Genomic DNA, 72,089 nt, shown 5'->3' with positions numbered 1-72,089 from the left:
CCCGAAGAATCTGGGACTCCTAACCGACGACGCACCACACGCCTTTTAGCGCTACGCACGTACGGTGGATCATTTCACTTTTATTGCAGTTGGGGCTGTGATGTGTTTAGAAAAGATAGTGTGTTTAGAAAAAAAGAGCTGTCCCCTGCTAAAGACGCAAGGAGTTCAAGTAGCGACGTGTGTTTAGAAAAAGTGTTTACCGATTTAGAGCACGTGGTACCCTACTATGAGAGAGAAAAAGACTTCCGCTGATGAAACACGTTGACAACAATACCTGAGACGTGATGTGTGTTTAGAAAAAGTGTATAACAATTTAGAGTGCTTAGACTATATGAAAGGGCTTAAAGCCGTCCAAGATTCTTGTGTGTTTAGAAACATTGGTTAACAATTTAGAGTACTAGGTACTATACTAATGGAGAGCTGATAGCCAGCCCGTGGTACTTTGTTTGTGTGTGTAGAAAAAGTGTTAAAAGTTTTAAAGTTGGAACTCTGCTATAAGAGAACAAACAACCATACCTACACAGTGTTCAACAGACTCCCTAGGTTGACATTGTTCGTGAAGGCGTTAAACAAGGTAATACATGTATAACCTCATCTTCGAAAACCACCTCGTTATATCTGGTTAAATAGGCGTGATTGACGGCCTGTTCAAACTTAATCACTTGAAATTATCATAGTTTAAACACTGAGAGACTAGAAATTGAGCTTCCACAATTGTCTTTCAAGCAAACCAAAGAAATTTTTAAAATACTTCAACTCATGCCTTGAAAGCGTGGGCTGCCGGCTTCCCCAATATAAGGGGGGTAGGGTCAGTTGCACTGATAATCTCAGCAAATAATGAATATATTAGGCAAAAAAAAAGTGTTCGCCAAGCCTTCTGCAAGCGTGAATCTCCAGCGAAGCGGCGTCAAAGACCACATCTACTTATGGAGGATATGTTTAATTATTACTATAGACGAGATGTCATCAATTTGCGGGCCGCAGGCCGCATGCGGCGCGCGATGCCATTTTATGTGGCTCTCGGCCCGGTGTCAGAACGAACCCTCCCTTTTCACTTCCTAATGAAGGCCGATATGGCAGCTTTATTTTTATTTATTTATTTATTTATTTATTTATTCATTTATTTATTTTCAACACCATGCATGTGGTGGGAGACCAAAGGAGAAAGGATGATAGAATGAGCTTGAGGGTGTCCTGGCCACCCTACACGCGCTACAGCGTAAAAGGTGGTAACGAACGGAAAAAAAGAAACATAAAGAACAGGAAAATGAAATGTTCACATAATATATTGTACATGATTATCATTCATGCAAAAACTTATGTACATTTGTTATATTGTACAAGACTATCCTTCACGCAGAAAAAAAGTAACGTGCTTTTAACATCAAATAAGGTCTTCTCTAGAAACCTGTGTTTGTATATTGCCACCTTGTGGCATGCGTACAGGAAATAAACAATTTGTTCCGCCCTTTTAGGTTCTCTCGACTCGGAAACTCTTTTTCTATTTGCCTGCAAAGTCGTGCCCCCCCCCCCCCCCACCCCGATTTGCCGTGCGGCCCCCACTGTGTCATTTTCAGGCAAGCAGGTTTTCGAAATAAAGCTGTGGTGCCATTCGAGGCAATCCCAAGCCGGTTGTGGGTTTTCTCCGCATGCAAGGACTCTCCACACAAAGAGTCGGACGGAACAAGCGCTTCGAATATGTTTATACACCTGTAAAAGTGTAGCTGAATGCTCACTCTCGCGATCTGCGCACATCGCTTGCGCAGCGACACTGACGTTTCAGAGCAAGAGGAGCCACGGAAGTTGTGACCTCAGACCAGATCTGTAGTGACGCGAGTGACTTCCCCCATCTCCAAAACGAGCGTACCCAACATACCAGCAAAGCATTGGTTGCTGTATTACTCGCCGAGTTTTGATCGCTCCTTGGATAAGTGCTACGCATCGTAACCTTCAAAGGCATTCAGCGTGCTCGAGTGCGGAAAAACATCCAGTGGGTTGCCCGCGCAGCGACCATGCCTGCAAACTATTGTGTGCTACATTTCTGCCCGAGCAGATTCGGTGACCCAGCGAGCTTTCACAAGTTTCCCCGAGACGAAGAACAAAGAAACGCCTGGATAGACTTTGTTCTTTGCCAAATACTTGGCTGATCCTTTTATTGATGTGCTTTGTTGTACAACGAATGGGTACGCATGTTGTGAACAAGAACACTCCCATGCCTGCTGTTACGATTGTGCTGGCGTCCCTTGGAGAATCACTGTGTGTCTTCGTCAAGGACACTGGGTGCTTTCGAAGAGACAGCCGACGCGTTCTTCACGGACAACAGAGACGTCCGTGAGAGATGCTGCGCTCGCCCAACAGAAAGTCTGCGCCCTCCTCCTTCACAGTCTGGTCGCCTATAGAAGGCCACTGCATCTAGCGCTGGGAGGTCTCCTCGTGCATGTTCTTACATGCGTTGTAAATATAAACGCTTTGTATCCTTCTGGCTGCTTTTTCCTTGCCACTGCCTGTATGCTACTGCAGCTGGCCACGATGACTGTCAGTGCGCTCGTTTTGCTGGTGTTTGTGGGGCACATGCGTGTGAGAACAGATGAAACTCTGCACGATGTGCGTCACAATCTAGTATGGTCACGTGACGAAGCCACCTATGCATCAACGTCACTGCCCAACTCGGCGCCATGAAACCCAAACCGAAAATTGTCCACATAAGTAGAGCCATGATACACTATTTCGCAAACAAATTGGCAGATCCCACGTACAGTGGGAATCGATAATATGTGGCAAACAAATCAACACAATGTTACGAGGTTGAGATAAATGATGCCATACATGACTTGTGTGTCATTATTATCATGTTTGGATGTGTTGTTTACCTTTGTCATCTGTTCACCACACGCTATACCAAATTTAGTATATGTGTAGCTAGCGAAACGGCCACGACCAAGCTATGAACGTGTCTGTTGTCATGTTCTTACATGACACGCTTGTCAGGATTATCATGTTTGCACAAGTCATATACTTTCGTCATCAATTGACGTCACGTAACACCAAATTCGGTATATATGGAGCTAGCACAACGGCCGCGAGTGCATAATTAAGGGCACAATATACTCTGAGGCAGGGCCGACGCGCCCGCACGCTGGGCACAGCGACGCTACGTTAGCAAAACGCGAGCACTCTTTTGTCTGACGCCATGCGCAATCAGCGCGACCAGCGTCTGTCGGCGCGGCCCGAGGGCAACCGGCGCGAAATGCGACATGCTGCATTTCGCGCCGATGTGTTACCCAGACAATACTGCGTCTCCCTCTTTTCGTGACGGAGGAACGCCGAACGCGCTGAGACGCACATGCATCAAAGCAACGCAGCGTGGCACGCACCTGCGAGTATACGACTGGTCCGGTGCCTGGCGTGGTGGCAACACCGGCATGACGCGACGAAATGAACGCCGGTGAGAAGACGCACCACGTCATGTCAAAAGTATTGATGCCTTGACTCTGGCATGCAGTCATGTTCTCACATGACACGCATCTCATGATTATCATGTTTGCACCAGTCACATACATCATCATTGATTGACGTCACGTAATACCATATTTGACATATGTGAAGCTAGCGAAACGGCCCCGAGCGCATCATGAGTGTGGCATGTAGTCATGTTGTTACATGGCATGCATGTCGTGACTACTATGTTTGGATGTGTCATTTACCTATGTCGTCCATTCGCGTCGCGTAATACCAAGTTTGATACATGCGAAGGTAGCGAAACGGTCGCGAGCACATCATGAGCGTAGCAAGTAGTCAGGTTGTTACATGACACGAACCTCATAATTGTCATGTTGGCATCAGTCACATACCTTCGTCATCCTTTCACGTACGCTAATACCGAAATTGGTATATGTGACGCTACGAATTGGCCGCGAGCGCATAGCGTGGCACGTAGTCATGTTGTTACATGACACGCATGTCATGATTTTCATGTTAGGGTCTGTAACAAATGTTCATCCTGCAGTCATGTGATACCATACCAGTTCTGCAACATGCCGTGTGAACAAAACCACCGCGAAAGCTGCCAGACCAAGAAATGTAAATACTGACATTCATGACATACATTTCATAATTTTCATGTTTTGAGTAGTCAAATATGTTCTTCATGCAGTATGTTAAGACATACCAAGTTTGGTATTGATATCATTATCGAAACGGCCAGGAGAGCTAAATGTCGTAGGCGGATAGATAGATAGATAGATAGATAGATAGATAGATAGATAGATAGATAGATAGATAGATAGATAGATAGATAGATAGATAGATAGATACGCTCAAAGTAGCCTAAGTTTGCTAAGAAAGGTTTCGCATTTAAAATACACGAATCTTGGTACTTGTATCATGTTTCCTGGAGGTGAAGGAAACGCTTACAGCAAAAGACACGCATGCCACATATTGAGTGGCACCACCGCTATAAACCTCTGTGGTTTCAGGAAAACATGGCAATCCCTTTGAGAAGGTGAACCCTTGGTCTAACGAATTTCAGTGAATTGTCCATGGCGGTCAGCATGTCCCCACTTTTCAATTGGATTACACTGAAATCTCGGTCGCTAAGGAAGGTGGTGAAGGTCAGGGTAATAAAAGTCAGATGAAAGAAATTCAGGGCGAAGCCAAGTTTCAGAAACAGCAATAAAAGAAGACTTAAGAACTTTAGAGAGAAACTCATTTGTCTTGGTACGGAAAATACGAGAAATTCGGTAGAATGCGCAAACTTTACACGGCGCTTTCGACACCAGGCACTAGCAAAGAAGGATCATGCATGCCATCGTGGAGCACCCCATGAAAAGAGAAGAGGTATTCGAAAGACCGTATCGAAGGGTTGTTCCGGCGTTGCAGTGTTTTCTCATCAACCTCAATGCCGAATGAAATATGGCACTGAAATTTAGTTTGAAGCTGCTACAAGAGTCGGAAAACAGATCCATTACAAAGTTTTTTTTTTTTTTTTGCTGTCAGCAGCAGTGTTATTCGGGCGCAGCTGCGTAACAAAAACGGCCTTTGGCCGTTGTGGCCATTCAGCTACAAATATAATCGATTTGATCATAGATCCAAACAAGGCAGGTTTATTCCTTCTTTCACCTCCAGGTGGAAGAAGAGCTGTGAAAGAGGCTGTTTCAGATATCGCGCTGAGTCACTCGGACATGTCTTTCTCAGCTAGCGTTGAATTTGATGGTGAAAAGAGTATTGGAGAGAGGTTGTCTAGAGTGCGCAGGCGGCTTGGCAACCGCAGATCGGTCACCATTATCACGTGCTGGAGGGGGGAGGGGGGCACAGTTACTACCTCCACGTGATCGACTAAGGTTGCACGGCGGGCTTGTTGGTTATTCATGTTGTTCGAGGTATAGCGCATCCAGGACTGAACAGAGAAGAAAACACAGAACAGCGCCGTGTATGTGTTCTGTGTTTTCTTCTCTGTCCCGTCCTGGATGCGCTATACCTCGAACTTCACGTGCGTGGCGGCCGTGTGGCTCGTCAGCACCTTGCCGAAGGGAGACGACGATGAGGGCTTGCTGTTCAACACGGCGAAGATGATCCTTGCGAAGGCGCTCGTTTTCTTGGCGTAGTTGGGATACCTCGTCAGTGAGGAACAGTAATCCTTTCAGCGCGTCAAAAAGGAGGCAGCGCTCGCCACAGAGATCGCCACCCGCAGGAGCACACGTAGGGAGGGAACTGGTTTGAGTGCCGCTATATGCTCAACGCAAGAGGCAGTCGAGTCGTCTTCGCGAAGCTTATCATCAGCACGGCCCGGATCACACAAATTGCAGCAAGACGAGTGTGATCCACCCATTAGAAAATGCAGCTCTTCACCCGGCCGCATGACATACTTCGCGTTATTATACTTAGAGCAAGTTTCACGGCGGGAAAACTGCTGCTTACAGAAAAGTGAGCAGCAGCATAGCGAGTATGCGTCCCGGCTGAAGCCATAGTGTGAGTGTAATAATAATAATAATAATAATAATAATAATAATAATAATAATAATAATAATAATAATAATAATAATAATAATAATAATAATAATAATAATAATAATAATAATAATAATAATAATAATAATAATAATAATAATAATAATAATCCTATTATACGACACAAATGTAACGCTAACACCCCCGCCCACACTTTGTACATTTTACTGTAATTTTGAGCGAGCGCATTTGTGTCGTATATTATTATTATTATTATTATTATTATTATTATTATTATTATTATTATTATTATTATTATTATTATTATTATTATTATTATTATTATTATTATTCCGGGTATGTGCCACTATCGGGCGGTAAATGCTCACAGTGTACGCAACGGGATTGTAACAATATTCATGTCTTGACCAGCACGTCATATTCGTTAGTTCATCTTACCTCCCATGCTAATTTGGTGCACGCGAAGTCAATGAGGTGATCACCAAAGCACCTAAACGTAAGCAGTTAGAGAGATAAATAGAGAGATAGATACGCTCACAGTCGCCGAAATTCGCTAAGAAATGGTTCGCATTTAATAATATAATTGTTGTTATCATTGTTGTTGTTATTATTGATTACGAATCGGAATATACCATTATTATACGACACATGGTCTTGAAAGCCCACATAGTGTTTAGCACAACCCACATGGGCAAAGAAGTAAAAAATCGCCTCGCAAAATGAAGTTTGTGTGGAGTTACAGCTTCTGGCGTGAATGATAGCAGAATGTAGTTGAGAAGCGAGAGAGTAAGTTAAAATAAAATGACGTGAGTTTTGTTTGCAGCTATTACAGCAACCGGTGTTAGGACATTCTTTTTTGTCCTCAGCGACGCATTATATGAAACACTGCAGATGCTGGTGCTAAAAGCGGCGCTTAGCGTGGCGTTTCAGGTTACCTTAAAAACGTTGTAACGCGCCTTCATTGAAAAAAAGAAGAAAAGAAGTGTCCGAAGCAATTTGCGCCCTCCAAGTTGCGTGGGATTGAAACGCGCTTCAAGTTACGTTTCCAGCTTTTCCAATATTCTGGTTGGTGGAACGAATTTGGGCGCCTCCCGCACGCTCGCCGTGTTTCACTAAGTGGACCCGTCTTTGTGGAAGCCACCTCCTGTTTTTCGGCATACTAGTTTTTATGTTTTTAGTCAATCGCATCTAGTCATTCGCATTTCTAAAATGCTGTAACTTCCACGGTTACTGGCCTTTCTGAGCGGCTGTGATGTGCACTCCCGTGCTCTGTGTCAGTTTTATTATGTATTTTTGTTTTCTGCACCTGTTAACCGCTTCTAATAATGCGGTATCAATTATATCGACACTACAGCTCTTCATTAAAATAGCTCTATCTATCTTTGTCGACACTCTCGACGGGTTTTTGCTGTCGGCATTTTTGTTCTATCCCTTATAAAGTTTCATTCAATCACATTCCCCCTCCCTCGCATAGTAGGCTCTGTGCACAGGCAAAAGTGCATGATCGGGACGAAAAACGTGGCTGAAGCAGAGATCAGGCGAGCCGACCGATGGCCGTCGCTCGGAGGGCGCATGCGATAAGAGCAGCCAGCGTGCGAAGCCTACCGTTGATTGGTATACTCAAGGAGAGAGGAAGCAGGCCACACGTTTTGAAGGAGCACGAAGGAACGTGGGTGTAGAGGTGTGTATAGAGGGTCTCTAGAGAACTTTGATAATAAGGACATGGTCCTAATCGCCTGCGTGCACGCTATCTCGGCAGGCATCAGTACATTCAGCCGGAATATCCTTTTCCGTGCTATAATCTCAACGCAAAGAGACTGCAAAAACGGAGCTCTTGCTGGAGCGGCTGTATTCTCTTACACTAGCGTTTTGCAGTTACGCGAGATCGGACCAAAAAGAATGAGCTGGTGGTCTTAATTTGTATATTGCTTCACTGTATATTGTATATTGCTTCATTGCTTCACCCTTGTAGTAGATACCGTGGTTTTCATTTTTTCTTACTTTTATAAAAATTGATTGATATGTGGGGTTTAACGTCCCAAAACCACCATATGATGATGAGAGACACCGTAGTGGAAGGCTCCGGAAATTTTGCCTACCTGGGGTTTTTTAACGTGCATCCAAATCTGAGTACACGGGCCTACAGCATTTTCACCTCCATCGAAAATGCAGCCGCTGTGACCGTGATCCCGTGACCTACGGGTCAGCTTAGTACCTTAGCCACTAGCCCACCACGGCGGGGCTTCCTTAATTTTCTGTACCCCCTTACTCTGGGGCAGCGTACCAAACCAAATAATTTTTCTTCTGGTTGACCTTTTCTTTCTTTCATTGCGCTTTTATCTCTCTCTCATCTGCATTACATACATGGAATAACATTGATGGTTCTGTTTCGGGCGATCTTACAGTTGATGCGTGTTCATTTCATTTCATTTCATTTATTGAAGCCTTAAGGGCTCGGAGGCATTACATAAGGTGGGAGCAAACGATATATGAGGGACTCTTAATTACACAAACGCCGAAAAAGGAAGAAAAGACGAAGAAAGAGAGAAAAAACAACTCTAAGAAAGGAAACAAGCAAGCAGAGAAAAAAACTACCATAGACTAAAAATAAGACAGCAATATACACAAGTAATCAGCATCATAATGCATCATGTCTTCACTTAAGTTTATGGCCTCTTAGGTGTCGGAACATTTAGGGAACATCAATTGAATGAGTTCCTACAAAGAGAAAAAAGCTTTCTTCTGAGCCGCAGGGATAGTTCCGGTATTTGGTGGAGATTTCAAACACGTGCTTTTTTCTACGTGATCTTGTGATCTGCTTCGGCAGTGCGACGAAACACAGTTACCAGCGACGAATACACCGTGGCGCGCGAACACCGAAATGATAGTATCCCTACACGAGGCACGTAAGTGAAAGATGAGGGTTAGTAATATTTTTGTTTCGTTTTACGTCTCAAAACCACGATTCGATTGTGAGGGATGCTGTAGTGGTAGAGGGTTTCGGAAATTTTGACCACCTTGTGTCTGTAGCACACGCTGACATCTCACACTACCCGGGCCTTTGCCCTTCCGCCTCCACCAAACGCGACTGTCACGGCCGGTATCAAGCCCGCGACCTTCACGTTAGTAGCCCAGTACCGTAACCCCCACACCACGGCGGTGCACATGGTTCAAGGGGCCTCCAATATTCAGTCTTATGACAGATTTGGACTTTTGTCAGTTGACAAGGCCATGTAAAAACCAAATTAGCATCATATCACATGGCTGCCTTTTCTCAAATGATGAGAAAGTTATCATCTGAGAAAATTATGATCTCAGAGTGGCTAGACGCACAAATAAGAAAATACAGTTGTCACATAAACAAGCTGGATAAGCGAAGATGGATATCTTTTTGCGTGTCCTTGGATCCCAGAAAGCCTCTGTCACTAATCTGGATAACTGTCCGGGATCTTCGTACAGCCATTGTTCAGCGCTATCTATTTAAACCTCTGGCACTTCACTGACGCTGCGAAAAGGTTGACGTCACATAATCGTTCTGCCGAAGGATTCACCTGCGGGGCGAATTCAACTGAAACAAAGATGCCCGATTGTTCTGTATCATCACGTGATCCCCGAAGGAAGGGTCCATTTTCAATGGAAGAACTAAAGGCTGCGCTTGTTCTGTGTAGACGGTATTTAGCGCCAGGACCTGACGGCATCACCTACTACGCTCTGTGTCACCTAGAATATCAGGCTCGGAAGGTACTCTTGCTGTTATGCAACAACTTCTGGCAAACTGGCATGGTTCCACAGGAATAGAAGTCGAGTCACCTGATTCCATTTCTCAAAGCCGGCGAGTAACCTTTGGAAATTTCCTTCTACCACCTGATCTCCTTGCGAGCTGTGTGAGAAAAGTTAGAAAAAAATGACTTTAACGCAGCTGGAATGGTACCTAGATTTCTACGAAATATATCTAGATGCAATGTCAAGGTTCCGTCGAGACCGCTCATCAATTCACAATGTAGTTGACGTGGTGACATATGTAGAGCACCGTAAGGCCTGTAAACGATTATCTGCTGCTCTGTTTCTTGACCTTAAAGGGACTTACGGCAATGTCAACTATGAAAGCAGCCTCGCTACTGAGGCTCACCAAGTAGTACTGAGGCTCGCCACCGAAAAATACATGGACCATCTGCTAAGCCGTTGCCCTCAATTTGCCTCTGACAGACAAAAGCCTTCTGAAGCATTGCGACAATTGGACAATCGGCCATGCTCTTTGCAGATGCTGCTGGAGCACCGTCCTGGTCCTTCGTCGGCTCAAAATGCAGTTGAAGCCGCCTTGCGCTTTTTGAGGACTACAGGCCTATGGGAACGCCTTTAACATTTGTGTTGCGCCCCCGCTGCATACGCATAAGCCCACTGACTGACAACGTTTAGTCTCTTTATCTTGTCTTTCGTATCTCCCTCATCTTTCTACTACCCCTTCCCGATTTTTCAGCGTAAGGTAGCACACCGGGTATGGGCCTGATTAGCCTCCCTGCCTTCTCTATTGTTACCCTTGCCCTACTTCATGAGAAGCTTTACGAATGTGTGACGCCTCAAACTCCGGTCGTGGTGGCTGAATCTTTAATTGAGGCTTTAATGTTTTAGGCTGGTGCACTTATAGAAATTTAGGTGCCTGTTAAAGAACCCATTTTTTTTCGAAATTATAGGAGTATTTTACAAACGCGTTGCTAATATTCACATTAGGGTGGCCGGACCCTTATTAGTATGATGTATGCAATTACAACCTCTGGCTTCTTGTAATTCTACGGCTGCGCACGGCTTTCACTGTTTCGCGACTTTAATAATTGTCTCGCAAACATATGAGATAACACATGCTGAGAAACCCGCTTGAATCATTCTACTTGGTTGGGCTCGTTTGGCGCCAACTGGTAAACACGTGATTTTCACAAAGTGTTATGAAAGCATTTCATAATCATTTCTTTTCCTATTAGTTTACAGTGTGCGTTGACTGATGGCAGAACGCACTCCTCTGAACGACGTTTATATCTCCAATGAGCATGGTCATCTGAAAAATAAATCGATGCCAGCATCTAGACAGTGGATGGAGTCATAATTAGGCAGTTTGAACGTGAGCCTCGGAGGTTTCATTAGAGTTAGTAAATAGTGCTACACAATGTGCAACACCATCCTCAAGACACATGTGAATTCATATTTCATTGACTGCTGAACATTCGTAAACCTATCAATAGACAAGGATTACCGGCTTTTCATCCGCGTTCACACATTTAACGAGCGATGCCAGAAAAGGAGTGTAATATTATGGAAGGTATTGAAGAGCCCAGTCTCATTGATGAATTTAGTACACAGCAATGGTGACGCAGTTAGCAGTTACGGTGCTCCACTGTTCACTGAAAGGTCATAGGTTCGATGTCGGCCGTGGCTGTCGCATTTTGATAAAGGCGAAGTGAAAGGGTTCTATGTATACTATGCGGTATCAATGTATGTTAACGAGCACTAGATGATCCCAATTTCGAGAGCCCTTCACTACGATGTGTATCAATATGATACCCTGATTTTGGCCTGTAAAGTGCCACATATTATAAGAAATATTACATTCCTGTTCTTTTGATAGACTAAAGCCCAATGTAACAACAGTCCACAGGGTCCAAGTAAAATTGAGCCAATGTTATATAATTTCTCGTTTATGCTCACAAAGGTCTGAAAATTTAGTTTGTTATTTTTTTCGCGAACAACGCCAACATTAATTTGATGTGCTACACACTGATATAAGTGTTCAACGTTTAGCGGAAACTGGTGTTGACGAAGATAATCCAATCTGTCTAAACATTAACTACAATGATAGTACATTTTCTACGATTATTATTATACATCGAATCTCAGCGTTCCTTTCATGTTCTGTTATGTCCGAAGTCAAAGTTTTTGGCATTCAAGGTCTACGAGCTATCTTTTCTGGCATACGGCAGTTATATAGCCTATATGCCATGAAATCCCACCTAGTAATAAATTGCTTGTAGAATCTCCACCGTGAGCACTACAACTCCAATCTGGACCACACCACCAGCTTGCACGAAGGCGCGCTCTACTGGACCATGTAGGGCTAATCTTCGGCGAACAGCTCGACGGATGCAACACCACGCCCACCTCACCAGAACAATTCAGTGCGCTTCCACTGTGTCCTCTTTTCGCTAACATCGTTTCTCTGTTTCTCTCTTATTCGCGCTTTCCTGTCGTACGTTTCTCTTCTATCGCACTAGCTGGGCTTCGCCTGCCCCTGGCCTTCAGTGCGCGTCCTCGCGGAAGTACTTTGGGGCACAAGGCGGAAGTAACGTCGAGCCCCGGAAGACCATTATCCAAGATGGCTACCCATTAGGCTTCAGTCGGCTTGGCAACACTGAAGGTGATCTCTGCTAGCTCGGTTCCTATCTGTTTCTCTTTTATTTTTTATTTTTGTGAGTACTTCACCTCTTCATTTCCTATCACGCCATCTGGGATTGTGCCTGCTGAACTGTTCTATACCAGAGAGACGTAAGTGCAATAAGAATTACGCATTACGAACACAGCACAATTCCCTCCAGTGGGCAAAAACATTTCGAATCCGAAGTCCTGGCTCTTTATGGAATGGCGATGTTTCGGTAGCGCACACTCGAAGCACCCATCGCTGAATCCACTTCGAAGTTATTTCGTAGCTGCACGTTAAAACACGTGATGAATACGGTGAACAACCAAGAAGTACAATGGGTACCGAATAAAGTTCTTATCCGTTAAATTCGCTCAGGACAAAAGAAGTAGTCATAGTATACAAGCAAGCAAATGTCGTATAGTAGGAATGTAGTGATGAATGCGGACTTCAGTCGCCACCGATAATCTTTTGATCAGTGAAACAGATCACCTTTTATATAAGAGGGATAAAAATTTTAGGGCTATCACTGCTGATCACGTTATATTCAGAGTGAACTTGATTACAATCACGTAAGATTAGTCCGAAACGTTCATGAAACTTCGAGCGGGACTTCCGTTCATAGGTGTCGACGCGTGTTACGGCTTTTGGAAATGAAGCCCCGTCAGCAGAGAGGAAAACAAAACAAATATGTGTGTCAATATTTTTTTGATATTGAGAATCCTGGAGCTAACATCAGTGTTTGGCTGCGTCAGAGCAAACATATGAGGCGCATTCAATTGGAGTTCGATGAGTGTCGTTTCTTTGCTTTTTGTTTTCTATCATGATCACTCTTGGCTTAGAAAAGGGTGCTGAAAGTGCAAACGCACTCAGCCACAGCGAAAACACATTTCAATCCCAATGAAATAGAATAAAAAAAATCATAGTATATAGACGGAGGGAATGATGATGAAAAGGGCTAAGCGTCGGTGCGTCCATCCGTCCATCTGTTCGTGTGTCTGACCATCCGTGCATGCGCTTATGAGTTTGATCACGTTCGAGAATGCTGACGATGCGCGGGTAACACCGACGAAACGCGAGTCAAGGAAGCTGAGCGCAAGCCTCTTCAACGCGTTCGCCGCTCTATTTCGTTCATGCCCCACCAACGATCCGCCACATACGGCGACTATCTAGGAGACAGAAAGAGGCACTCGTTCTCCGTGCGCTCAGGCAAGGCACGCCCAGAAGCCAATCGAAGAGTAGGCGCGCTTTTGAGAGTAGTGGCAGAGTAACGCCATCTAGAAAATGAGACGAGAAACTATCATGCATCCATTCCTGTTGATTTTTTTTCTTTCTCATCTCTTCTTCTCTCGGTTACGCGTGACCCATGACAAGGTTAAGCTAAGAGGGGCAACAACAACAACAACAACAACAACAGCTTCGCGCCTAATAAATTATTTTTCATAGTACTGTAAAACATGAATGCCATGTAGATCACAAAGTGAGGAGACCGTGTTGTGACCTTTTATTTCTTGATAATTTAATGAGGGATGTGAAATGTGCATAGACGTGTAAGTATATCTAAAACAACAAAAGAGACGCGAAGAAGAGTTATTTATTGGAAACAGACATTGTTAATGAGTCTTCATATGTACATAAAACAGTCTTGCAGTTTCATGTTCAAAGGGTTTGCATCGGAAGCAGGAAAGGGCTTGAAGTAAAGCGTAGGGAATGCGAAGAATGGAAGACAACGAGGGACAGTGTTCTTCCTCTTTGTCTTTCTTCCTTCGCCTTACGTACGCTTTACTTCCAGCCCTTTTGTGCATGCGCTGAAAACCTTTAAACTTGCAATTCAACCAACTAGCCTAAATTGCCATTCCTCTTCAATGCAGTTTTGCAGTTATGCAAATGTTTAATTAGATAATTCGAATTGACATTAACAGTCAAAATACGTGAAGAAAGCCACCATGAATGCTGGTAATACATCGCTATCATGTATTGTTCTGTGTCACTAACCAATTTTTCTGGATAATGGCATCTAATTTAGTCAGAAAGAAAGCCGTTATATCGAAATATTGAGGTGATTTTGTTTCTTTTCAACCTTTTGAGAAGGGGGGGGGGTGGCAAAGCTCAATCTGCCGCAGCTGACGCGAAGCGTGGCACTGACTGCCACTAACATATCTTCAATTTTCTGAGGCCCACTATACCAAAAATTTCAAGGAGGAGGCTATGAAGCTATATGTTCAATATGCTGCCCGCCTTCGTTATGTGGTTATGTAGCACCCTGATATCATTCTTGTAATTTGATCTTACAAACAGTCTGAGCTGTGCAAAGTTTTCGTCTAAAAGAGCAAAACGGTCTCCTTTTTTTCATGAGACAGCATGATATCAAATGTTCACAATGCTGTCACAAGGGTGAACAAACAAATGTAAAAGCGACGAATTGCGATGTTACACAAAGGCTGGCCGCCAACTCTATTCTGGTATGATATAACGCTCTACCAAACAACCACACTGGCAATATTGCCGCTGCAGGGAACGAAGCGGTTTGCTTTCTCTCGGTCGCTTTAACGCAAGGTGGATGGGTCACAGGCCTTGCAAGGGCATTGACCATCTACGAATCTAAGTCAAGACAGAACGTTCCACGTGACCCTTTCGAGCAAAGCTCGCAGAGGCTCCGCGACCATAGCAACACCCCCACCTCTTCATGCGCCTTCTGCCGGAGAAGATGACAGGCGTTTCTTATGCCCTCAACGTCCATAGACATCGCAAGCTCGTGCTCTCACGTAGAACACTCGACCCGCGAGGTAATGTTATAAATTTAAACTTCGCGCGAAACATCATGGTAACGGCGATGGTACAAATGGGCCTATAGTGTGCATACAGAGGGTATCACAGCAGTATTTCGCCGCACTTCAAATGGAGTTACAAAGGAGATTAAGAAATGCATGCCATCTGTCATCTGCAAGAGTTACACATTTACTTGTAGATTTCTGAAAGGAAGTTCACCTATAGTCTTCTGCTTGGTACTTCTTTGGATCAAGGTAAGACGTTAAATATTCGAGCACTGCGCGGTCCGTCTCACTACAATCTCTAGGTGGTGCATGCTGGTCACGTGGTCAAATCAGTTCACTTGTATACCCATCATCAGGTGCATAAGCCTACGTGTGATTTAATCGGCTAGGTGGTACGATTCTATCGAAATAAATAGCGTGAAAAGAAACAATAAATGAGAGGATGCTCTCAGAGAGCAGCGACAAGTGAGTACACGTCAGCACTGGCTTTCAGATAAGATTTTTAATGAGAAAACACTGAATAAAAACTTCAGTTGAAGGTCAGTTATTGTTGTTGTCATTCTTTTTTACGTGTGTTGTGTCTAGTTTGACACTCTCTATTGCAGAATTTTTTTTTTTCACTTCTCGGGTGCTGCTTTGCCTCGCTCTAAAAATAGCCCCTTCTTCTAGCTAAAGAAGACGTACGACAGCCCGCTACGAGAGCTGGTCGAGCGCACCTCTTCCGCTCAAGCAGAGCAACCACCGCCGAAAAGACAACATGGGCGCAAATGGCCACCATACATGGCCCGAGGGCAGGATGTTTCCGGTCGTTTATGCGTCGAAGCGGCGAAAAAGAGGGAGTGGGTGGGAAGCCGTTGGAAGCAACAACCTCTTCACCGCTCGCCACCGGGTCCCGTAAGAAAGAAGCGGCGAGAGGGGAAGATGGCGCTGCACGTACGACACTAACAGCGTCCTCGACGCAATGGCCAATCGAGGGTAAGCATTCGGCAAGAATGAAGCGCGGCCGAGAAACGGGGGGCAGAGGAGATGGGTTAGCGTTTATGGCCTGCGCCACTACCACTCCTGCGAAGTCAGGCCTCGACAGTTGGGAGCAGAGGTGCGAAAGTTGCGTGGTCAGCGAAAAATGAAAATATTGAAGGTTCATGCTAACGAAAGCATCTCACGCAGTTACATTTCATAAGACAAAATCATGGCTTTAAACATGTACAGAAAGGACAGTTTTTACATGTTAATAAAACACACACTTTTGCACACCCTCATTCACGCACGCGCGCGAACACGCCATATTACAAGATTTTCATAACAGAAAATACAAATACATTCATATTGATCCGACTCTAGCCTTCGGCATTTGATTATTGAATATGCCGGTGACAAGGATGTGTTATTTATATTATTCACAATTCATATAAAGTTTGAATGAACTCTACAATCACAATTTACTAAATGTTTTCGGAATAGTCCAAACTGGTTTATGTAGGTGAACTGGGTGAAAGGACACTTATGGAACGAGGTGTTCGTGAATTCAGTTTCTATAGGGTGAAATTCACGCACACAAGAATCAGTGCTCCCGTACACAAAACGTACTATCTGCGCCAAGTAAACACAAATAGTGGTAACCTTTAGTAATCGTACAGTGCCCACCGACCAACGATCATTAGGTATATACGCAGTGCTGCCAATGCACGGGCGTCAACGGTAACGAATGGACAGCGCGCACTATACCATTTCTAAAGCTTTATGCCCATCACACACCCATGGTGGCACAAACACAACAATAGGAGATTAACTGAAGTTCTCTCTCTCTCTCTCTCTCTCTCTCCCTGTGTGTGTGTGTGTGTGTGTGTGTGTGTGTGCGTGTGTGTGTGTGCGTGTGTGTGTTTGTTTCTGAAACGTCAAACATTTATGTGAAAAGCGAGGATACTGCTCTATTTGCGAAAATCTGGTCAATAGCACGCAGATCAATATCGACTGAAAAATTTTCCTGAAATATTGGTTTTCTGTACCTATAGCAGTCGCACTAGATCTAGAGAGCGGCTTTTCATTAACGAATATAAAAAAAAAGTATTGTCAGTGTTGGCTCGACTTTTTAACAGTGATGACGTTGCCTGCGAAAACCGAATATTACCAAAAACTTCAATGACCCGCCAGCACAGCCTAATGCAAATCAGACCCGTTATTCGCCTTTGATAATATTATAAAAATTACACTTCCCTTCGTTGCCATAGCTCTTCATGTTTAAGCCCCGCCGCGGTGGTCTAGTGGCTAAGGTACTCGGCTGCTGACCCGCAGGGCGCGGGTTCGAATCCCGGCTGCGGCGGCTGCATTTCCGATGGAGGCGGAAATGTTGTAGGCCCGTGTGCTCAGATTTGGGTGCACGTTAAAGAACCCCAGGCGGTCTAAATTTCCGGAGCCCTCCACTACGGCGTCTCTCATAATCATATAGTGGTTTTGGGACGTTAAACCCCACATATCAATCAATCAATCTTCATGTGTAAACAAGTATATTGGAGAAGAAGTACGACTGAGGGTTTTTTTTACATGGTTCAGACACGCCGGAATTCCCATCTTCTCTTGAAGGTTGACATAATTTGGCAGATTTAGAATAGCGGCCATCTAAAATCACCCTCTATTTTATTTACCTAATGGAGACCCGCAAGAGGAGAACGTGCAACGCATGCATAGTGGCGAGAAACTCTAACGCCAAGCTCTGCGTATGCGCTATCATGAAACGGCCTATGAACAAATAAACAACAAAATATTTATTTCGTTCCCGTTTTTTGTGTAGTTCTGTGTGCTTCCTTTCTTAAACGACCAACCACGTTAGTGCAGTGATTTAAGCGCTCGACTGCTAATTCGAAGGCTATGGCATTGAAATCGAGCAGTGGTGGATGCATTTCATCGAAGTTTGAAGGCTAGAGTCCTGCGTATATTCATATTTACGGCACGTTTAAGAAGGCAGGGGGCAGAAATTTCCGCACATTACTACTTCCATCTTGACTACATTGTGGTGTTGGTACGTTAGATCCCAACAATTACCATTGCTTTCACAAACTATCCCGAAAAAGTTGTTACTAGTTCTCCTTACGCTAGTTGCTCAAGACCCACTTGAAAACATTTTAATTTTCCCTATTTTAGTTTGCGAAAACAGGCAAAACACGAGCTGACTTGGCGTACTTGCGGTTTGGTGATCCTTGCTTGTCAAATCATAATCGTTTGTATAGCACTGCAGAAGCTCTTTGCAGCATGTTTCATAGTATCTCCCGTCGCTTTTGCGGTTTTTAGCGCCGCACTTCGATATTTATTTTGCACGCATAGGGTCCCCAGCATACCATGTAATATTTATATTCCTAATAATCAAGCGCTCTTTTGTGGATAGTATTCCATGCATGGCAGCGCTGGTATCGGTGTTATCTATTTCTGGTGACGTCACTGCGTAGTGCTGACACAAAGGTTTAAAGTTGCATAGGTTGTGAGATCAATTTGTGTGTGTGCAACCTATCATTTACGAAGTATGAGGAAAAATATGCAGGATGTTTCAAGAAATGTGTCCAATATACTTTGAAAATCAGTAAAAGGCACTATATTCTCGCTGTTTTCGCAAATGCTTTTTGTGCAACGGCAGGCAACCTAAATGAGTTGAAGACATCATTTGAAACAGAATTTAAGAAAGTTAAATTGCTCAGCTTTTTAATAATAGAAGTAAGGGAGTTGAGTGAAATAGGAGAATGAAAGTCCTTTATGCGAAGAACCCGCTGCCATTTTGAGATTTCGGGAGAGTGGCTTACTGTAGTAACTGCGAATAAATGAATTTATAGATTCTGTGAGCATACCTAAATTCAAACTTGAAAGAGCGCAGCTCCCATATTTGTCTGAGACGTCCGAAATGAGGGAGCGTTGTTTTATCAACCATCAACCGACTGAATGTGTGTGCTGCACTTGCAATTGCAGCACGCATGATGCACATACGCTAACGAAAGGGGAAGAACTGCAGCCCAGTAACAGCTGTTTTTAACAGTGACGTGACTCTATTTGTCCGCTTGTTGCGTTCATCGGTCCCTTGGTTTCAGTTTCAGCGCAAAATTTAGAAGAACTTCATTAATTTACAACTATTACTAGAAGCCGCTATTCTAAAATCTCAAAGTAGCAATATGTTCTTCGCATGAATGACTTTAAATCTCCCATTTGACTTAACAACATAACTCCATGAATTTTATAAAAGTTTAGTACTATAACTTTCCTATGTACCATTCTCAGTGATGTCTTCGACCCTCTTCATGCATGCTGCTACAGAAAAAAGCAACGGCAAAAACAGCGAGCAAATAGCAAATTTTACTGATTTATCAGGAATATTGTACACAATTCTTAAAACACCCTGTAGATAACTTGCACGTTACGTCATGGTCGTAGCTCCATAACATACTGGTTTGCCAAAATGGCGGCCTTGATGACCTGGGGGCAGCCAATCGCCCTGCACTTCACCTGCCTCAACATAATAACGATGCAGTCGGAATTTTATAGACCTGTGTTCATCAAGAACGCAAAAAAACTTGCAAGTTGTATATTCATAACATCAACCCATGATGTCACAAACATTGCATGCGCTACGCGGTTTTCCGACGTTGTGGTTTCACTGACGTCAGTGCAAGCCATTTGTAGCCAAAGACAAATTAGAAATCATGTTTTAAGCACGTGCAGTGCACTTGAGAGGGATGCACCGCGCATGTAGTTTAGCTCAATATCCGTTCAGCTCTATTGTAAATAAAAACGAAACGTCCCAAATTACGTGAGTCGCTGATCTCGGGGCGTAGTTTTTGTGACCCATGGACGAGAAAACGGAGAATGACGCAGCTGACATTGGAATGAGCCAAAAAACGTAGCAGACGAGCTATCGAGGCAACACTCATGCACACGCGAAAAGTGCGCAAGTCACAGTTTGTGTAAGTCACGAGCTAACATGCGGTATAACATTCGAGCCCCTTTCAACCTGGTTTACTCGTTACTGCAAAAAATTAAGACGGCGACAGGTGAAAAAAAAAAAACGGCTGCGTGTAATCATGTTAAACACGATAAATATTAATTGTGTGGTTGCAGCATTATAACTGTAATAAATTATATCTCACACACTCAACGTCACGCATTTGACACCAGATCTGATAAGATAACCGCCACTAACGATTTATTGTAGCAGGAGCAAAAAACAAGATGCGAAATTTTCCTGCTTCTGCTCGAATAAAACATAACGTTCAGTCACCCTGACTCGATGACTGCACTCTACTTTGTATGCTAAGCGCCGGCACTGCCTCGCGCCACCTGAACTGATGCTGCAAATACGGGCGGCCATCTTCCACAGCCGTAAACGTCAGGCCGCTCCGAAGCAATAAACGGGGAAGCAAATACGAAGTCTCTGTTAGGAGGCAAATTAGTGACATGGGGGCGATAGCAAGACTAAACAAAAAGTAAAAGAAATTAGGCGTTAGTTCACTTGGACTCTAGCTTTCACCACTCGAGCACTACGGGGCACCCCTTGAGATGCGCTTGATAGACAGATGCACCTCCCGTATACGAGCTTCCAAAGCCGTTAACGAGTAGGCGAAGTAAAAAGAAGCGAAATAAAAAATCGCGCTGGTGACGATTGAAAGGGTGAGAGTGGTTATCGGGGATTGGAAGTGGGAGGATGAAAAACGTGGTTTGGTCGACGAGAGGTGCGCAACGAGTTGATCTCGTAATTAGGTTTTATTGCAGCACGTCTCGCCACTTCCACGAAGGAGCGAGCCTGTCTCTATACGGCTCGCTTATTCAGGGGCTTTAGGCTCACTCGGCCTTAGGTGACCCCTTACGGTGTATTTTCTCTGTATTTTTTGGCTTGCCGTATACCACCTGGCGGTGATTTCGGTAGCTGTTGCACATATCGTTGCGCTTGCTTCTCAAATACTTCCTTCATCAAAGAGGTTCCAGCGAGAGCACTATGATTTTAGGACGTATTTTCAGTTTATGTCAGCTTCATTTAGTCACAGCTGCTCGAAGTGCTTCTCAGACTGGGGAGGTTTTATGTTGGTTGAATAAGTGCCAACGCAAACATTTCGGTAAGCACGGAGCGTAAAGGCGCGAACAGAGGGCGAATGTGCGAAGGCTCCGAAGACCGGTCGGTATTTTTTACTTCCTAGGCAGCCCCGCCGCGGTGGTCTAGTGGCTAAGGTGGCTAGTGACTAGTGACTCGGCTGCTGACCCGCAGGGCGCGGGTTCGAATCCCGGCTGCGGCGGCTGCATTTCCGATGGAGGCGGAAATGTTGTAGGCCCGTGTGCTCAGATTTGGGTGCATGTTAAAGAACCCCAGGTGGTCGAAATTTCCGGAGCCCTCCACTACGGCGTCTCTCACAATCATATGGTGGTTTTGGGATGTTAAACCCCACAAATCAATCATTTACTTCCTAGGCATCTGAAATCAGCAGAACTCAGAACGGGTCACAGTGCTAAGAGTGGCTGGGTTTTATATCATATTTCGTGCTAAAAATTACCATATTCTTGTCGTTTCGGAAAATATTAGGGAGCTCGATGGCGCTTACGTTATAAAGAAAGACCCAAGTCGGCACATACGAACGCAACAGTACGAACACGCTATTTATTTATTGATTTATTATACCGTCAGGGTTTTCACATTACAGATTGATTGATTGATTGATTTGTGGGGTTTAACGTCCCAAAACCACCATTTGATTATGAGAGACGCCGTAGTGGAGGGCTCCGGAAATTTTGACCATATGGGGTTCTTTAACGTGCACCCAAATCTGAGTACACGGGCCTACAACATTTCCGCCTCCATCTTAAATGCAGCCGCCGCAGCCGGGAATTGAACCCGCGACCTGCAGGTCAGCAGCCGAGTACCTTAGCCACTAGACCACCGCGGCGGGGCGCATTACAGAGGAGATAGGCATGTTACATGTAAACAATTGGAAACAACACTTGATAAATATATACAACAAGAACGAAATTTCAATAATTGGCAGAATAAATCAGATTTACGTTACACATACGCTAACCTATAGATCGAAGTTGTGGAAATGTTTTTTTTTGTATAACATGTGGGAAGAATAAAAAAGTGCGCACCTTGCCCTAACAACGCAAGGCTGAAACCATCAGCGGAACTAGCGCTCGACCCAGATAAGTTTTGCTAGCAGTGCAAAAGTTTAGAGGGGATAAGTTTTTGCTAGTAATTAAAAGTTTGGTTAGAGTTAGCTAGGCATGGCTAGACATGTCAGATGACTGCCCGATATGTGATGTTGGGGATTTACTGACATGGTTAGCTGTTAAGGGGCTTTTGGCGGAACATGTCTCTTGACTGGCCTTAACAGGATGTCGCAAAAATTTTGTCACTTCTCTTAATGTTTCGTAATACATACCTATAGTCCCGCGATAAGTTATGCTATCTCACGTAATATTTTTTACGTGAGTGTTTTTTTATGATTTAGGTTACTCGACCAGTTAGGGGATGTCACTTGGTCAGTCGCATGGCCAGAGGCTAAGTGATGCTACGTAATTTCTCATCATATAATGTAGTACGTGATGCTCCGTAGTTTTAGCCATGTAGCTAGCAATTACGCGATGTTACGTGAGTCCTAGTCGTGCAATTTTTTGTTACGAGATGTCACGTGGTTTCAGTACCATGACTAGTTTTTACGTGACCCTAAGTTTTTCTAATTCATGCCAAAAACTCACCCGTCATAGTTTTGTATTTTACGCCGAAAAACTACTATATTTTTATTACGATGTGTGGTTTTAGACACCATAGTGAAGGGCTCCGGAAATTTCGACCATCTGGAGTTCTTTCACGTGCAGCCAACTCTGAGCACGCGGGCCTACAGCATTTTCGCCTCCATCAAAAATGCAGCAGCCGCTGCCGGGATTTGATCCCGCGACTAGCAGATTAGCAGCCGAGTGCCTTAGTATAAAGGTGGTGCCAAGCATAAAGGAAGGGCCAAACAGGGCAACGTTTCTTCCTAGTGTTAAGTTTTCTCTTTCTCGTTCTACCTCTTACCTTTTTCAATCTTTTAACAGATTTGGTGTCTATATTTTCGTATCTCTCCTACTTTATCTTTGCCATCTTCATTTACTTCGTCACAATCACTCTCCCTACATCTCTCACTTGCTTCCACCTTCTATTTTTCATTTATTTTTCTCTATTTCTTTCTCTTTACGACTTTCGTCTTTTTTTCTCTTTCTTCATTTCTTTACATCTCTCTGTGTTTTACTATACTTTACTCCATAGGTTTTACTCTCTCCTTCATCTGTGATTCCTCCTCACCCTCATTTTTTATTCGTACCACATCGTGATATGACACCATAAGAGGCTATGCTATGTTCTACCCACGTGCCTCTGCATCAAAGAGAGTTCTGGGTGGGCGGGTTTTGAATCCCGCCGCCTCGTGAGGAACTTTTTTCGCGAAGGCTTTCACCAGTTTTTCTTTTCTTTTAACTCTCGCTTTCCTTACAATATTCTATTTACATACGACGGTTGAGTCGGCGTGCTTGTTTCGGGAAGACAAGTAGAAGGTGAAGAGGAAGGATAAAGAGAGTGTGCGCCGGCTCTTGACGGGTAATAGTTTTCGGTTGCGACAGAAACTTTACATTGAACTAGAATGGCTTCACTGTTAAAAAGCACTTATGAAATCTGAAAGTTTCCCCAATTTAAGGGCCGAGCTCACAAAGATCGAGGAATGTGGCCTTCATTCGGAAGTGTTCTGCGATTGGGCAGTCGGCTTGGTTTATCACATCTTCAACGTCGTTACAGTCTGAGCATAATCTATCACGAAGTTTGTTTTAGCGTAAGACGTTATTCCGCGCGCGCGGACTGCGAGTGAGCGAATTTTATTCCGGCGATCGAGGGATTAAGAGAGCGAGGGGCCTCTACTCCACCATGTGCCATTTTTCTGACGCGATCAAATAGAAAAAAAAACATGACGTGGAATCGCGCTCACGGAAATAAAACGTCTTGCAGCTCGGCTTTCGATTCGTCGAGAAGAACCAATGCTCGTTGCGGCGTCCATATATAGAGCAGCAAAGATATGGCAGCCGCTGCGAACACGACCCGGAACAAGGAAACCTTTCGTCTCTTTCGATCCCCGTTCTCCCTAGGAGGCCTTTCCGTCCTCATTAGGAGAATTTTATGGCCGAGTTGGTTCTACAGTCAACAGGGGAGAAAAAAGACGAGGCGTTGCATTTCGAGAACCGAGGAAGAAGTGTGTTACGACTGACAGGCACGAAACACCAGTACTCGCTCATGGGATTACTAAGCCTGGATTACGTGTGTCTTTTTCTCTTTTTTTTTCATTCGTGGTTACAAAGCTCGTTTGAGACCACCACCACAGAGCGAGAGAAGTATTCCTCTTAGCACCGACATGCTACGGCGCTAACAACGCCGCGTTGAGGTAGAACTTAGACCGAACCTTTGTTTCGTTCTTCGTAAGGATTTGCTCGTGTCATTCGATGGAACCAAAAGCAACGTTTTCTTGCCCCTAGAACCTCGCGGAACCTATAACAAGGCCTCCGCATCTTTTAGCTCTTCCTTACTTTGCTTGTTATTTCTTTTTCTAAAGATTACTCGTATCTTTGCTATAACGGCATTTGCCTCTCTGTTGTGGATGGGAGGGAGTGAACTTGGCACTGCTGCCAATGCACAGAACATCTGAGTGTTTCTTTTTCGTGAAATGTGTCCTTGTATGATGAGATACAGTCAAATCAAAATATTACAGGAAACATGACAGTCAATTTCTGGAACACGAATGAACGCTTGCCCAATGTTAAATTTACGTACAACCGCGCATACTACTCTGAGTTTCTCCTACATACTTTAAAGTCTACAGTAAAGTACACTTTACAGGACCAAACTCGCAACGATAAAAGAGTAGTTATTGCTACAACTGATAACAGTAATAACTGTAGGTCTTTAGCGCCGCAAAACTATGATGTGCTTATTGAAAACGCCGTAGTGCACTGCTCCACAAGTTCCGACCACCAGGGGTTCTTGAACCTTCACCTAAATTTAAGTACATCTGCATCGAGCCTTCTCATTTCCACCGAAAATACCGTCGCCAAACGCCAGGATTAGATCCCGCGACCTGAAAATGTCAACTGATGACAGCAAACCACATATAAACTCGAACCTTGGATTCGTGTAACACCAGAAATTGGTGCTGGTCACTGTCATATAAATACAGAAACCATGTAAATCAAGTGTAGCGGGCTAATGACCACCAGCTCACGGAAAAAGCTAAAGTGAAAATGAAATTATGGCAGCTTCACACAAAAGCTGCCATAATTACATTTTCTCATAGCTTTCACTTCACACTAGAGGAGCGCAACTAAGTCAACGTTTTCGTTACTCGTCATTTTTTCAGGTGTTTCTTCTCTTTCTTTCTCTTCCTCTGTTTCGAGTAGTTCTATTATGTAGGTGCTTGTTTTTTTTTCTATTTCTTACGCGCTCTTTCTAGCTTTGTTATTCTTTCTTTTATATCTTCGCCTTGATTTCTTTGTTTTTTCTGTCTTTTTGTGATTAGCATATGTATCCACATCTCAGTTTTTATGCATTTCCTTTTCTTGCTGTCCTTCAATTTCCTTATTATCTGAATTTCTCTGTTCAGCAGTTTCTTTTTCTTTACTGTACATTCTTCTTCTCTCTTTCTTTGTTTATTAGTTTATATGTTTCTCTTTCAGTTTATCTTATCTCATTTCTATATCTCTCTCCTTTTCGCGTGCTCGCTTTCCTTTTACACAAGCAGCTCCTGTACACGCTAGCGGGGCTTCTACAATTCTTGTGACGCCTACCCACTTGATGTGTTTTGTAGTGACACCAGACAAACTACGGCAAGCTACTGCCTCATTGTTATTTAAAAAGAAAGGTGTTCCTTTTGGAACCACGTTCCATTGGCCTCATAAGCCTGATTCTTTGGGTACAATTTAATCTAATCGCTATCTTACGCTGCTAATCAGTAGTTTTTATTAAAATTTAACTAAAGATGTTGAATAAACGTGAACTGGAAAAAATTGAACTGAAAGCTCCACTAACTTTCTCATTACAAAACTGTTTTGACTTGGGCGAATTAATTATCTAAGAGCTTAGCTTGTATTAGCGCAGCACATATGAAAAGGGGAAAAACATTGGCCTCGTATCTGTATGTTTCACTGCAAATGTCGTCGAAAGACGATAGTATTGCGTCTGTAGAAAGTGGACAAAACGTTTATATGACATTCTGCGCTAGAAAATCGGTGAATTGTATTCTGGAGGCTCTGCGTCAGAGAGTCTCGATCCGTGCAGCGAAGGCGAACGAGTGCATCGATTCAAGTCAGACACGAGTGTTATCTTGCAGCTATCTTCGAAAACGAAGGAAGGCGTGCGTGCCTGTCTTGGAGGCGATAAGATGTAGAATGCAAAGGTATGGGCAGGTGCCAACACCGCGTCGTCTTAGCAAAGCGTTGGAAACACTTGCCTTTTTGAGCATCGTGTTTCATCGTCAGTGCAGCGTGATAAACGCTACGCTCCTTAGAATTACTTATGTATGCCTTCTCTAGTATAAAGGCACACATACAATATATTATCGTGTTGTTATGGTGCCTCAGATACAAGCAACAATTGCTTTTTAATTGACAATCGCACAAGTATGAACGCTGAAACTTAAGCAATATTCGTGGGTGCTGCGGATGGGGTTGGACGTTTGAGGTATCGCTAGGGGTCATTCAATATGTCGTTTCGGCGAACAAACAGACAAATGTACAGACAGACAAAAAGACAAACAGACATTTAAAAATTTTTGCGTCGAAGTACCTCAAGAAAGACTATCATCTTTAAAAAGAAAATTTGACACAGACGTCGTAAAAGTTAGGCGCTAAATTTTCAACCGTTCATTTCACACCCTTCACAGTCATCTTATACATGCGTAATGATAATTAGTTGTCTTTTTATGCATGTATAAAATTGATGTGAAGGGCATAAAACAAACAGTTGGAGGTTTTTGCCCCTACCTTTCTTGACGTCTGTGACGTCTGTGTCGTCTTTTCTTTTTTCCTTTCCATGTGTACCACACTATTACAAGTTAGGCTTCTGCTCACACTTCTGCTAAAGTTCATATATAAAGTTAATTATGTATGATTACGGAAGGATATTGATCAAAACTTGCGGAAGGCCTGTCATCGTATGTTGTTGTCAACAATTCGTTGCCGCTTTTTTATATTGCCCGGACGTTTCATTTGCCCAGAATAGTACATTTGTGTTACTTTTTTATAGATTCAATACCTGATTGCATCACAAACTTGAGAACTGCTCATAGCTTATGCTTTTTTTTCAGTCGTGTTGCCGGTGTGGCGGTGGTGCGGTCCAACTACGACAGAGGCTCTGCACAGTATCATCACGTAATCTTCACATGGGTTTTCAGCGCTGAGTTATTTATTTATTAGAATATATATATATATATATATATATATATATATATATATATATATATATATATATATATATATATATATATATATATATATATATATATATATATCGTAGTTGACCACAGGAGCTGTTTGGTGCCCTCGTGTCTCGTGTCTTGTCTTTACTCTCGTCACCTTTCTTGAGAGTCACGCTGTTGACAGGGTGTTAATATTGCAAAGACACCCCGCACTTGCTGAAAAAGACCATGAAGAGGGAAGGCCAAAACTTGACCGACCTGGTAATCCTGACGGGTATTTTCGCTTCATATGCGGCAACGCATAGCAACAATGAAGCAGCTTTGATCATTATCACCAATTTCGTTTATTTTTCTTAAGTACTATGACATGGCGGATAATGTTATCGCCACACGTTGGATGATTTCTTATACTGCTTACTAACATGGCGTCTTCAAGTTGGCGTTGGCTCGCATGTGAGCATGGGTTTTTAAGGCAAATACACTTGTAAGCTTTTATAACATGGGTCTTTTGTTACTCAGGAAGTGACAATATACTACGAATGTAGTGTAAGCATTCAAAAACAATAAACCAGACTTCCAATCCTTCACTTGTACTGCAGCCATAGCAGGATGTTTTATACCGTGTGTGTCGTTTTGAGCACTTTAGAAATATATCAGATCAATAGAGACAAATGACTGAAGAAACACAAAAACACACTGAACTTACTGGTTCTCACAGGCGTTGCGTCTATTTCTCGACGAGGCCAGTTGAGTTGGTGGCTGGCAAACAGGAACACTTTATCCCCGGGTGTTTTGTGGTGAAATGCTGCAGCCTTACCGCAAACCTGCATAGCAAGAAAGCAAAAGGAATCCTTAATAGTTTTTTAAACTTGGCAACCTTTAATATTTTTTATATCTACGAAAGAGATGGTGCTAAATCATTAACGCATAGAGCAGAGCATCAAACGCGCTTAAGATGTTAGAGCTTACAAAGCACAGAACCGTTTCTATGACAAGCATGGATTGCAAGAAACGCGAAAATGGGGGACCGTGGCAGTGCGTGATGTCTGAAACAAAATACCACAAGTGCGTGGGAATGTCGCCAGCTGTAACATAGAGATGAATAAATCACAAGGTTGTCAGCTACCGGGAGTTGTTGCTACAAGAGGGTTTATCATTTCTGTATGCTTGTAGGCGCCGTGTTTTTTGGGCCCGTCAACACCGCCGCCAACCTGCCACGTCAACTTCGAAATCCAAAGCTCTTAACAAGCTTATATTAAACATGCTCTGCCAAACCTGTACACTAAATTATTTTGAATTAGAACTGTACGACACAGTCGCCCAACGCACTGCCATCTATTTTGCGCATCCTCTTTTGCGATCGTGCTCTACTACATCATACTTAACAAAGCCGCCACTTTAACAATTGTAAACCTTGTAATTTCTTTCGCCAACATGGTCTTTGTGTGTGTTTTGTCTCTGTCGAAACATTTACATTAACCGGCGAGACTGCTATCACATACAATCACGTTAGACGCTAAGCATGATGCTGTTGGAAATACTACACGTTAAGGCTTTTGGCAAATGCCGCTCCACTTTTCTACGAATAATGGGTGAAGACTTGATTTGACAGAGCGTTAGGTATCGTCGGTGTTGTGAAAAAGAAAAAAAAGGACATGTTGAATTTTAGAAAATGCGCCGCACGCGTTGCGCACAGCCCAGGAAAAAACTATGGCAACGTGGATTCGCGTGTTGTATATCGTCGCAAAAAAAAAAAAAAAACTTCCCGCACTTCTTTACCGACTGTCTCTCACACAGAGCACTTTACTGTATAAATAGGGGATTTTGTCATTAGGACCATTAAATGCTTCTTTTGTCTATTTTCTAATTTCACTTCTATATTTTCCTTTTTGCAGACCTTTTGTGCAATCATATGCGATCTCTTTTCATAGAAAGTACTTGAAAACTTATAAGGAAACAATGCTCTAGTTTGTATTGATTTGTGCCTAAAGAGGTAGTGAGGAATAGGTCGTTACAAGTGCGTTCTCAATCTTTCCTCTTGTGCTCGTGTCCATGCCTACAGACGTGTGCACGGGGGGTGAGAATGCCAAATAGGCACAGGGCCAGTCCTGCACATTGATACCCCCGAAGCTGAAGGGGAAACTTGCGCACGCTCATGCCCGTGCCGATACTTTTGTTCATAAGAAAGCTTTACTTGGTGGCATTTGATCATCCTCAGAACCACCTACGCCGCCATCATCATCATCATCATCATCATCATGATCATCATCATCATCATCATCATCATCATCATCATCATCATCATCAGCAGCAGCAGCAGCAGCAGCAGCAGCATCGTCATCTCTGTCTTCTTGTTTGTCTTCATGGTTTACTTCGTTTTGGCGAAGGCAAAGCGGAATCGCTTACATGTGTTCATATCTATTACGTGCAAAATCATATTTTATGATGACTGCCATGGTGCCACATGAAAGGCTAAAATTTCGCGGTTCGTTATATCTGCGTTAGGTAAAAAACTAATAACTGCAATGCATATTAGAATAAATAAATAAATAAATAAATAAATAAACAACTAAATCTCCGTGTCATGCCGATCACTCAAACAAAATAAAGAAGAATGAGAATAAAACGAATACCTGGTAATGAACAAAGTAGAACGAGTGACAACAACAACGACAAGGACAAAAAAGCACGATGAAAAAAACAGCAAAAGAACTAAAACTTCATAATATTTACAGAACTACTCAATTCTTCATTAATCCCCCGCAGTGGGTATGCACCACTGTCAATAAATGAACAAAAATATAACAAGAACTGCGAAGATTACGTAACAATTCAGATATTCACAACTATTTGGCGCCTAGCTGAGAAAATGGCCCTTGAATGATGTGGTGCGACACTACGATCGATAAAAAAGAAGGCAGAAAGAGTGCCAACCGATAACAAAAAACCAGACTCTTGAAAAATGAAAATGAAGTGAAGGTCTGTGCAAAGAAAGAAAAAAAGGAACCGAACACAAAAAAAGGTAAAATTGAGAATGTTTAAGACGTGGGTGGTTACTGTCATTCACAAACTTCCCGAGGGATATCGCACCACAGTCAGGAGAGCAATACCCACCTAACGACACCCAAAGAAAAAAAAAACGAAACACACCCCTGGTTTTGTGATGCTTGCCTAAATGTGCCCGCCACATCGTTCGCATATACCGTAGTAAACAGGGAAAGAAAGCGACGTGGGTGAAATAACACGCATACCTAGCCGTTATACCTTTCACGCCGCATTACCGACGAGCAGACACACCCCAGGCGCGACTACGATGCACAAACTGCGTACGCATTCGTGGCTACGGCCCGCGAAATAACCTTCGCCTCTGCGTTATGTATACGAAGATGCTGTGGTGTCGTTGTTGGGCACCCGTTCGAAGTATAAACCACCTTGTGGCACCTCGTACAAGGTACGGTGCGAAGCTGGCTTTCTGAACGTGCGCCTGTGTTACACAGCAAAGCAACACAACAGGCTGTGGACGGATATACGGTGAGTGCGGCGCCACTCATTCTGATGCCTGCGGCCGGTCATACGTTTGGCCAGGTTTACGACGCCCAAGATCGTAAAAGAGTATACGAGGCAGTGACAAACTGAAAGCGAGTCGATGTAAGAGGCGAAAGACGAACCCTAAAGAAAGGATATTTGGAAGAAGAAAGGTAAAGGGATACTTGGGAGTTGTTTCGGAAGCATCCGTGTAGCTCCTACTATACAATGAAGGTGGCTTGGGGTATCGCTTGTTTCATTTTACTTGTGTCCGCTAGCTGAGTCGAGGAAGCAACCACCCTCCTTTCGAGCAGAAAAAAAAAGCGTAGTTGTCCTAAATCAATAGGTTGCGTGTACCGTAAGAATGTGCCACTGCAACGCAAAGTTGTATTCCTTCAACCCTAAATGCTTCTTAAAACTTAAAGATGAACATCGGCGTCAACATATATGACCAAAAAAAAAAAGAGACCCACTCGTGATGACGTCTTCGTTTGCACGGGTTTCAGCCACCAAGATGCAACATAGCGTGACGTCAATTGATGACGTCAAAGGATGTCCTCATATGAAACTTCCTCAAAGGGTGGTCGATCCCTGAGGTGCCACTTAAACTCGGGAAGTGCAAAATGCTCCTAGTGTGCCAATTCGAGGAGCCAGTCACCGTCATACTCACCGTCAAGGCCTCTAGTAGTGCTGATTAACACTCTTATGTATAAATGAATATATATACCCCTGCCCCGCCGTGGTGGTCTAGTGGCTAGGGTACTCGGCTGCTGACCCGCAGGGCGCGGGCTCGAATCCGGGCTGCGGCGGCTGCATTTCCGATGGAGGCGGAAATGTTGTAGGCCCGTGTGCTCAGATTTGGGTGCACGTTAAAGCACCCCAGGTGGTCAAAATTTCCGGAGTCCTCCACTACGGCATCTCTCATAATGATATGGTGGTTTTGGGACGTTAAACCCCACATATCTATCTATCTATTTATATATATATACCCCATAAAGTGGACGGTGGGATGTCCACCTCTGCATCTCAGTTGGTAGATTATCAGACGCGTTATTCGAAGATCGCATGTTTGGTTCCTGCCAGCGACAAGTTGTATTTTTGTCCGCTTTTGTTTGTTCACATTTATGTCATACCTACTATAGATAATGTGGCCCATGGTTTCATTGACATCATTCACTTTTAGCTGTCATTAGCAAGGAACTTCGTCATTTTTATGGGCCAGGCACCAGATAAAAACTAGAAAGGAGGTTGGCGTCTCACATGACAGTACCTCGCTCAAAAAGGAACGCTCATAATTTCTATCCCTATATCTATTCAATCGGTTTGTATAATTCCTGCCACAGGAGCCACATTGAGATGAAAAGTAAATGTTACATAAGAATAAAGTTCTCTTTGCGACACAGTCATTTTCGCCAAGAAAGCATATGATTGAATTCCTGCTTACGCAGTAGAGAGAGAAAAAAAAAACACTTATGTTTCTACGGGGCGTAACCGAGTCATGCAGAAGAGAAATGTGACCACTCCTAGCAGAATTTCGAGAGGGATCGCCATCACTGGAGCAAATTGCACTGCAATGAAGCACACTCACTGAATACCTCCGCAGTCATTGAGTAACCGTAGCTTACGACTGCCATTTCGATATTTTTCACACACTCATTTCCTTTAAACATTTCTTGGTTGATTGTCGTACTCTACAAGCCACCCACAAACATTGTTGAAACTCTAAGACCAGTACTAATAGTAATCAACATATCTTCAAGAATATAACGATCTCCAAATAGCACTGGATAAGATGCGTTCTTTGTGCCACGAAATAATATTTTGCGTAACAAAGTAAACAGTATGACCACAATCAGGGCTGTTACTTTTCCTTTATTTCTATTCCGCCTTCTATGCCGACGGGCCTGCTGACAGCAATCCAGACAGTAGGCCTCATTGCAACACTGGCAGCTGGCAGTCACTTATGTTCTATATTATGTGTTCCTACTGCGCTCCAGCGTGCCAAACTCACTGTTCATTATATCAGACACATACCGGGAGTTCTCTGCGCGCAAACATTTTTCCCCACCCAATAGCGTTTCAGCCGGTCTTTCGCCATAACGCTGGACGTTCGATCGATATAACAGATTCCGGAGATGAGGCGCGTTGGCATGGCGCATTCCGAGGTCCATATACCTTGTGAACACATTGTTTTACAACCGTGCTTCTGTAAAGGCGTCGATCATTCCGACAGCGCACTCGCAAACGCAAAATACTCGCCTAGTAATTACGTGAATTTGCAACACTGGTGTACATACTTCACATATTTAGTGCGGCTGTGTCGATAATTACACAAGCTCCATGTAAATCTCAATGAAGAAACTATGAATGAAGGAACACAATCTTACCGTTGGAATGGCCGCTATTCAACATTCAGGTCATTAGTCACGATTTACTTCGTTCACAAGGTTGTGGTACGCAATCTCGGCCGCGGAGGCCACATTTGAATGGTGGCAGAATGGTTCACCATGAGTCAGGTCTGCCTTTAAACAATCAATAAACTAATTGTTCGGCTTAAAAGAGGCCATATAACAGGATAGACAAACCGGTTATATGCGTTGTTTTAAGCCGCACCTGACTAAAAGTGAAGAGGCCCGTGTGCTGAGAAGAATACGCAGGTTAAAGGAAGGTCAGTTGGTGAAACTTGTAAGAACCCCCTATTGCGGCACCTCCTGGTGCGTGTTTTGCTTTGAAACGCTCAATCTCACTAACCAGTCACTCACCCTAAAAATACATTTTACCCTCCCAGTTCTCGTGGAACACTCTTCGCTAATATAAAATATGAACGAGCTTCCCATTCAGTGTCTTGTGCAACGCTTCCACAAAATCGCCTATTCCAAAATGATGGCTGAAATGTTTCGCCTAGTGCCTTTGTTCTTACGTATAGACGACAAAAATAGTGCAATATCAGGTACGAGTCGAAAACTACGTCTCAGTTTAGAACGTAAATAAATAAAAAGCAATGAAATAGTTAGAAAACTTTGGAGAATTTCCAAGAATCTGTGTCTAATTGGCACGGATACTTGCTTGTTTGTGCGCCCTGGTGTATCCTGTTTCACCGCGCCACCAAAGCATATCTCTGAAGCAACGTGGATAAAAGAGCAGGGTTTAATTCTCTTTCTCTAGGTGGTGCTACTATGCCAGCATCTTTACACCATTTCTCCTACTAAAACATTTATATTTCGGTTCATATTCTGGTGGTTGATTGGCCGTCATGTTAAGTAAACATCTACTCTGATATCATATGTATTTAATATAACTACCAACTTGAACCAGGACCATCGCTTCATCACTGCTTTTTTACAAGTCTTTTTTTTTTAATATTTGAATACCTGGAAGCAAGTATTCGACCGGAAGTACTTGGCAGAAGCACTTGGCAGACTCGGTTGCCCCGCCACGGCGGTCTCGTGGCTAAGGTACTCGGCTGCTGACCCGCAGGTCGCGGATTCAAATACCGGCTGCGACGGCTGCATTTCCGATGGAGGCGGAAATGTTGTAGGCCCTTGTACTCAGATTCGGGTGCAGGTTAAAGAACCCCAGGTGGTCGAAATTTTCGGAGTCCTCCACTACGGTGTCTCTCATGATAGCATGGTTGTTTTGGGACGTTAAACCCCCCAAATAAATCAATAAATTTTCACTCGGTTCTCGTGTCAATGATAAAGAAGCTGATATTACTGAAATATCAGCGTTGTGTATCATAAAAACGACTATGCACACAGCGCGCAAAGTAATGCAGCGCCTGGCAAAGCTACAATGTGCTAATACGTGTGGCCCGGTGAAAAAAAAAAAAAAAACTTCAGTACTTGGATTAAGATGCCAGAAAAACAAGAAAGGCAAAGGGCTATGATTACGCGTTTACGGATATGTAAACTCTGCCTGAAGTTTTAAAGGTAAAAAAAGGTAATAAGGGTGTTCAGGATGTTCAAATGACTTATTACCGGAAGTGGACCTCAAAGTGCCGAGTCGAAAGCGAGATAAAATCGTAATGTCTCGCTTGCGTATGTAAATTTTCTTGTCGAGACATAAACCAATCTATTTTCTCCTATGCAATGCAGTTTCAGTTCTGCAATTGGCTTGTGAAATTCTATAGCTTAGCAGCGTATTTTACGGTACAAATTTACTCGAACCTGGATGTTCACTAGGCGAACTGAATTGTTTCTTGCGCTCAGTTGAAAGAAGCGCTATGTGTCTAACGTGTACAGACATGGCCCATAAACTTTGGTGTCATATACATTGCACGTGAAGGTTTAGGAATACTTATTGTGGCCTGTAATACCTGCAAAGCACTATGAATGCCACTTGCCCATTTTGGTGTACTATTGTGTTCGCTATTTATCTATGTTGTACCGTCAAGCCTAATTGTCCACTATGACGTACAATGATGCACATTTGTCAAGAATGTAGTACCATGAACTTCAACTGTTCTCTATATTCTGCAGTGTCATCCAACAGTCCTGTGTGGTGTACCATAACGTCTGATTGTCGACGGTGATGTACCATGAAGCCGAGTAGTTTGCTGTAATATATAGTAAAGTTGAAGGGCTTACGATGATGCACGGCGAAGTCTAGTTGCCGACTATGATGTGCTATGAAATCCAACAGTGAAAATCATTGCTCTAGTGCTATTCAATATCCAGTGATGTCTCCTCACTTCAAGTGTTTTTGTAAGCATGAAAAAAAAAAACGCAGAGCACGGAAAGGTGGACGTAGAAAGTGACGTAGTTTTTGAGAATCTTTACTGTGACAAATTTCTGCGTGCGTTTGTCCCCCCGCACCTCGTTGTCAGGATTAAGAACGAGACAGCCACGTGAAGCTAATGTAAACTACGTACACATAGCACATGTGAACGAAATCGGGTAGTAGGAGGTGATCCGAACATACGGTTCGTGATTTTCGATACACGCAGCAATCATCGTTACAGGAACTTTGTTTGTGAGGAAATGCATGACGTCTGAAAATGCTTGCTAATCTGAACAAAACTTGAGGTTGAACTAGAATATCACCCATATTCATCGCCTCCTTCATCACGTTCTTGTATGAGCGATAAAGGGCTAATGCAAGATTTTATTTTTGAAGAAGCGACAAAAGGCGCGTTAGTTGCTACATGTATCAATGGAAGTTTTTCATATGTTAGCATGGCTCGAAGTAAGAGAAGAACACAAAGATGGGCAGTGACTGCATCCACAAACGGTGCGAAAGCATGCCAATTCATTAAAAAAAACTAGTGTCGCGACCAATCCGGAGACAATCGTTCAAAGCATGCATTCATGCCACCCATATTATAGCAGCGTCAAACTGCTTGAACGCTATCGTGATTAAGCACTAGCGAGATCTTCGACGGTGTTGTTATCAGTCAAAGTGGCAAGTAGTCTGTAGGAGTGCCGTTGCTGCAATAACATGACAGGAAAATCCACTACCTGGTACCAGTTACCTCATAGAAACGCAATTTAATCATTGTTCACGTTTAATTTATTATAAACTATTTTGAATCTTTTTTTCTTCACAGGTACGTGTTAACTTGAGATGAACAATCAGTTCGAAGTCAGAGCCCGTTCTCGTGTTTTTATTTGTCTTCTGTGGTCCTAACGATGATAGTCTTTCCTTGGTTTTTGCCGCAGTTGTAAAAGCTTGAATTTATATTATGCAAAATAATATCAGGCAAACACGGGCACTTACAGAAAGCCGAGAAAATCCACAGGGAGAGACAAATTCTGGCCATCTTGTTTTAGGCATTACGTGCATGAGGCAATGCCTTGTAAGGGCTGGCGCACGCAATACGCCTGTGACCACCACTCGTTCGAAAGCCCCATTTTTGTTTACTTTCGGCACTAGTTTTTTACTTTTACAACACCTTCGTCACCACCACCAAAATCCTAAATCTCGAACTCAAAAGAAGTTTTGCTGCAGCGAAATCTTAAGTTGCGAACAGGAGCGCCAGAGAGTGCAAACGTGCGCACCACCACTCCATTTCGGAAACCGTGCCCCGGGCTCTGCCTTCTCACACGGGAGCTGTGCGAGACACCTTGCGTGCAGGCGGCGCATTTGCACGGACACCTTTTCCAGCCGGCTGGCTTTTCGCGGTTCTTTCTTTCCTTTCCCCCTCTTTGCCTCGATGGTCGAGGGAGCGAGGCAAATCGTTCGGGAGCCACCATTACGCGGTGATTTATGGAAGCCTTCCTACGCCGGCTGCGGCCCTGCTTAAGCTATACGCGTTTATTTATGCCACCGGTCAGCTTCCGTACGCACTTTTTTTTCCTTCCATTCATTTTCCTACGGCTCTCTGCCGTTGTTTTCTGGTCGTTTTCGCCATGGGGCTGTCTTTACTGCGTGACTGCGTGATCCCGTACGGTTCACGCTAATAGCACGCCAGATGAATAAACGAACAAACCCGAAATAAATAGGAACGCACGTAACCAAAGAGAAAGGAACATCAAGCAATGACCAGAGGAAGTTGAGCAATCGTTTAGCGGAGCTTCCTTCCGTCACTGCTGCACACCTTCAACGGAGGAGAAAAAAGGGTTCTGCTACTAGTCAGACTGTGCGTCCGGGGTGCGTTGTACGAGCGTCTCGCTTACGTAGGCAACCACGGTATGATTCGTACTGACTCGGCGCACCCTTCTTGAATATGGCAGCGTGGCACGCTCGCTTGCTGCCTCTGGATAAGAAGGTGTGATTGCGGTACCGTCGCTGCGTGCGAGTTGCGTTTCCCTTCTTGTCTACGTTATCACGTTGAAGACTTCGAGTGCGCGACGGAGAGCATGATGCCCTGACGAACTACACTCTGAGAACTTTAGTGCCATATGTTTCACACCCAAAACATTGTTATTAGCGGAGAAAATTAGGGTAGAAATTTCAAAATGTGTTTTTTTCCTATTTTCGCAAAATAGGCTCAGTGAAATTTTCTGAGACTGCAAGCTTTATGGCACCAAAAGAAAATGGTCTATGGCACTTAAAGAATGACAATGTACTTCATTTTTATCAATTACAAGCTGCATAATGGCCCAGTAGAGGCCTTCAAATGTTTCTACGTCAGGGTGCTTAGTGCGGGAATCTTACGGTGGTGTTCGCATTTGTATTTTGTTTTCGCGTTTTTCATTGCCAATGACCTGTCGCGTTCGTGTTTGCAATAAGATGTCAGCTGGTATAGAGTGCTGTGCACTCTAGCCTAGGATTAGTGCTGGAAAGGCGACATCATCTGTCTTCGCACAGAAAATCTGCGAAAACCTTATTGAACTTTTTGCGTGATAGTGGCCTATTAATATGCTATAGCACCCGAGTTCACTTTTTTTTCTTTCTTTTTCGCGCGTATATTTCGCTGTTTCTTTTCTTTCCCATCTTTATTCCCCATTCTCCCCTCCCTTAGGGCGGGGCAGCAAACCGCAATCTCCAATGTGTAGTTGACCTCCCCGCCTTTCCTTCATTTTATTGTCTCTCTCTCTCTCTCTCTCTCTCTCTCTCTCTCTCTCTTTCTCTCTAGCATGGTCAGGTTGTATGCAGGTTCCCCTGCGAGATGTGACGTCTACAAATATTGAAAAATGAACTTTTTCTTAATCTAATCCATGCTTTTGTTTGCTAAATATTTGGTTTCTGAGGCAATGCTTGAAACTCTATAAAGAAAGACGGAAGAAATGCGCATATATGCACTTGATACGGAATGAACATTGGGAGCGGACAAGAAGCACTCGGATGCTGAAAGGGCTGTATAAAGTCCACGCAATGGAAGAGCAGCGAGTCATCAACGAAAATGTAGATACGAAAAATTGTTGCTTTAATTTAAGATTTTATTGCGTTTAGTTTGATGATTTACACTTTGGTGGTCTCTACTATGGGTGTGATCTAAGATGTCCCTCTAAAAAATATGAAAGGTAACGATATTGTATACACCAAACGAATGAGCACTCAAATTCAGTTTATCCCAGTGTATCCGAATGTTACAAGTTAAAGCAGACTAGAAATGGATCAAGATATTCACATTTCAGATAATACCACGCATGCATGCGTACTAGAGTGGGCACATGGCTAGTACGGAACAACTGGGAAATCCAGCTGTCCCTTCCTTACTCTGAAGAAGCGTGCGTGCCATCTTCGAAGGAAAGTATCTTTGCCTTGTATTTCCAGCTGCCCATCGAGGTAATTCCACACCATGCACTGCATTTTCTGGAGTGCAGAATAGGCGTCACTATGAGGCTTGTGCCGCGCTTCTGCCAAACAGCGTCGCTGCCACAGTACGTACAAGGTCACCGTAATGACCAGTCTTGCTAACAGCCTATATTCTGTTTCCGTGCGCGCTCTACGAAAGCCAAAGGGGCGTTGCGCAATGTCCCAGACGCCTTTCGCCACCGAGGAGTCAAACATAGCATGTTGTGTTAAAAAAAAAAGTGGTTTACATTCTAAAGTACTAGGCACACTACTATGGGATAGCATAAAGTCATCCCGTGACCGAGAGAGAGAGGGGGGGGGGGTGTTAGAAATTGGGGTTACCAATTTAGAGTACTTGGTACTTTACTGTGGGAGAGCGTAAGGCCGTCCCATGGGCCCCACTTTCGTTGAGGCTGTGTCGACAAAATCGTAGGAATAAATCTTTGTGTTCCATCATGAACTCGTTAAGAGCGCAACACTTTAAACACTTCCTTGTCCTTCCCTGTGCTGTGTTTCAAGTGTTGCGCTGTTAAAAAGTTCACGATGGATGCCAACTCAACTTACCATCTTACTGCCCAACTTACCGTCTTACTGCAAATCCTTGTGTGTTTAGAAAAAGTGGGTTATGGTTGAGAGTACAAGGTACTCTACTAGAGAGAGCATCAAGCCGTTCTCTGGGCCCCACACTTGATGAGGCCTTGTTGACAAAAATGACACCGTGAACGAGTACGGTGACATTCCCCGATCGAGAAAGAAAGTTTATTGTACATTCAACTACTGCTTTCTGTCGAAGTGCAAACGTTCGAAAAGCTTCGTGACAACAAACGCATTTACACTTTCAAAACTTCACCATAATAGTACAGATTAGTGCCGCTGCTTTTCTTTCCGAGCCATGAATATTACGACAAATTTCTTTCGGAGACCCTGGATACAGCGTCAGCCAAACAACATATTTTATGCAAGCGCAACGAACTTTTATTTATTTTCCAACAAGCCTACAATTTACAATAACCCAGCAAGAAAAAAATATGTGAGCCACATTACGTTGTGAAAATGGATCACCAGTGCAGCTATTTGGCAAATGATGCAGAGGTGACACTAAATGGCGAGCCATCGTGGATCACAAAACCTGCAAACACAAACTGAAGGACGCATGGTGAACTCCAGAGTGTGTTCGGAGAAAACCTCATCCCATTCGACTGACCGTGTTATGACATTTAGAAGCTTCCTCGGCAAGCTTCTTATGCTCACGCCTTGCCTTGCGTGCACGTGTACACATCACCAGTAATTTCACAAATTCTCACTAGATGACGCACCGCCACTCAAAGCGCCGGCCCTCTGGTGATTCCAACAATGCTTTCAAGATGGCACGCGCTTTCTGGTGATTATACTAATGCTCACTAGATTGTGCAAGGCAGCGCACACCATTCTCGGCAGGTGCGCTTCCTTCGTTCATCGTCTTCGCCTTCGCTGAGAGCTCACGCGGTGAACGCTCCTCGTTACCGCTCGTCCGAATGAGAACATCATATATATATATATATATATATATATATATATATATATATATATATATATATATATATATATATATATATATATATATATATATATATATATATATATATATATATATATATATATATATATATATATATATATATATATATTATATATATATATATATATATATATATATATATATATATATATATATATTATATATATATATATATATAATTCTGAAAAATAAAGATCCTGTGTATAATGCATATATAACAACGTTGTCACGTCTATACATGATGGTAGAAGATAACGCGGATGCTTCGCGGTTTGCTTATTAATCTCAGACCAAGCTTCTCTAATACCGGTATCACAAGGACATTTTTATTAGTGATCATTGCCAATCCGGATTATAACGATGCGGATTAGGTGCTGCTAGACGGTCACTTTTAATCGTGATCAGGCCCAATCGGGATCAAGACTATCGCGATCCGCGCAAAGGCTGTTTCACATGCCGCGATTGCAGCGAAAAAAATCGTTCCGTTCGCTGCAATCGTTCTGTTTGCAACCGTCGCTAATGGTGGTGTTGTTTCACTTGGCCCGCGAACGGTCCGCGATTTTCGCTTTGCGACTGGAGCAGCGAGTTCTTGCCACCGCTCATCGTGACAGACACGAATGCAATGTAATAATATGTGCATTATGATATCATAAATATACCCTGAACGGTAACGAAGGGCCCGCTTGTTTCGTCATTTAAGAACACTTTCCAGTCTGAATTCATTTTAAAATGCACAGCATTGGCCACTACCAAAACACACGCGTCGACTCTATCTCGACGGCTTGGCCGGACGAGCCCTGTTTCGACGGGTCCCGACCAAACATCGCTCCCGCGGCGGCGATCAGAGCGAAAATTTCCGACATTTTTGAAGCTCGCCGCGGACCGCTCTCGCCGTGCGCTTTTTTACGCTGCGAGCGAATTCGCAGCCTGAAAATCGCTACTTTTTGTATCATGTGAAACGGCCTTAACGCGATCCGTAAGAGAGATCGCAATTATGGGTCGTCTGCACCCCCTGGCCGAGTTTGTGGAAAGCAAAAGAAACAAAAAAATCATGCATAGTTCCGTAAACAGATTGAAAAAGCTAGATATGTATTTATAAAAGAAATATTTAACTATTTAAACGGAAAAATTGTAATATTGCATATTTTAAGATTTGTATTGACCACATGTAGTTATGGCAGAAGCAGACGATAAGCAGACGACAAGTTCAACTCTCGTACCGTCTGAGCACCTGGAAGCTAATTGATCTTGGGTGTTGCCAGCTTTTCGACTACGTCACAGCGTACGCGCACTACGTGATCGAATGAAGAGGCCTTTGCAGTATTTGACCGCTGGCAGGAGCCACTCGGAGACTTGAGGCGCCAGAAGTGAAACTCTGGCGCGTACAATAAATTTCCGTTTCACTGCGGCTGTACGGCTACGAGCAGGTGCCATCAGAGATGAAAGTGAAAATTAAGATTCTCGCACAGCAATACACGTAAATGGAATGAAAACATCACCGATTGATGCATTTATGAAATTACTTTTGCAGTGACACGCCAAGTTTTTGACATTGGATTGGTCCTTGCATGAATAACATATTACTAATAAATGGCTGTATTGAAACATCATACGTAACGTTTTGTGAATGATATGTTTCACAGGATGGATGGATGGATAGATATGGCTGTACCCTTTGGATCGGGCGGTGGTTAGCGCCACCAAGCCGTAATACTTAATGAACCAAAACTAGATTTATTTTTTTTCTTTAAAAAGTGAGATTGAGGATTTGTACTTTGCAGTGAAGGGTTTAATTTTTACTCGTGCCTTGACCTTAGCCACCAATCAGTGTCACAAACGACTTAAATTTTCGGATCGTCCGTGGGCCACATCTTCCAAGGAAGGGCGCTTTTGTGTTGGGGGACGACATCCGGCGACTATAACGACCCAGCGTGGCGCCGGCTCGTCTTCCCTGCACCGGTACCGGAAGGGGCACCGGCGATCTAAACAAGAAAAATTACTCCCAGATGAGACGGGAGCACGTGTACGCCCCTGAGGCGGTTTGAACTGCATCGGAAGGGCAGTTGACGTACAGCCAGCAACAAGTGCGGTCGTCGGTGTCGCACGTCTCGCGTAGGCGGCGAGCATGGAGTGACCCGTGAAACGTATTGAGACGGCTGCAATTCCGGGCACCCTCGTCGTCTACCAAGCCGGCGAGACCTTCAGCGGCACCCGTCAACTCCCCTACGTGCACCAAGAGCTGGCCTGGTCCGTATGGAACTTTTTATTGTGACATTTTTTTAAACTGTTAAATTGTTTTAACCAGCCTTTTTTTTTAATCTGTGTAGTCGTGTGCGCTGCGACGCACTCAGAAATTCAAAAGCACGACCGTAATCTTTTTCATGTAATTTTTCTTGTATCTCCTTTGATTCATGTCATCAGTTTGTTAACATTTCGCATATTTGTCTTTAGCCTGTATCTTTTGTAGTGTTTTTAGCACATTTTGTTATGTAGCTGTTGTTTCTATCGCGCGTATCAGTTTTCCTCCTTTGTTATTTTTCGTTAACTCCTGCCTTTGCCCTTGTTTCAATTAAATGCTTGTTTATGTGTAATCAAACTCCGTGTCTGCTCTATGAGTGCGTCGGTCAGGCCCACACATCACCACACGTGCAACCCCGCACGGGTCGACCAACCCGCAAATAAATTCGAAATGTGCCACTTCGAGGCCTTTCAGGCGTCGCAGGCCGAAGCGTAAAGTGGAAGCCTGCGAGTGTGCCGCACGTCGATGTTGGATCGGCGGGGCCTCACCCGAAGTGCGTGACAATCAGATAACCTCCTTCTAGTTAATTCTACCCGCTTAAAGTCTATTTTGCCCTCCCTGTCCCTAAACCCAAGTGCTTTGAAAAACTCTGTGCCATCATCCTAAACTATAGGGCGAAGTACTTTACAGAACATTATCAAGTGTTCGACAGTTTCTTCTTCCTCTCTACACGCACTGCATACCGTGTCTACCCCTTCAGAAGTGAGCACGCATGTGCCACCTGGTGTATTTCATCTGACCCAAGCTTGAAACACATTAACTTGGGCCACGTAGCAGCGGCCATAAAGTTGATCGCGATCAGAAAAACCAATCCGGATCACCCTGATCGCAACTAAAAGTGGCCGTGTGGCACCGGTATAACATCATTCGTGCACTGTGTGGATATGGCGGTAATTATTTGTGTTGTTTTTCTTTTTTTGTTGTTGCTTTTATGCCCCATCAGCAATCACGGGATTGATGAGAGAGTGCAAGGGGGGGAGGCCACAGCTGTGGCTGCGCAGCTGTTGCTATGCGGCGCTGTGCCTTGACGTGATTGCTGAGAGTGTGTGACGGATAGATATCACAACTGGCACAGTCCCAGACCATGGACGGACGGATGCGACTTCGAGACGTTATGGAATTTCGCCTTTACACTAAACGACCGTCCCTGGGCGTCGAGTGGCATTCGTCTACCTTACATAAAGGTGTTCTCTCTCTTCATCCTTTGAATATAGCGCATGTTCCTAAATGTCTTCTATTTCACTAAAATGGTAGTCGCGTTTTTTTTTTGCAGAATTTTCTTATCTCTTCATTTCTGTCGTCTTTTCTTGCTCAGCGGATGCGCTAGGCGGCTGATGCGTGACATTAAAGGGGCCATGCGACAAAAATTTAGCCTGTTCTTCTCATCGCTTCAGTTCGGTTCAGTTCACTTTATTTACCTTAAAGGGTTCTCAAAAGAGACATTATATAAGGGGTGCGTTAACGAAAATTTCACATGAGTTATATATTAAATAGCACTTCCTCTCTAACTGCGGGATTCACCAATATTATTTCGCGCGTGTCAATTCCGAAAACGAAGCTGTTATAATTTAATTTCTAAGGAGAGACCTCCTGGATGAATTGATGCTATTAGCGTCACCTGTATGACAGGGCGGTGGCATGTGTGCCAACAGGTTCGCAAGAAAAAAGGGAAACTTTTATTGTTAGCCTAATGTTTTATCTACTTCAAATTATTCGATCTTATTATTACAAAAATATAAGAAATTTATGTTTCATTTCTGCCTTTCGAGCAGAGTGACCTCATTTCCCACTATTTCTGTTACTTATCTCTACTTTTCTGCTACCAATAGTCTACCCGTCTTTTACTTGCTTCTATCGTGGACGTGTTCAGCTTTCCATTTTTGTCCCTAAAACCCAAAGCCTCATGTAGGCTTGTACCCACTCGTATACCTGGGTGTATATCGCCACATTCAATTAGAACATGTTTCATCGCTTGTTTAGCTGCCCCAGAGCGTTTGCATTGTTCTTCCTTTTTATCGAATCTTTCTTTTGTCGTGGCGACACTCGCACAGATGCTCTGAGAGTGTAAAAACACTCCTCCCGACTCTACCTAAACAAGTGGTCCCTCAGGAGCTCACTTTTCACCGACCAGCAATGGGCCGTCCAGCAGACCCACGAAGCGGCCTCCAGGTACTCCCTGTCGATCCCTACGTGGGAGACGCCCGCTACGTGCTAAGCGCGTTCTGCAGGACTGAAATGAAGTTTTTGTCATCCCTTTCCTCTTTTTGGTCTAGAGCGACACACAGCGGCTATTTTCGTGATCGAAACTGACGTTTCAGCACATAGGATAGTGACGACATAGGCCGTATGTTTTGATTGGTTCGATGTGACAAAACACGCGAAATATTCATTTGGTCCAGTATAGAACAGACTATCGATCTCTAAAAATTATAAAACGTTTTTTTTTTTACTCAGATACAACAGAGTTTCTGTTTTAAAATGTGAAAATGTGGATACAATTGCAAAACAATGCTAGGAGCGCTGCGCAACGGCTACCACGAGGTGAGTCGTCCGATACGTCTCTGTGAGAGGCGCGCGGTGATTGGACACGGCTTGTGACGTCAGTGGAAGAGTCAAATGTGGAAGGGAACGTTGTTTTTTCTCGTCGTCTGCTGTGGTGTTAATATTTGAAGGCTAACAACTTCCGTTACCGTGTACTGTCTTCCATAATTCTTTTTGCGTTCATCTCAGTACGTATTCGGCATTACACGAACTCCAGCCCTGCAGAATGCAGATAAAAAAGCGTCGCAGGGCCTCTTTAAATCGACCCTAAAGAGCAAGATAACTATTCTAGTATCACTAAACTAGTCATTTACAATAGAAAAAACACCGCGCTTCCGTCGAGAAGGTGCCTAATGAACAAGAAAAAAACGTGCCAAAAAAAAGGTACGGAATATGACTCCCCCTTGGTGTTTTCGGATCATTATCCGTGACGTTACATGTTTTGACAGCTCCTACCGAGGCCTACGTACATCGTAATAGGTAAAACCAAGGTAAAGTTTCGACTAAGAAGGTGATAGACTTAACATACTACGTTTGAACGACATTTGTGCAGCCAATGACGCTAAATTACCATATATACACCTGGTGATTCTTGACGACGCATGAAGATTTTGACACGAAATTTGAACATGAAGCTTGGAACTTGATTTTAACTTCTGTTACTAAACCTGTAATGGTGAAGTTGACGAAATTAGAATCGTCAGACTATGATTTCGGATTCTAATCTCATTCATCAATTCACTTTAGAGTTCCTTTAACTGGCTTTCAAGGCCCCCATCACGGGCTCACACCCAACCCGATGGATTGGCTAAACCTAACGTGGTTTTTGTATAGCCTCCAAGATCAGAAACCTCCTCACTTGGTTCTGCATTGCCTCCATGATCGGGCCGCTTTAGACCAAGCTACGATATAATATGGTGACGTCGTTATCAAAAGTTATGTCCCGTGACGTCACCATAGAGCGATGACTTTAAGAGGTCTTTGTCTGACGATGCAATTATGCGATGCTTTGTCTAAGGGCGAAGCTCCTTATGGTGGAAGTCCTTATGAAAGGTAATTACTATACGCCATGACGATGATGGTGATGATGATCGCGGACGACAACTGGCTTGTGCACCAAATTATATCCTCATATGCCCTACGATGCTTTCGTATGACTTGAAACAACCAGCAACCAAGGGGAAACGGGAGCAGACCTCGTCTTTGCCAACTTCAGCCTAGATCCGATACTACAACGCAGTTATAATGAATACAAAGCTGAATACACACTAATTACAACATACAATCTATGAACAATAAACATTGCATATAAGTGGGCACCACTTTTTCACTCATTTACATTCGTGCGTGGTCAATGTCATGGGTGATTTACGATAACACCGAACGATACCACTGCTTCGCAAACTCATCAACATTCACTTCGTGCATATGCCGAGTTCTTTTCTCTTTTTTTTTTTGGCATCAGTCATCTCCAACGCCGCGGGACACTGACGCTGATTGTCAAATTTCCGGTTTGATTAGGTTTTACAAGACATTCGCCATCGTAACAATACACACATCTTCATTTTTTGTGCATCCTGTTCTCCACGTTGTACTTCCCGGAAATAGTAGTTTCTTGTGAAAATATCTGGTTGTTGTGCGTGCTTATATTGCACTAACTTGCTTATATTGCCTTTAGCCCGGAGGGTAATACAAAATAAATAAATAAATAAATAAATAAATAAGTTACTTAGAAGCAGTTCTGACGATGTGTGACAAGTATCGGTGTTACAAGTACCTTTTTTTTTTTCCTCGCGTTGAGCAATAGCGGGAAAGCTCTCCTGCATTTTTAATTATCCGGAAGGCTTCGACAACGCATCCCGTGGCAAAAAATAAAAAAAAAGTCTGTGAAATAAAACCATACTGTATAGATAAAAGAACACCAATGTCAGCAGCTGAAAAGCTGAGATTTGAAAAAAAAATTAGATAATGATTATGCTCCTTTTGTGGCTGCTTCTTCAAAGAGATTGCGCGTACAGCAGTTACAAAAATAATATTTCATGCATTTTTGGAATACTTCCTTCATTGCGACACCCACGTCTGTTTTTGAATTGGTCTTGTGTTTTTTGTTGTTGTTTTGTGCCTTGCGTCATTTTTTAAAAGAGCAGCGTTTTCCACCATGATGCAAATTTTATGCAGATCCGTGCAATGGTCAGTTGTATGTGTGGTTTTTTTTTCTCAGTGGTGGTGCTTCCAGTGATTTATTGGCTGTTTAACAAAATTTTGTCGACCTTTAGCCTTTAAAAGATTGCATTTTGTAAGTTTAATATATCTCCATGACAACACGCTGGACTTGTGGCGTGTTTTTTCATTTTCGAAATGCGTGGGATTTTTGTAAGACTGATTCGTACTACGAGGAACTAATATTGAGAAAAAAAAAAGAAGGAAGAAATTACAAAGGGGGCTTGAATTGAGTTTAAAGTGGCCTCGGCACGAAAATGGCACAGTCTGATCGGATAATGAAATGAGCAGCTGAAAACGAAATGGACAAGGAGGAGGGCGTGGCCTAATAAAATGTCGTCAGCCCGACAACATCGAGAGTAGGAAATAGATATGTCACTGTTCTCCGCACTACGAGTAGGAAAATTCTGCCGGTAATAATGGAACATTCGTATATATGCACGAGCAAAAATGCTGTTTGGTTGTCTGGGCAGCGCTTCTAAAGAAGCCGTCAGAAGGCAGTTTCGACGAACTTAAAGTGAGTCTATAAATGAATTCTTTACGACTGCCGGGCGGCGGCACTCTCTCGGAATGTGTTATCTCCGACTGTCGCGCGGTACCGAATTAGCCATTAATGACACTATCGACATGCATGACAAAGAGGTATGACATTTGTCACCTTACTTTTCAGTAAGGTGAGAAATGTGACAAGAAAATAAACTAAATTTGGCGACGCTAGCCCTAAGCCTTCCTCGGCTTGGTGCAAGCTTCGCCAACTGGACGATTATGAACGCCAAGTTCGTTGCTTCTAGGTTGTTCTTAATAATTGATTCATATGGGTTTAACGCCCAAAACCACCATACGATTATGAGAGACACCGTAGTGGAGGGCTCCGGAAATTTCGACCACCTGGGGTTTTTCATCGTGCACCGAAATTTGAGCGCACGGGCTCACAGCATTTTCGCCTACATCGAAAATGCAGCCACCGCAGCCGAGATTCGATCCAGCGACCGGTGGGTCAGCAGCCGATCAAGTACCTTAGCCACTATACTAATGCGGCGGAGCTCTATAAGCTGCTTCTACACCTCAGTTGGCTAATGCAGGTTGTTCCTAGGTTGCTTCTATACGTATCCTTTAGCTAGGCGATTCTACGTTGTTTTCACGTTGATTCTCATAGCATAAGGGCTTCGATTAAGCCACGTACAGACACGACACGGTCGCGTGGTCGTTGGCGTGGGCCTTCCATAGCATAGGGGCCTTCTCGCAGCCGCACTTTCGCCTTTGCTGATTCGTAGTAGTCTTCCGCGTGTACGTACTCGGGGTGTTCGGCTCATCGCCATCGCTTCAGAGGCATTGATTGGTCTATCAGTCGCCTCCTTCCTTTTGAGTGGACGTTGTGTGTAGTGGGATGTACAATATTTCTGTGGCGCGCACCGAATTATGATTATGATAGTGTTTTTGTACGGGTAAACGAGGAGCAATTTCCTGGAAAGCTTCGCTGTTAGAAATGAATATAGCTCACAAGGTGTGTACTGCATTCGTTTAAGACGAATCACAGGCGAAAAGTATGCTGTTTTGAGTTCATGTGCTAACATTGGGCCATCCTTCTCCGGAAGCTTTTTGGACCTGACGTGTTCTTACGCCGTCTCAATGATCTGCACAACGTTCACCAAGCGACAAATTTATGTGACCAAATCGTCCCGTGATAATATAGTAAGGTCACAATGACGTCATGCGGACATAATTTGGCATCTCCATCGCGTAGCGATAATTATTTTATTCACTAGTCTTCACGCTGGCGCCATGAGACATCGGTCTACGCCGAGGGTCAATTTCTGTGTTTCATTAGGCATCTAGTACCGGTGTCACACGGGCACTTTTAATCACGATCAGGTGTGGTTGGGATCAAGACTATCGCGATCCGCGCATCGCGATCTGCCTGAGAGATCCCTATTTGGCTGTCGTCTGCATCCCCTAGCTGACCCTGTTGAAAGCACAATAAACAAGAATATCAAACATGGCTCAATCAGAATGCTTTAAAGCAACTAAATGTTTATAAAAAAGCAAATTTCTAATTGTTTCAATTGAAACGATATCTAAAGTATTGCATATTTTAAGATTCGCATCGACCGCAAGCATGCAGTTACAGCAGAAGCAGACGGCAAGCAGACGGCAAGCAGACGGCAAGCAGACGGCAAGCAGTCGACCATGGCATCCACCGCTTAGTTCAACTCTCGCTCGGTCGGAGCTGTTGGACACCTAGAAACAAACTGATTATGAGTGTCGTAAGCCTTTCGACTACGTCGCAAAGCACGCGCTCTTCGCAGCCGAATGAAGAGATTTTTACAGTAATCTACCCCTATTAGGAGCGACTGGAACAGACTTGAGGCGCCAGAAGTGAAACAATAGTGCGTACATCGAGATTGACACTCTGCTGCGACCAAGTGGCTACGGGCGGGGGCCACCAGAAATAAAGGCGAAGGTTAAGAACCTCACACAGCATTACAGGTAAGTGCTAGGAAAATTTTATCGAATGATGCATTTATGAAATTATTATCGTAGTGGCATGCAAAGTTTTTGACGTTGGAGTGGTTCTTACACGAACAACATTGCTGATAAAGGGCTCTATAAATATACCGCACGGTAAGTTTTGTCAGTGGCATGTTTTACGGCACGCCAATGCCAACTGGGGCATTTCATCTTACCTGAGCTCGCACCGAATTATATTGGGCCGTGTAACAGCGGTAATAAAGTTGATCTTGATCAATAGAACTGATTCGGATCGCCCTGATGGCGAACAAAAGTGCCCGTGATGCCGGTATAAAACTTCCGCCTTAATACGAGAGTTGTGCACGAACTGTTGCTGAACAACACACGTTTTGATTAACAAAGCTTAACGTGAACTTTGCAAGAATGAACGTCACCATTACGTACCAGATCGCCTAACTTTGTGACCTAATGTGGCGAACATCACAAGATGACGTGATCACGTGACGGCGTAACCAGTTCAAAGCTCCCATCGATTGCGGAAGCAATGTAAAATGAGGCGAGGTGCCTCCGATCTTGGAGGCTGTGCAGGAAAACGTTAGGTTCAGAAATTGTTCGAAGGGTGACGGGACAAGATTAGTGCATCAGCTGAGAAGATGAATAAAATGAAAAAATCGCCTCAATTGAACTCATAAGAAACCCTGCGAGTGTTTATCTCATTTATCCACCTAGCTTTTCGCACGTTGCTCACGCACTTGCGTTGTCTTGCGATTCAATTCTTTGCTCGCAATTACCAATGGTCATGGTGCCTTTGCCCTGCGTGTTCTGCCCATGCTATTTCTTCTTGATTCCCAGTAAGATATTTTAAACTAGACTTTTTTTTCCTTGGCCATTTGAAAACACAGTTGAATTTCTACACAAATTTGAATGATAGGATCTGATGCTGCTGATCCATGATCAGAAAATAGCACGCATTGCGATCACTGACCCCGTAATGGCTTTATCCAGATGAATGTTTTTAACTTGCTCCTAATTACTAGGGCGCTGGAGGCTTTCCATTCTGTTTCCAACAATATGCGTTATTCACGGCAGGGACTAATATTTTGACCGTACACTCGGCCGTTCTAAACAATAACCATTGAGCCATAACGCGGCGGATTCGTTTCAGTATAAATTTCAGCAAAACGTGCGACAGCAGCGAAATGACGCCTTCCCAATGGAACTTTCAATACGTTGTCGTGCAAGGAGTGAGTTGAGTGAGAAGTGCTTTAAAAAAGAAAAGCACTGAAGGCCAGAATTCAAAAAACAAGAGTATTACAACAAAACAAGGAGTAGGATTTTGGAACGAACTGTATATTTTAAAGAAAGAAACAACTAGAACCATACTAGCATTTACAAAAATAGAAGCCAATGCTCAAGAGAGGAACTGATGTGCGACAAAAAAAAAAAAAGTTGCATTCTCGGAGAGTAAAGCTGTTCATGATGCCGGGAAAAACCTAAAGAAAGTAAAATAGTTCGCGTCCTGGGCCATCAATAAAAAAGGAGAAGGGAACGGAAAACGGAGAAGGGAGAACAGGAAAGGCGGTGGGCGTGGACTGGGGCGGGAAAGATACAAGTTAGGGAGACGTTGGAAATAACGGAAACAAAACGAATGAACGACGTAGAAGAAAGGAAAGGGAAAGAAAAATTTGGGAACGGCGTTTGGGGACGAAAAAAGTACTGGTGAAGAGAGGCGAGAAGAGTGATATCGGGGCTAGAATTCGACAGCTTTTAACTTTGGCCGGAGCCTCGCGTGGAGGATGTCGCGAAGGGGGTAGATCGCTCACGATGGCGTGCGCCGAAGCACGCGAGCAATAGAAGCCCCTCCGAGCAGAAATTGTTGATCAGTAAGACGAAGAACCGAAAAACGACAAAACTGAGTGGGTAAGAAAAATAACAGCGAATGACGACGGAGAAACAGGCGCTCGATTGACGGTTTGGCGGAAAAGGGGCGCACCCCTCCTCACTCCTTAACAATATTTATTTACATTTTTTTTTCAGAAGATGGGGCTAGATGCGATTTGTAGGTGTCTTCCCCACATCGGTGGAAGCGGCTGACGTTATACGGTGAAAGTGAGGGGTACATTCTAAAAACGCAGTCGCTTATTGTTTCTGAATTTTTTTTCTCTTTTGCCTGACCTAAGCAAAATAATGATTCGGATGCCAGAAGCGACAGTAGAAGACGAAAGGCAGTAGAAATAGAGGACAGAAAAATGTGGAAAGAGTAGCCCGTATACAGAAGGCGTGTTGAGTGTTAGACAAGTGTTAGTTTATTTGAAGGTGCGCATTCTGAATATCGGGCTCACAACTCGGCTACCTGGTGTGCTTCTGTTTTATAGTGAACCATTTGATTGAGATTGAATAAATATGAAGTTACACCGACAATACTAGGCTTAAATATCTTTTAGAATCTTCAAAACCATGCGATCAATTCTTGACCAATCCTCTACAGTGGTTGTTGAGACAAGTAATAGGTGAACAAGAACAATAGGAAGCCCTAGTACATTTGGGGTTTACACGTGCCGTAACCACGATTCGATAACGAGGCACACCGGAGCGGGAACTCATGCTTATTTCCACTTGTGGTTGTATATTGTGCTTCTATATCGATAGTTTATGAACCATTACTCTTCTTTTAAGCATTCTGGTGTCACATGTCCGGAATGTTTTTCGGAGTAGAACGCTGAATCCCTTTAGGAGACGCGTAAGATGCACCACTTTCCAAGAGTCACTGCACGATGCCTCTCTAAAGGAAGTGATAGGCATGTAACTCTCACATGTACAAAAAGAGAGAGAGAGAGTCAAAAGAAACCTTGTTATTTTTTGTTTCAGAATGGAAGTGCACGGGCATTTTAGTATTTCGTGTTTCCCGTCGAAAAGCGGCCGCCGCAAGTGGGAATCGAACCCGTGACCAGTAGCATAGCAGCGTGACACCTAAACTGCTTTGTCATCATGGTGGTTAAGGCGCGTGTTCTTCGTTCAGAGGACCAAAGGCTGGAGGAACCGGGCTAAAGACAGCGCTAGAGCTGTTGACGTCCGAGAACTGAAAGCAGGCAAAGTAAAAGAAATTTTCACGTGTTCCAGGAGTAACACAAAAAGAAGTTTGAGAAAGGTTATCTCTATTGACCGACAGAAGAGGAGAATAAAATAAAAAGAAAGGGAAGTTCAGTAAACATTGAAGGTAGCCCATAGTTCTCGCCCTATCGCCCTAAAGGAAGCATGCGGCATCAGCGTGACTAAAAGATTGAATGAACGCAAACGCACAGAGGTGGCAAAAAAAGGAACAGTTTTGGATCACATAAAAGCAATTTTATAACTACGTTTCATCCGGCAGGCTTAAGAAGCCACCCTAGTCGAGAGACTCCAAGCCGCAACATGAGGCTACCAAAGCTGTGCTGCCGACGCAATCTGCTAGATGAAGTTCATCTATTTTTCTTCTTTTTTTCCCATCTTGTTTGTTTTCATTCGGTACTGAATGACGTATATCGAAGCCGAAACGAGGTGTTCACTAACGCCCTTTGCCCAGATACAAAAAAAAAAAATCTGTTTTCTACGAGGTGAAACAAAACAAAAATCCTAACGAACAAAGGTCGGGCAAATGCAGCGCATCTGGGCTAGTTACGTGAGACAAATGCAGACAAAGAGTGTGTCTGTCTTGATCTCATGTCTTCAGAGAGTGTGTATTTCTCTCTGTCGTCTTCGTATAAGTCGCGCTGCACTTATCCGAGCATGAACCAGCCATGTCCAGTGAAGGTATTGCTGGTAAAAAAAAGCGTGTAAATGCTGTAAAAAAAGCGCTGAACGTTCTAATTCTTTAGAGCCCCGCTCTCGCCTCCACGTCCATTGACGAAGAAGCAGTTTCCTTCTCTCCTTCGCTACCGCTCGCGCGGATTATGTATTCTCCTCATCATTTATTTCTTCTTTCTTGAAAGCACGCGAACATAGTCAGAGCTATGCAGTCGAGCCTATCAGGCTTTGTCGCTTCTTGCCTACACACTTTTATCACCGCTTGCGCAGGCGTAAACACATAAAATGAAGGAAAATCAATTGATCGTGCAAAAAAGAACGAATTGGCAGCTGCTTGGCGAAACCGCGCAGAAGACAATTCACATCTGATATTCAGCATATATGGACCAATCGACGTCATAAGAGACGCCACTATAGGCGTCATAAAAATTGCTGTCTACGTCACGTCACGAAGTGCGCAAGGAAGACGAAAATCGCCGGGAGAGAACAATGCGGCCGGGGTTTTTTGTTTTTGTTTTTTGTATATTCAGAAGATCCCGAAGGGCCTTTTAAGCGATAGCGACGTGTTTTCGAGCCGTGAAGCAACTCCGGCGTGTCGGCAATTCACCCAAACACAAGGAAGCGCAACGTGCTGGCTTACACAAAGAATAAGCGAGCTACTAGACTAAACAAAATGACTCTTGGTAGATCAAATTGTTCCACAACTAGTAGATCACGCTGCGCTAAAAATGGGAAAAGAGGAAGCAAGAATGGGGACTGTACCTGCAACACGTTTCAGTATGTATACTACAGTCTTCAGATTTTGGTGCGACACACGCACACAAAAAAAAAAACTAAACGGAACGCGTAAAGTCGCAGGAAGTTGGACACGTCGTGTGTTTTCGGGAGTCGAAGACGTGCCTCCAGGCCCTATTTATTTTTTCCCGTGAGCAGTGTGAGTGCATCGTAATAATACACCAAAAAAAAAAAAAAAAACAGGACTCGCAGGCGTGCCTTTCTCTGCGTTCGTATACAGGGAACCAAGGTGGCGATCCAAAAGCAGAATTTTGCGATGCTCGACACGCTCGCAAGACAAATGAGATCGTCGACGGGTGGAACGTGCCTCTTCCCTGCGCACCGTCACGCGTGCATTGAGCTTGCGCAACGCTGCTATTCGCGCTGAAAGTTATATGATGAATCGAGATCACTGGGAAGCTCACGACATTCTGACTGAGTTTCTTTTTTCCTTGACACTCGCTACACAAAGCAAGAAGTGGGTGAGTGTTATAGGATGCTTTACCATTTACGGTGTTGATGCCTTGTTCTTTTTATTGTGCGATCCTCTTTTTTTCTGAGGCGCGTTTCTTAATGCATCAATGAGAGAAGTGACGCGTCATTTCGTGTAGTTTTCGAGCATGATTGATACGGATTGTAACGAAATGAGTGCGAAAAGAATTGTAATGGCACAGTGTTGGGAGAACAATATATCATGTGGTTCTCCTACGGTGTTCTGCCAGAACGGAGTTATATCTATCAATTTTTTTTCTTGGCTTAGTTCGTACGTAATGTCGTACGTAATACATAGTGTTGAATAGGCTTCTGAATTTGAAATTTACGTAGGCTTTTTTCTCTGTGCTTTGGATACCGATTATGCGTACTTACTATAATGACTGTAGCTGTTAAAAAGAAAGGCTCAGATGCTTCGTTCAACGCGGAAAATGAATGCAAGCCATTTTTTCGTATCCCCACGTGATGGGTGAAAATTGCGATTTAAGGATGTCATCATCTGATACAATGACTTCCAATCAACCCAAGAAGGTCGGACATCATTAGGAATGTCACTATGATGGCACGATATGACGTGTTCACATGAATACAGCACGTAGAGAAAGTTAGTCAATCTGAGCAGCAATGTGAGACCACATGAGGCACAAAAATATTAACACTGCTTCCGATCTCAGAACGCTTTCGGGGGAGACAGAGAAAGGGGTGGGGTTAAAAGATCAATATCATTGACCGAGAAGAAAAGCAGACGTCGTTTGACTTCTCTCTTCGATTCGCCTTCGGCGAACGCACAAAGCGCCGTGCGACTTTCTTGCTCTTTCTGGATTCAAGGGGGTATATTGGCATGTTGTCCTGTTTTGTCCCTCTAATTTCTGACTGATCCTCTTTTGTTAACTGGTTTCTGTTTTCGCAGTGCGTGGAATCTTCGATTTGGCTCAAATTCTAGGATAACTGTACCTATTTTACGGGGTAGTAAATACGAAAAAGACGGCAAGTCAAAGAATCGTGGCCCTCGCGCTTCTAATAAATGTTCTTAGTGATACCCATGAGGTGCCTCAGCTTGTCTGACAATTTGCGTCCGTCAAATTCTTCGACACTGACATCTCAACGAACGAACATTTAGGTAGCCGCCCTCTAAGCCTAAACTCACGCCTCACTTAACGAGACAAGAGCATCTATTCTTAGATTTTCGCATCACCCTTTTAACTATAAGCCTCAACCAATGAGACAAAACCATTGAAGGTAAAGGTATACAGCTTCGCTGCAAGAAACCTGCATGGTGCCCGCGTGCGCGAGAAACGGGACCATCAAAGCTGTGTTGTCCGAATACGTACTGGAATTCCCTGTTTCCCAATGTCTCTTGCTTTCCTGATTATAGACTTGTCGGCAAGGAAGCGTTTCGCATTGGATAATCTGGTCTTCTATCGAAGTCTACTGCCTTTTCACGTTGCCATATTTCATTGGCACTTATATATCAAAGCATTTGCGTAGCTAGGTGGTGCCACACCAGGCCGACCCACCTCCTTTCCCCTAATTTCAACAGAGCAAAAAATGACCATTGTAAGGGATGCGGTCACCCGCAAATATTTCTGCCTATGCCCCTATGTGAAAGCATGACAATTGTAGTTGCCTAGGGCAACATAAGTGTTGCATGTCTAGGCACGTGGGTGAAATCCCAATTGCCGCAACGTAGACGGTGTTAAGTCAAGCTACAGTAAGTGCAGCTTTTTTTGCACTCTCCTCATTTCTCGCCGTGGTATCTGTTGTCGTGAAAAATAAACGCGTGCACTGATGGCTAAATTGATTGATAAAACTAGTTATGAGGGAGCATTCTAAAAGAGAAAAAAAAGTAAAAAAGAAAGAAAGTAAGAAAGAAAGAAAAAAAGAAAGAAAAAAAGAAAGAAAGAAAGAAAGAAAGAAAGAAAGAAAGAAAGAAAGAAAGAAAGAAAGAAAGAAAGAACAGCAGTACGTCATGCACACCTAAACCAAGCTCTTTTCTTTCTTCCAATTTTTCAATATAGATAAGCCTCCTGATTTTTTTGTCGCTTTTTGTGGGAAAATGTAGTGTAAGTTGACAAAGAACCACTAAAGCCTCATACTGCAATAAACTCATTTTCGCTTGCCCTACGATTCCATACAGAAGTGCGTAAATGGCTTGTTCATGAATACATAGGTGAATATTAAATTAGGGGATTGATTCTCCTGAAGTACATAGATATCGGGTGCAGAAAGAAAGTACTCCACGCTTCATGACTACAACACAACAACCCGTTTGCTCGGGGATTAATTTATGTGCGTAGAAATAAATCTTTCGTTTTTTTATGCTTCTACACAAACTGGGTGCGTGATGAGACATTCTGCGCTATAATGCAAGCTAGGCAGCTGCACGGCTTGCTTCGCAAACTTTCCACGAGTATGTTGCGTGGCCGGGAAAGACCATTTTTCAGGATTCCCGACCTCATTAATCAGCCGCACATCATTAGGGCTGCTCTAATTAGAGCCCTTTAACACGGCCTTGTCACTGGACAGGGCAGTGCGCTGCGCGATTCGGGGAGTTCAATCAGGACACTGCGTGTCATGAAAGCGTTAGCAAAAACGGTATAGCAGGTGAATAAGCGGCTTTGCTCCGTGTTCCCTGCTTGAACGATATCATTGCGTCAGTTAATTTAGGTGGCTTTTTGTTGATAGCAAAGACAAGCCTCTCTACCAAGCCGCTGCAGGTAAAGGAAAAATTTGTGAAAATGTGACATGGTTCTCTATATATTAAAAGCCAAAGTAATCTCTTTTTGCATCTCAACTGATTGCATTGAGGCCTCCCCCAACAACGAAAGCTCTCTGAGCCCAACGATGTTTTCCATTGCCTCTGGGATCGCTGGCATATCAAACTTTTTTCACATTCTTTATATTTACATTGTCCTCAAGCTTGGAGCACCTTTCATATCTTTCGCCTGGACCCGTTTCAGGTGAATGAATAAGAGGCCGTGTGCGGTTTTGCGGTTGCTTTCTGATGAAATAGTTTTCCTTTAGTTTTCTTACGATTTTCGTTTTTCCCTCCACTACTTCAGCACCGGACGCATAAATCGAAGTTTTGTTGTGCATTTGAATCAGAAAGTGTTCTTTTTGCACACTCCAGTTCCTTTTGCTCTAGGCTATTTTTTTTTAGTATTGTAAAGAGTAACAGATATCGCCGCTTTCTTTGCCCTATTTTTATGATGAAATCATTGTTTATTTATATGTTATGCGATAGCTAGTCGAATGTTTATCAAGCACGAAGGCGTATTGTGCCCATGAAGGCCCCGACGTATTGGAGGCGCCTCTACGGCGTGGCATCGTCTCCTTGCACACGTATACCAGTAAGCGCAGATGAAAGTACGTGAGAGGCTTAAGTACAGCGGACAAGTTTAGATTAGCTTGAACTAGCAGTAAACTAAATATAAATTGGAGGTCATACAGGTGCACAACACGACTTGCTTAATCTGCTGGGTTTGTGGTTAAACGAGCGCGTAGTTAGTTTAGGTATAGGCCGGGCCCAGCAAACCACGATGTGGATAACATGGTTTTTTGTATACCTTTCAGGAGCGTAGGGCAGACATAAATGGACGCCAACGCAACCTGTCCTATGTTCATGCATACTTTCTAGTTCAGCGTATTCCTGTCCTGCGTCCTCTGGGGTGGTGTAGCATTGACAGTGCTTGGTTGCTGACCCGCATGTCACGCGTTCGACTCTGGCCGTGGCGGTAGCATTTCCACGAAGGTTTAAAGCTAGAAGCCCAAGTGCTGTGCGATGGCAGTGAACGTCAGAGAGAACCAGATTACCCCATTTTCCGGAGCCCTTCACTACGGCATCTCTGAAGATAATATCATTGTTTTGAGACGTTAAAGCGTGGATAATATAATCGTTCATCACGTACATTTCTAGAGATCCCCACCAGCCTCTTGAAATGCATACAAAAAAGAGAGGAAACGAGGGTCTTATCTATTATCAGTGGTTGTCTTTTCGGAGCACTTCGTGGCACCAGAAGGGTGATTTACATTACTTAGTCCAGGTTCAGACTTTCTACTTGGTCCCTATGTCTGGAATATTGGTTGTGAAATGTCTACTGCCCTCTTTTGCCATGCAGTAGCCCACCCGTTCTTCCATGCCTCGCAGGATGATCGTCCTCGACCAACTGTTCTCCCAACGTTTGCCCGTTTCTAACTACGATAACGAACATGACAGTAAGAAGCTGACAAAGAAGATATCCTGATAGGTTCAGAGCTTAGGTGAGGCATTGTACACGCGCTTTACGAAGATATAAGTGGTTAGGACGTTATATCGCCTGTATGAATGATAGTAAAGACGAAAAAGAAACCACTCTATCCTCTTTGAGCTCAGGATGGTTTAGAGGCTGCTTTAAAAGGAGAGCAAGAAACCGTGTCAACTAACCCACACTGGTACCCTTCCAAGTTGATAATGATAATCAATAATGAAGAAAAGGGAGAATCGGATTATTTCCTATAACTGCTGGAATGACGATGAATATACGAACACCTGGTCTACGACTCTTTGTTATTTTTGGTATTGTGTGTTTATGTTTGCCCGACATCGTGCATTCGTACGACAAGAACACGTGGATATCTCCCCTCCACAGGAAAGCCCGAACCTCGCACTTCGCGAAAAATTAACGGGAACCATTTGTCAGCTTTGCTTGGGAGAAAAGAAATTACGAATCGTGTGGGCGTAATGGCGTCGGTAACGAGGCTATAATTAAAGTGTCTCACTGAGCAGCTCTTTGAGCGCGCACGGGCTAAGGAAAAAAATAAATGAGACAAAATCAAACGAGGAGATCTAAACCGCAATACAGGATTTCGACAAAGGAAGGCTCGAAGCGTGCGCACATTTGTCGAAGCGCCGCAGTAGCTTGGCTCTCGGACTAAAGAACCACGGCCCAGAAAACGCAACGTCGCTTTGAAAACGCATTATTAATTCTCAATAGTTGTACCGAGGCACGCGCTATGTGCCAGCCATGAAGCAAAATTATCACACGCCACGCTTGGCATTGCCTTTTGCCATTGAAGAGAAAAGCTGCGTGGATGAGACAGGGATGGGTAGCGGGGATGAGTAATCGTGCAGTAACACAGATGGAAATGATTTCTCCAGAGGAGTGAGTTGATTCCTCGGAGGTTGAAGATTCAAGTGTTCGTAAAACATATATGGGATCTTGCGATAAAACCTTGCGTCTTGGTGCTTATATACGGTTGCAGTCGCTGTGTTTACGAAGTGAAAAGTCGATCGTGAGTGGCAATTCAAGGAAAGAGGATGATTCTTTTTCGCAATGTTTTGGTTTTCACTTGGTTTTGTTCTCCGGTAATCGAGCAAAATATAAAAGACTCACACCCACGTTTGACAACCTGTTTTAGCCTTGAACAGTATATGGCTGGCAGGTTTGTGTGTGTGTGTGTGTGTGTGTGTGTGTGTGTGTGTGTGTGTGTGTGTGTGTGTGTGTGTGTGTGTGCGTGTGTGTGTGTGTGTGTGTGTGTGTGTGTCGGGGAACACTGATGAAGCTGATGCTTAGAGGCACGCAAGAAAATGCTTCAGAGACACAATTTTCTCTTGTTCCTAAACCATTAATGCGCTTTCGCAGCAATATCTTGAATCTTGAAGGCACGTACGCGATCGCATCTACTGTGCTTACGATGTGATCAGTCGATCATGTGGAACACGATTCAAGGGGAAGCGCGTTTATCACAGTATTCTCATATTGAATCGCTTTCATTTTCTGGCGAGCGTAATGAGATGCGGCGACGTGCGGGTGATTAAGACACGACGACTTTCCGAGTGCGAGGAAAATTACGAAGGACTGTTCTTTAAATCATGAGTTCTGCCGTCGTTCTGGTTTTGATTGAAAATCAATTAAAGCCAAACATAATGGGAGTGTAATAATTGCGTCTAACTACCTCGATATTTTTTCTTTATTTCTTCTATATTGTTTCGCTATATGTTGTTTATTTCCAACTTTCCTGCTTCGCTGCGCTTCAGCACAAATTTATTTTTATGTGCATTTTCTTGTAGAACTACAGTGCATGGGTAGTGTGCAGGGAGTTAAAAACGGTTGAGTTTTACGTCATCAAGGATTACTTTAACAAAACCGGTAAAATACAGTGCGTTCACGATACTTCACTGCTTTTAAAGATATCTTCGAATGTGAAGCACATAGCACTGCTATTGGCTTTCTCAAACAGTAAACTCTGTTTTGTAGACATTTTTTCTCGTGGTCTTCTATAATTAGAATCCTCGACTCATGCTTCGAGAGCACACACAACCTTCGCACGAGTGTACTTAGAAGAGCTGCCCGTATCTGATATTTTGATAATAATAATATAAAGCGAAAAAAGAATCAGTACACGCAGAACCACACTCCACAGGCGCCTGCGGTGTGTGCTTTCGTGTGTCTCGTTTGTGTCTGCACTACACCCAGATTATTAGCAAGAACCAACTAGCCCAAGAACAAGTGCCTCTGCTGCCAATATGTGATTCGTTCATTAGGCTAAATTTGTGGTATTTTAGTTCTTCTGATTGATCGGTCTACGATGAGGCTTTTAGAACGCCATCTCTTTCTACAGTTTAATCTACGCTGTTTATAATGTCATGGTTGCTGCGTCAGTCATCATTTGTTATCTAACCACCTTCTTGCTCAACGTTAAAGGTAGCAAATTAAACATGGTGTCTGATTTCCCACAGGTTCTTGCTAATATCATCGTCTTTCCCCGCGTTCTTTTTTTGTTCTCTCGCTCCGATACAAAAATAATGATGATGATGATGGTGTTCATCCCATAATTCTGGCACTCACCCAAAAAGAGTGATAGGTCAGGAACCAGGCAGCAGGATTATTAACGTAGTGGGTTATGTATAAAAAAAAGCATCCTATGGAAACGAAGCCTATAAACTTATATCGTAAATAAAGAATGAAAGTCTGCTCGAGTGGGAGGTTCGGCAGTGATATAGGCTCGCAGCCGAATAATATCAATACCCCAACAAGGTAATCTTTTTATTTCCGTTACGTACACAAACACAGCAGAGCAAAGCTCTTTGTGGCTCTAACCAGTAATCCCTCCAAAGTATAAAATTGCTACAACAGTTATTTCTATACCTAGCTTCTCGATCAAATCGGCAAGGTATGTTTGCGCTTGATAAGAATATGGGTGACAGAAAAACATAAATGGTCTAATGTTTCTATTTTCTTGCAAAAGATACATAACGGAGATGCTGTAGGCCCAGCTTCAAGTCAGTAATAATTCAGATGCCGAATTCTACAGCGTAATCTGGTAGTTCTAATTTTTAACTGCCCAGATACACACAGCTGTTTATTTCAGCAAAATCTTAGGTGTACGAAGTCTATGACTTTATTTTAAACAATGCGGCTATTTATTTGCGCAAACAAGCATTTTCGAATGTCAGTGCTGTTCTGTAAGTCAAATCAGGTGAAATACAAAAGAGGGGTTCGATTAAATATGCTGTGAATAATAAATCTACCATCTCATTCAGAAAAAAAACAGTGTGGTGGCTAGATACCCGGGCCAATAAGTGTAACTTTTTTTTTTCTGCAGAGAGTACAGTACATACTGGAGTGAATCAGTAAGAAGGACTGCTTCTGATTTGCTTGCAGAAAGTTTAAAAAGTGCGAGAACAGTATAAAATAGTTTGGCTATTAATATAGGAATGTGATCTGGTAGTCTAACTGAAAAAAATATAGAGAGCCTGAATTTCAACATCTTCATTGTTTTCACGGCTCTGCTAAATTACCGGTAACTCTTTTTTGCGAGTTTTTGTCGTGGAAAGGAGCATTATACCTAAGTAGTAATGTATCGTAATCCTACCAAGTTTTTAGTTGAACTTAACGAGCTTTTCAAAGGTTCACGTGTGAATTATTCTGCCATTCTTTTTCCTGTTTCCCGCCCTTTATTTTCTTTGTCGGTGTTATTTTTTGCCATCAGCACGTTCGCTGTTAGAACTACATTACTGGGGTGTTCGGTTGTTCTTCATTTCACAGTCTTAGTTTTCTTTGAAATACTGTTTCTATGTTTATTTGATTGCTTCATTCACAACTGTTCCAACATCTCTTCTTGTTCTGTACGCTTACCCTACTGTAGTGCCCTAAAAGGGGCCGTTAAGGGTCAATAAGTTATAAGGATGATCATATTTGAGACGACGAAAGCTGTGGTAATACTTTTATGCCTGTCGTTCCGTGAACATTATGGTCTGAACAAAAGAAATGGAAGGTCGGTATTTTCTCTTATAGGCGAAGCTATGTTTAAGGCAACGCTAAACAAATCTTCCACGAATACAACTTATTAAATCCTCGATAATTGAATAATCATACCTCATAAGCGCTGAATAAGGTTTAGCTTTATTACAACCCAGTATACGCCAGTCGAGCCAGACAAGGCGGTATTGTCAGCGTCGACTCACAAAATATCAGTCTGGAGAAAAATAAACGCTACCCTGCATCGAACGAACCACAAACATCCAGACGCCTGCCTGTCGCCTGGCGACAGGCAGGCGACAGGCAGGCAAATTTCAGCGCGCCTGGCGTTTCTAGGCTCATCATTTTTTTCTTTCTTCTCCCCATCGGAGCCTGCCTCCGAAGCACTCACGTGGAGGCTATAGCTATGGCTAGCCTAGTATATAGCACATACTATATAACATATTATACGCCAGCCACCGCGTCTCCTATTGCGCGTCCATATGTGTTCGGCAGCCGCAGCACAAACCACCGTTACCCATCCTGTGAAGCAGGCGCGTCCATTCATTCCCCGGCCACGTTTCGTGCGGTGTGTCGTCAGCAGAGGACACGGATGAATAGCCGTATCACAGTCCGAATGGCCGCTTGTATGTCGACGCGAAAGAAGCAGAGCGCGAATAAGCGTGCTCCAACAGAACCGAAAGAAGAATCCGGGCGGCGTAATGGAATCGCAAATGGGAACCAGAAAACGTGATTTTCGGCTGCGATGGACAACGGTGTCTACTGAGAAGCACGGGGTGGACGCTGGGGGGAGACCGGACAGCTTGTTCTTTTTAGTGGGGACTCGAGAAGCGGCGACGCTCTTCTGCATTCCACACCACCCTGTTCGAGTACATGCGCTTGCATTCTCCTGTATTCCATTGGTTGGTCGCTGAGAAGGAGAAGATGACGATGCTGCCATTCTTACGTTGTATCTATCTATCTATCTATCTATCTATCTATCTATCTATCTATCTATCTATCTATCTATCTATCTATCTATCTATCTATCTATCTATCTATCTATCTATCTATCTATCTATCTATCTATCTGTTTTCGTTCACTTCCTTTATTTCTCCTTCGGGCGTGGACAGTGTTTCTCCCTTTCGGCTTTTGTTGTCGCGTCTTCATCTTAGATTACATGCTAAGTTCTTGTTCCTTTCAGCGAATGCCTCCTTTGTCGTTTTGTGGCAGGCTTTTATGCTTTTACGCAATCTTTCTGTTGCTTTATATGCTGTGTTCTGAGACCCCTATTCTGATCCAAAAATGGCGTGATAGAATCCCCGCCATAGTGGCAGCTGTAGGGAGGCGGAAGGCTGAATTCCCATGTGTTTGTATTTAGGCACACAATGAAGAACTCCGGGTAATTGATGTTTGCAAAACCATCCGCTATGGGGGTTTCTGATACACGTAACGTGGTTCTTGGACGTAAAGCTCCCAACAGCCATTTATATTCGGACACTGCTATTGCATCCCTTCTTTAGCGTGTCGCACTCAGTGGCCATTTCGTCAAAAGGGCGAAGACTGCGTGGATTAGCAAGGTGCCATGCAACTGTACAAATTAAACGTCGCAGTTTTATTGGGATTTCATACTGCACTACACATTGGCCTACTGAATAAAGAACAAGAATGTTGTCACGTATTCATCTCAAAACAAAAACACATTTCTATCAACGACCGTGAACGCGGGCGTTCATAATGTTCCCGTGATATACTAAGCAGTCAGAATTGAGGCAACGCGTTGTTTTGTTTCTCGCTTCTTTGACATGTCATGCGATAGGCAACTTTCGGTGTGGAAATACTCGACACGAAGAGTGATCAGCCTCCTCACCTCGCTCAGTCTTTGGGAATGCCACTAATGATCTACGAGACAGAGCGTGCACGGGCCTATGTGACCATTGCCGCGCATTTTAACGGTCATGTCTTATCGGGTTAGCATGCTTGAGATGATAGAAAAACAGCGCACATAAGCCCACGGCCCCTTAAAAGTAACTTCGAAAAATACGCCAGAAGATGAAAATAGTTCTGCCACACGATATGCTGCAAGATTTTCAACCGAAGCGCAAGGCCTATAGCAAACGCGTGCAAAGAGACTTCAATATGCATATTATTCTGTCGAAAAAAAAATGCCACGAACGGGCCCTGGACAAGCAAACGTTCCTGGGCTGGCAAGCGCGTTTATTCATTTTAATTGTTCCACATTTTTTTTTCTTTTTGCCTTTTGATCGCGCCCTAGTAGCACACCATGTTGACACAATGTTGCCGCGACATTGAAAAAGTTGTTTTAACGTTGTGTCAACATTGCATGCTACTTGGTCTCTTTCTACAAAACCAGACTTCCTACGTTTCGCCTTGTATTCTGCGGGTTTTCTTTTTTTCCTTTGGCAGCGTTTTCGACGTCGCTATGTGTGCCAAATACGGAGAAATGCAAGAAATGTATACAAGATAAAGGTAATGCTCTAAAAACAGAGATGGCTTCACAGGAATCGCAGAAATAGAAAGGATTCGATAACTCCCCCCGCTGGAAGAAACATAAAGATTGGTTGCACGCAAACGTTGACACGAGGGAGCGTCGTGTCACAGGCGTTGCATCTCCTTGAACTTATCGATTCTTTTTTTTTCTCTCGCAAAAAAACACAAGAACAAGTGTGCCCGTAGAAAAAGAATAATAACAGACATGTCACGTGGAAATGTCAAAAGATATACATCTGCATCGAAAAGCGTGGAAGAGTTCGCGTTGCCCGTTCTGGCATTTTTGTATGCGTTGTCTAGAAAGCACGAGCACATCTGCGAGATGAAAGCACGAACATCGCGACCACTGGGCGCGTAAACTGAGAGATGGTAAGAAAAATAGGAGTAAGAACCTTCGAGTGAAAGCGTGCTGTGCAGACAACGTAAGACGCGAATCAATAAACAGGCGTGCCTTTCCTTCCAGGACGCGACAAATGTCGGGGATGTCTGAAGTCGCAGTAAACATGAGCAAAGGCGTTCTCGAAAACTTAAAAAAAAAACAAAAAAACTGGGTGCTCGTGCGCATACCTTGGTGTTTCGTGAGTGCAGATATGTGCGGGTGCGGCTGACGTGGAAAGCATACGCGATTCAAATGCGCGCTACTTTTCTTGTTCTTAAACCTTTGCGCACTTACATTTGTCGGTGCAAGTTATTACATGTGCAAGTCCGAGAAATTGTTTCTGCAAAGAGCAGTCGCTAGGCATTTTTACGGATACGGAGCGGAACGTTTCTCGAAACAGTGATGACAAACTAGAAATTTGGTCGCAGTTCAACACAATTTTCAACCATCCGAATAATAAATCAGAGCTACTACGAATGAAGTTCAGTGAACTTTCACTTCATGTGCCTTTTCTGCAGACGTGTACCAGTGACGTATACATAAAGTGGCTGCGTATGCATTGCCGACGAAAAAGCAAACGGAGATTTCGTAGTTTCGTAGCGGTACGTCATAATATTTCGCAGTTTATGCCTCATAACAATTCTGCTATACAGAGTGATTTGCTTTCACTATCAGAGTTAAGCATTTTACACTTTTAGGATGCATAAAAATTCAGTACTGAAAATTTGAAGATGATTTCAAGTTCATATGCGTCACCACTTTTTCCAAGATTTTACGCAGCTATAGTGGCCTATGTCAAGCCGAACAGTGCGCCCTTTGACTCTGTACTGGTAGGCGTTTTTTTTTTACTTTGCTCAGTTTAAATTTTCGAAAAAAGTGTCACGTAACCCTCATCAATACCCATCACTCTCTCTCATACAAAGAATTACCGTGTATACTTCTTAAATATGGCTCAATCATTTTCACGATGTTATGTGGCTTTTAGACTGTTTTACGTCGTTGACGTTACCATGCAGACTGAAACTATTGGTGCCGTCGGTTTTTGGTTAGAAAACTGAACATCGTGGGTATACAGCTTTGTCAGGAATTTCGAAATGACTGCTGAGCCATACGTAACATTTTTGTTGACTCCATTGACAAAAACTTAACTCTTAATATCCCCTTCAGACGCGAATTATGATACACTGTCTGCAAACGTGTCAAATTTGCATATCATAATCGCAAGGCACTCAATATTACATTCCACGAATGAAAATAAGAAGTGTTTTGTTTTGAGCGAGATTCGATAATTTATATAATTAGCGTGTATTTAGGCTTTTACTACTTAATTAATCAGTAAGTGTCAATTATTACAAAAAAGAATGAAATGTCAAGACCAAGTGCAAGCACGCTTTGTTTTTCGGTTGCATTCATTTCAAGTAAAAACCAAAAAAATGCTTTCAGTAATACATTCTGCAAATGAAAATAAAGAAGTGGTTTGTTTTCAACAAGTTTTGGTAATTAATGTTAATTAGCGTGTAATTAATTATGTAGTACCAATTTATTCAGTCGGCGTTAATTATTGCAGAAAAAATGAAATATCAGGCCCAAGTGCGCCTCGCTTTGTTTTTTTTTTTTGGTTGCATTCGTTTAAAGCAAAGGAAAAAAAAACTCGACTTCGGTCCTACAACACGGCACACGTCAACTGATGCTTGAACATGGCAGTGTCGCCAGCATTGTGGTGCTCTGCAGCATATATGTGCAGATTTCAAATTAACCGAAAAGAAGTACTACTTGTATATGTGGTGTAACCAGCGAACTCTACTGTCTTTCGCAGGTAGGCGCACCGTGGTTCAGTGGGCGGAGCAGCCAATTTTGTGTAAGGCCTCTTGGCCCTGGCGTTGTCAATTGTCGATACCACACGAAATTTCCCCAGCACATTGAGAACAATACAAAAACAGCTAATTGTTGGAGCAATATCTATTGAAGGATCCGCAGTGCGATTGACACCACCATTGAGCTTTTTTTTTGTGGAGCTTAGAAACAAAAGGAGAAGCAGCTTGACCAAAGTCGGACGCTGCGGCTCGTAAAAGCACGGTATTTTTGTAAGCTCATTTTAGTGTGCATCTCTAGTGCTGCGCTGACAATTTCAGATATTTAATAAAATGGCGGACTGCAGGTACAAAGTCCGAAAAAAAATACCAATAATATACACATGTTTTTTTCTCATTTTACAGCCTCTGAGCCCCGATTACGTCATTTGATTCACTGAGGAGAACACTGGTAACAGCTGCGTTCAGACTTGCATTCACATCTGCTCACAGCTGTCCCCTTCAGGCAATAATTACGATGCACTGTATGCAAATGCGTCTAATTCCCACCCATTATATCTATGACACTTCCTATTACATTCTAAAAAGTACAATAACGGAATTAGCTGTTTTTCTTAAGTTTGGGTAAAGAATGGTATTTAAAACCTAATGGAATAAATGTGTAAATATATTGCAATCAGTCGTCTTCAATTTTTGCATAAAATAATCAGATGTAAAGGCTGAAATGCACACACACTTTGCTTTTTGGTTGTATTCATTTCGAGCACCAGAAAATGCTTTTGAGATCAGTTCTGATTGAGACGCGGCACGTAAAATGGTCGTCGAACATGGTGTGGTCTACAAGAAAGTGGTGCAGTGTCTCCAGCAAAGCAGTATGCAGCAGAATAAAGTTAAATGACTGCTAGCTGTCCACTCAAGTAACCTGCGCAAATAGCGCACACTTCCTTCGAGCCATTCGAAGAACCACGCGGTGCGTGACGAGCCTGCGAAGTTAGCGTGCACAATTGTACGCACTGCCGCTGAAGGGTCTATACCTGTCACCGCATACAATACGCGTCTGCTTCCGGTGCCAATGGCTATATGGCTCGCATAGCCATTGGCACCGGAACTAAACTCACATACTGTTCGCGCTCATGGGATGGCACAGAAGTTTGCGACTGCAGTCACGTGACTAAATATTGAGCTGCGAGTGACTGAGTCAAATAAATTGCTTTGCGATAACGTGTTTGTACGAACGCGGCTGAAGTCGCAAGTGGGAACGAGCCTTTAAGTTTTAGACGAGTATTATGCTGCGCGAAACTCCGTCGTTGGTGAATTCGTTCTGGTTTGGTTTTGTCGGCTGACGTGGGACAAGTGGTCAGTACGTTTGCACAGTGTCAAAACGCACTGTGCGACTGTAGAAGCAAAGAATCTGAATTTACGTTAGACACGAAGGGAATACCGTCGTTTCAAACCAGAAAAACTCGCTTCTCGAGGCACTTCAAAACACTTGCGTAAGGGGAACCACCAGAGAATAATAGACTTGTGAGTGGCTGGCAGTTCGAAAGAAACTGAAACAACGTCTGAATTTGTGAAGGAGAGCGCCTTGCATACAAATCAGGCAGCACTTTTGAGGCAAGCAACGACATTTACCTATTGTGGTATCATAGTGCAGAGCAAAAAGCGTCGATTGTAAACTCACGCGCCTTTGCATCGCCCGTTGCACACCTCCTCGCATTGGCTGTTCCCGTAGAAACAGAGACAATTGCAGAAATGATTGGTGATATGCAGGAAATAAGGGAAAGAACGCGGCTCCACTTTAAATCCCTATGGCCACCTCATCAAAGAGTCGAGGCCCTACGCTGAAATAGGCTTAGGTACGTCGCAAGAATCCACAGGGTGTTTCCGGGAAAAAAGAAAAGACGAAATGTAAGAGAACACAATATGGAGTGTTTGTGAGAGGTTTAGCGCTGCCTTGCTGTCCTTGGAGAGGCACAAGGAGCGCTTTCTGTTCCACCTAGTTTACGAAAGGAAAGAAGGGCCCCCAAAAGCTCGCGCGGTCTTCCGTTTGCTCACTACAAGGAGGCTTCATGTCAGTCGAGTTTCTGCTTCAGCCAAGAAAGACAACTCCGCCCCATTGTGCCTCCTCCACGCCGGAGGCCCGCCCGCACTCTTGCGATTTGCTTTTTTTACTCGCGATTATCTGAGTTATTCCTTTCTCCTTGCCTCTTGTTCTACTCATCTGATTCTGAGAGTCGCAAACACGGGGAAAAACAGTGCCTCCGCTCTTCCCTCTTCGCATGACTTCGCCTACAGACGTGGCTTGAGCTTGACTTGGCTCCCAAACTCCAGGCGCCTCCTTTTTGTTTCCCCGCCGTTTCTCGCTCTCTGCAAAAATGGTCAGCTATGTCATCTGCTAGCTGAGTCGTTGCCTTATTTTCTTCTTGTTCTTATGTGTTCTCGCCCATGCTATTTCACAGACTGCAAAGTTTGTTTTTCCGGTGGTCTTCCAGTCGCATATTTAGAGGTGAAGGCGGAGCCTTTGTGCCCGTATCTGTGCGATTCAAATTCAAGCCGATCCAGTGTTCTTTTTCTTACATGCGTCTTCTGCTTTTTTGCAGTTTAGAGGTCTGACCACGTTTTCCGTATGTCTCGTCTGCTTGCTCTATTTGTTTTTTTATTCATGAACCATTTTGGTCTGCGCGTATGCTTAGTGACCTGTACCTTGTTTGTCCTCTGCATGACCTGCTTCTCTTTCAGCTGCATATGCGGGCGTTTCTGCTTCCTTGATTCGCGCTGCAGAAAAGCGCTGGCAGCAAGGGTATTTTTATGGTGTAACAAGATTTCTACAAATAAAAACAGCAAGCTCAAGTGAACTAAGGAAGTGGAACACAAGAATTCATTTTCATTTGTTACACACAACCTTTATGGAAACGAATTGACAATGAAGCCGATTATAATACAGGGGAAATTATTTGCAGCCATTTGCTTTATTGAGGTATATATGACATATATGTAAAGAATTTGAAGAGGACAATAAGACAACTAGCCAACCCGTAACCTTCGAACAATGCGTGTGATGCTTTATCGATCTAACTATAGAATAACCACCGTCCTCCCGTCCACTCGTCCTCAAGTGGCGCTGCCTAACACACTCACGTTTAAGTGGGAGTGTTAGCCAGCGCTGCTTGTAGCCGTGAGGCCAATTGCGCAACACTCTTCATTGCAGCGGCATTCTCATAGGACATGACGCCACCTCTCTTTCGTGACATTCGTAGGAAGCGGAGACGTAGGAAGAAGTGACTTGATTATATTTCGTGGCGCAAGGTACGACGTATTGCTTAAAGATTTCGACACGAACACCGTATTATTTTCGAGCCCCAGTAGCCTCCCCTTTATGCCAGGATAAATATCCGATTTTCCACGAAATGTCGCCTGATGCTATCGTCAACACTCCTATAGCGCCAAAACACTAGATAAAATTGTGCCCACCCGTATTAACTGCACAAGTTGTGATGCTAAAACATTGTTTTGCTGAAACATTGTGAAGCATTGTGATGATGAAAAGTTGTGATGCTGAAACTCCTGAAAGACAGATCCAAACTGAAACATTTCATAAGCCGCTGAAATAATACTGTATGTTTTCACAATACTCTTGCGGAAATATGTGACAAAAGCACAGTAAAATATCGCTAATGCCAATAGGCTTAATTTGAACTTACAGTGGATTCAAACTTGGCCCTGGTCCCAGTAAAAC

Source organism: Rhipicephalus microplus, chromosome 6, assembly GCF_043290135.1.
Source record: "Rhipicephalus microplus isolate Deutch F79 chromosome 6, USDA_Rmic, whole genome shotgun sequence".
NCBI classification, from domain to species: domain Eukaryota; kingdom Metazoa; phylum Arthropoda; class Arachnida; order Ixodida; family Ixodidae; genus Rhipicephalus; species Rhipicephalus microplus.
The sequence above is the reverse complement of the archived record's forward strand: the minus strand, read 5'-3'. Positions refer to the sequence as shown.